The sequence below is a fragment of the Engraulis encrasicolus genome, chromosome 22, assembly GCF_034702125.1.
Source record: "Engraulis encrasicolus isolate BLACKSEA-1 chromosome 22, IST_EnEncr_1.0, whole genome shotgun sequence".
In the NCBI taxonomy this organism is placed as follows: Eukaryota; Metazoa; Chordata; class Actinopteri; order Clupeiformes; family Engraulidae; genus Engraulis; species Engraulis encrasicolus.
This window is the reverse complement of record NC_085878.1, coordinates 15,177,876-15,249,964: the sequence shown is the minus strand read 5'-3', so window position 1 is coordinate 15,249,964 and position 72,089 is coordinate 15,177,876. Positions and strand designations below refer to the sequence as shown.

The 72,089-nt window shown below is 41.9% G+C and overlaps 3 protein-coding genes across 6 annotated transcripts; 1 reads left to right on the top strand and 2 right to left on the bottom strand.

Annotated features, from left to right (window-relative positions):
* Positions 1 to 16,739: 16,739 nt before the first annotated feature.
* On the bottom strand, positions 16,740 to 24,215 carry sult5a1 (sulfotransferase family 5A, member 1). Of its 2 annotated transcripts, none has more exons than XM_063187832.1 (6): positions 24,132 to 24,215; positions 20,373 to 20,581; positions 19,867 to 19,993; positions 19,651 to 19,748; positions 19,143 to 19,323; positions 16,740 to 18,635 (listed from the first exon to the last, which is right to left on the bottom strand). In XM_063187832.1, exons 1-6 carry the CDS (start codon positions 24,181 to 24,183, stop codon positions 18,421 to 18,423), a joined length of 882 nt encoding a protein of 293 aa, XP_063043902.1. In that variant the 5' UTR covers positions 24,184 to 24,215; the 3' UTR covers positions 16,740 to 18,420. The 2 variants fall into 2 exon arrangements, with proteins under 2 accessions (XP_063043902.1, XP_063043901.1); XM_063187831.1 differs by lacking the exon at positions 24,132 to 24,215 and adding an exon at positions 21,487 to 21,724.
* Positions 23,741 to 39,343, top strand: dpep1 (dipeptidase 1). Of its 2 annotated transcripts, none has more exons than XM_063187829.1 (11): positions 23,741 to 23,882; positions 28,203 to 28,510; positions 29,121 to 29,247; positions 30,108 to 30,240; positions 30,770 to 30,920; positions 34,754 to 34,823; positions 35,546 to 35,722; positions 36,972 to 37,056; positions 37,148 to 37,223; positions 37,754 to 37,889; positions 38,637 to 39,343. In XM_063187829.1, exons 2-11 carry the CDS (start codon positions 28,365 to 28,367, stop codon positions 38,814 to 38,816), a joined length of 1,281 nt encoding a protein of 426 aa, XP_063043899.1. In that variant the 5' UTR covers positions 23,741 to 23,882; positions 28,203 to 28,364; the 3' UTR covers positions 38,817 to 39,343. The 2 variants fall into 2 exon arrangements, with proteins under 2 accessions (XP_063043899.1, XP_063043900.1); XM_063187830.1 differs by lacking the exon at positions 23,741 to 23,882 and adding an exon at positions 23,902 to 24,013.
* A 2,766-nt stretch (positions 39,344 to 42,109) lies between these two features.
* slc22a31 (solute carrier family 22 member 31) lies at positions 42,110 to 65,102 on the bottom strand. 2 transcript variants are annotated; one of them, XM_063188714.1, is made up of 9 exons: positions 64,543 to 65,102; positions 60,497 to 60,600; positions 58,176 to 58,330; positions 53,600 to 53,768; positions 52,755 to 52,900; positions 50,247 to 50,355; positions 49,105 to 49,319; positions 45,891 to 46,002; positions 42,110 to 44,036 (listed from the first exon to the last, which is right to left on the bottom strand). In XM_063188714.1, the coding sequence occupies exons 1-9, from the start codon at positions 64,930 to 64,932 to the stop codon at positions 43,526 to 43,528; spliced, it is 1,911 nt and encodes a 636-aa protein (XP_063044784.1). In that variant the 5' UTR covers positions 64,933 to 65,102; the 3' UTR covers positions 42,110 to 43,525. The 2 variants fall into 2 exon arrangements, with proteins under 2 accessions (XP_063044784.1, XP_063044783.1); XM_063188713.1 differs by having other exon boundaries at positions 43,920 to 44,179.
* Positions 65,103 to 72,089: the final 6,987 nt, after the last annotated feature.

The following is a 72,089-nucleotide window of genomic DNA, read 5'->3' as shown; positions in this document are numbered from 1 at the left end:
GGAGTTTTTAAGTGATTGTGTGTATTTTTTGGTCCACACATATGCCTTTAAATGTTGAAAATTCACTTTTGTTCTATTTTAATACTGTTTCATGTGTTCTAATTTTAAAATATGTGCCGTCATTCAATGCTTGCTTAACGCCTAAAATGAACAAACATTTTTTTGTTATTTCACAAGTATTTGTGTAGGCTTAAATTTGCTATTACTTTAATAATTCAACAACTTCTAAGGAAAATTTTGTAAGCACATTCATTCAAGTCCAAAACTTAAGAACTGACGGCGGTGACAGTAATCTGAGGGTAGTGAAAGTGGCCTAATTTTTACCTACATTTAGCTAAATAAATAATCCTCTGAAATCAATGGTATCTAGCATAAACACTTTATTTTTGTGTGTGCACCGTATGTTTGTGCGTGTGTTTTTTCTTCATTAGTTAGATTCTCCAGGAAATAGGTCACTGATTCTTGAAAATGTGTCAAAAGCAGGTTTTAAGTTGCTCAAATCCAAAATATATAGGTGTATTATCATAGACGAAGGTCTTGGTTTTGCAGCGAATGTAGTCCAAGCTCCCCATGTTTTATATTTTTCATAACATAGGCTCTACCCTTGGTTTTGTCAACAGCTTCAGACAGAATTAGAAGTAAAAAAATGTTTACTGTATTACAGCGAATTACTTTAACGATTCAACATAATTGTGGATACTTACTGTAAGCATATTCTTAAAACTTGTCAAAAACATGCAAAACACATGTTTTTTTGTGAACTCCATCAGATGTCACCACCGTCAGGTTTTGTGACAAAAAACGCACCTCAGTGGAGGCTAGAATATAAGTTTGGATCACAATTATTACTAACATGTCTGTTAATGTTTCATTAACCAGCACAATTTAGTAAAATATGGAACAAGATGATGAGCATAACAAAATCTGACGGTGGTGACATCTGACGGTGTGAGACAAAAAAACACTCTTTTACATATTATGCATTGTTTGTTCATATTAGCAATTTCATTTTCGCTCTGTTTCTTAGATGCTACATACCGCTTCTGAAAAAGCATATAGGCCTATTAATTAACATTAATGTAACAGAGAATTTCCAACTTCCGGTGCGCTGCTCGGCTGCGAACCGCGTCCTGAGCATGTCACGCTCGTTTTAAAGTGCGTCGATATTTGTTTGTGCCGTCTTGTTTATGTCTAAAATGTTACACTTTGCGTGCGCCCAATCGTAACTTGAAAGATGAACTATCCGTGGATTATATTGACTCTACTTGGGATTGCTATCTTTGGGCAACCCCCAACACACCCAAAGTGCCCTGTTGCGCCTGACAGCGAAATGGATTTTAAACCTTACCGGGAACTTCAACCAAACGCACGCTATAATCGGGATGATCTGCTTGCCTTCCGCCACAAACCAACATCCTGGCTGCCCCCGACCTTCCTGGCTGACATCCCCGCTGAGCTGAGAAGGCCCACGCGCAGGAAACGAGGCAGGCGAGGTGGAATACGGAACCGGCTCCGACGCAGGCACACCAAACCCCCGCTTCCAGCAATCATCCTCAGCAATGTTCGGTCTTTGAACAACAAGATCGACAACCTCCGCACCCTCGCAAGGTACTGTTCAGAATTCCGTGAAGCTTCTCTGATATGTCTGACAGAGAGCTGGTTTGCAACCCAATGCCCCGGATTCCCTCTTTGAGATTGACGGATTCACTCTGATCCGTGCCGATAGAACATCAAATCGGGGAAAAGAAGGGGAGGTGGGATTTGTTTATACATCAACGACCGGTGGTGCCGCCAGTTCACTGTTAAGGAGACACTATGTGACGCAAACGTTGAGATGCTCTGTTTGACTTTAAGACCTTTCTATCTACCACGAGAATTCGGTTGTGTACTCCTGTGTGTGGTGTACGCTCCACCAAGTGGCAAGGCCGCGTTGCTGCAAGCACCATCGCAGATCATGTTCACAAACTTTTACAAAAAACACCCCCGACGCACCTGCCATTGTGGCGGGGGATCTAAACCACTGTCAACTGGGACACTGTTTTACCTGGGCTTTCAACCAAAACTGTCAAAGGTGAAACACGGAAGGACAGACAATTGGATAAATGTTACGTGAACATCAAGACGCGTATGGGTCTAAAATTAGACCTCCCATCGCCAACTCCGACCACAACGTGGTTGCACTTAATTCCGACATATAAATCAAAACTGAAGCGCTGTAAACCAGTAGAAAGAGAAATACGATCCTGGTCCTCTGAGGCTTGCGAGGAACTGAGAGCTTGTTTTGAACTGACAAACTGGGATGTATTCCACGACCAGAATTCCTTGGATGTCACTACTTCAGTCACCACTGACTACATTCATTTCTGTGCACAGTTAGTAATTCCCACCAAACGAATACGGATATACCCCAATAACAAGCGCTTTGTGTCTAAGGACATTAAAGACATAATAAACACAAGGAAAGTGGCCTTTAAGAACAAAGACGCCATTAAATGCAGACAATTGGACAAGGTTTTAAAAACCAAACTAAGGGAAGCTAAACAGGTGCACAGAAATCAGCTGGAGGAAAATTTTAAAGAAAAAAAACCCTAAAAGACTCTGGGATAACATGAAAAAAATGACTGGGATGACATCCTCCAATAAACCCATTGTAACTGGAAATGAACTCATGTTTGCAAATGAACTGAATGACTTTTTCTGCAGATTTGATTCTTCCTCTCACCTCAATGACTGTGAAGATTTAGTTAACACTATCAAACTATGCAACTCTGACAGAATAAATATAACAGTGGAGGAGGTCAGGGCTACTTTCCAGCGCAACAACACAAGGAAAGCATTAGGACCTGACCAGAGTAGTGCACTCATTCTTAAAACCTTTGCCAGGGAACTTGCCCAGTTTGGCAACCTATCTTCCAGCAGTCACTAGACACCCACCACATACCTCTAGCATGGAAAACATCTCATATTAAGCCCCATCCCCAAAAAGAAATGTCCCAAGGAGCATAATGACTATAGGCCAATAGCCCTTACATCAGTGATCATGAAATCACTTGAGAAAATCATAGTCAAACATCTCAATAGACAAATGGGGGGGCTTCACGACCCATATCAATTTGCTTACAAACAAGGTCGTAGCACAGAGGATGCTGTGGTCACACTGGTGCACATTATATCGAAACACCTGGATAAACCCAACACCTATGCCAGGGCTCTCTTCCTTGATTTTTCTTCTGCATTTAACACCATTCAGCCTAACCTACTCTTGTCCAAAATGATTAAGTTTCAGATAAATCCATACATTATTTACTGGTATTTTTCTTTTCTCACAAACAGGGTACAGCTGGTCAAGGTAAATGACACACTATCTTCTCCCATTACCCACCAATGTTGGAGTTCCCCAGGGTTGCATACGCTCCCCCAGGTTGTTCACCCTGTATACTTCTGACTGTATCACCAATGTTCCAAATCAATATCTTCTCAAATATTCAGATGACTCTACTCTAGTGACCCTCTTCACACAACCGGAGGACCACACCCTGTACCAAGGCAATGTGGACTGGTTAATTGATTGGTGTGATAACAACTATCCTCATTATTAACACAGTAAAGACAGAGGGAGATAATTTTTGGTAAACCGCCCAAGCTCCAACTACCTCCCGTAAAAATCCATGACTCTGACATCAGCCAAGTCCCATCCTATAAATATCTGGGTGTTATGATCGACCAAAATCTGACTTGGACTGACCACATTGATTTCACCTGTAAGAAAATACAGCAACGCATATACTTCCTGCGAAGATTAAGATCCTTTTGGTGCTAGTGCCCAAATAATCTTTTTATTTTTTAAATCTGTGATCCAGAGCGTCATGTTTTACTGCAGTACAGCTTGGTCTCTCTGTTTAAGACAAAGCTAAACACCAAATCAAAATCTGCTCTAAGATCATTGGGCTGCCCATAGCAAACCTATTCCAGGAAGCCCATAATAAAAGTATGCTCCGACTGGCCACATGCATCTCTACAGATATCACACACACTCTCTACCAAGAATATCAGCCATTACCCTCAAGTAGGCGTTTCAGAGTTCCCCGCTTCAACCGCAACAGACTTAAACATGCTTTCATACATCAATCTATTCTTTTGCTAAATCAGTAGTATTTATTACTTCATGGTGGTATTATCTTCAAGTTATGTGGGTTGCATGTAATATATGTATGTATGCATGTATGTATGTATGTTTGCCTGTACATAGGCCTGTGTCTTTTGTTTTGTCAGCTGTGCAATAGTCTTGTGATGTGATGTTATTGTGTAGGCCTATGCTTTTCTGTTTTCTGTATTCTGTTTCGTCTTAACGAGTGTTGCTCAGGGATGCAAACTGAATTTCAGTGCAAACTGACAATAAAGTATCATCGTATCATATCGTATCGTATCGTATAATACTATTAAAACCCCCGACGGTGTTGACAGTTTATGTTTGGGACAGTACCAGTGTCCAAACAAATTAACAAATTGAGGAGGAAATAGTAGTAATGACAATGACCTTGTGCATACCTGATTTTATTGTCTTTAAAAAAAAAACTCTGATGGTGGTGACGAATATGCTGGACACATTTTGAACAATCAGAAAATAATAGTAAATATTGTTCTACACGCACTATGTGGATATCTGTAGAACCACTTCATTATGTTCTTCCACATCCTGGTGATATTATTCAATTCCATCAGTGATTTTTGTATTTTAAGTCAATTGAAATGATGATGTCTGTCCTTAGGACAGCTGTTTTGTTTTTGTTTTTACAGGGTTTGGGCAGGTTTATAGCCATAAAAAGTAATAAAATTACACTTAAATATTTCAAACAACTGTACATTTGTGTAACAGACCCCTTGGTCTTTACCTGGATTCATTTTCTTCATGAAAATGTTGTTGATTTTCAACAGAGTTGACACTTTATTGCTGGACATGTTTTTGCCAAACTCTCAAGAATCAGTGACATGGCTGTGGTTCTTTCCATTTTAACATTCAACGAACTGTTGAACATACAAAGAACCTAGGCCAACATAGAGGGCTATTATCTAATCAGACGGAGTCAGGCTTGAGTCAGGGCCAGCTTTGGCAGGGGCTCGGACATAGTTATCTGGTCCACTCACTACTACAATTTATTATATGGTTGTGATGTCATCGGTCGAATGCTCCATTCATTTCAACGGGGCTCCCCAACGTTCGCACGTCTGTTATTTTTCGATAACGGACGGGTTGGTCTATAACAGACCGCTGTCAATGGCAACAAGACTTTTCACTGCTAAAGCGACTTTTCAACAAGACTCTAATCAGCTGCTGTGATAGACAACACCTGTTGTCCTGGCTAGCTGTTGCCTAGCGGTGTTCCACAACGGCACTGTTTTGTTTTGCGCAGCAACAATCTTTTGACATTAAAAACTATAATAGACTTCACATTAAATAGGCCTGAAGAAATGTCCCCGCCATGTGTGAATCATTTAAGTATATCCATATAATAAGCGGGTTAACTTTCGGCGAGTCGGTCGCTTTGTGGAATAGCAGCACTTCAGAGAGAACAAGACCCTCCGCTCCGCGTCGGGGTCTAAAGATTCTCTCTGTCGTGCTGCTATTCCACGGTAGCGACCTTCTCGCCGAACGTTAACCCTTACGTAATGACTGTCTATTTCTGGGCCCTTCCTCTTTCTGGGCCCCAGGCAAGTTGGCAACTGACCCCTTGTCTGCTTCCCTGGGTGGAGTAAAGATAAACCTCCTCGGTCTCAGCGCTATTGGCTTTTTATATGTCTTTCCATCCTCAGGGAAGACTGCCACTTGGCCACAAAACATGAATTCATGAAGTCATGAGCGCTAGCCGGGTCTTGACTTCCACACAGCCCCAGTCAATTTTACATTCAGGGCAATGGTAAGAAGACCAGGTTGCAGTTCATGTATGGTTGTCGTTGCTGATCAAACTGACATGTGACACCCTGCCGTTAAGATTATTTTTTTGTGATTGTTATTCTCATGTGCAAATTCAGCAGATGCCTTCAAAGGATATGCCCAAGGCATGACGCATGCCAAAGTGAATCGATTCTAATTACCCTCCGTCTCTTATTTGTGCGGTGCACAAGGGCACACTGTCGATCCAACCTTGCAGTCTCCCTATTATGTAACATCCTGAAGGGAAAAGATGAATTTCCACTACAGAAGACGCACACTGAAAGGACCTTGAAAACATTGTGATGTGGACAAAATGGTTGGAGTCTGAATATAAATGTGTCCACTCCACCCTTATGCCCAAACAGACCCGAAAACATGAAACACAACACATGATTGATTCCAGTGCAATTCCATTTAAAAGCAGAGGTACGGTTGCCATGCAGGTTTAAACTTTGATCTGCTATTCCCTTGAGATGCTTGTGACACCCAACACGTCTCAATGCTGTAAAGCTGGCAGTGACAATCTTTGGTTGCTGTGTTATGCTTGCACAAAAATGATAAAAATTCAGCTCCACATGATGCACTGATTGCAATGTGCAAACTTGTCCATGTCAATCACATATAAAAGTTTTGGACCAAGTTAGATTGTGTGTGTAGATAGAGTGTGTTGACTGATACAGTCCCAGGAAAAAGTTTGTACACCCTTTGAAATTTCTTACATTTCTGTCAAAATTGGTCATAAAACATGGTCTGATCTTTCCGGAAATCACAAGAAGGAACAACCAGAGTCTGCTTTAACTAATTCAACCCAAACATTTACAAGTTTTCATATTTTCATTAGCCATAAGATGTAAACATTCACAGGACAGCAAGGCATAAGTAAGTACACCCTTGCATTCAATAGGTTTTAACCCTAAGTTAGTCGCAATAACCTCAACCAGACTTGTCCTGTAGTTGCAGATCAGATTAACAAAACAATCTGGATGTATCTTGTCTCCCTCTTCTTTAGAAAACTGCCCTTCTTCAGCAAGGTTTCTGGGATATCTGGAGTGAATAGCTTTCTTGACTTCATGCCATATCATCTCAAATGTTTTTTTGTCAGAGCTTTGACTGGGCTATTCCAGAATGTGTATTTCATTCTTATGAAGCCATTCAAAAGCCAATTGCCTCTAAAATATGGGTTGTTGTCCCATTTCAGCACCCATCCTCATGTGTGCCTCAACTGAGTGACAGACTACCTCACATGTTTTCTGTAAAATACATGTATCTCAATGAACTTCTGAGTTCATTCTTCCACTGATAATAGCAAACTGACAAGGTGGTGCATATAATGATGCTCCCGCAACCATACTCAAAAGTGGAGATGAGGTTTTGGTGAAGGTGTGGTTCTCCAGTTCTCCTCTAAGCATGATACTATGTGTTCCCCTGAAAAATTCAACTTTGGTTTCAATGTTGGTCTACAGAATATTTAGCAGTAATTTTATGAAGCATATAAATGCTTTTTCGCAAACTTCAAAGGTGCAGCGATATTTTTTTGGACAGAAACCCCATTCATTTTAGATTGGCAGAATGAACCCCATTTTTAGCTATTCTTTGTTACATCTCCACTTCTGAGTATGGTGGCGGGAGCATCATTATATGTGGCTACCTTGCTGCCTCAGGCCCTTGAAAGTTTGCTATTATCAGTGGAGCAATGAACTCAAGTTTATTGTGATATTTTACAGAAAAAAACGTGAGGAAGTCTGTCACACAGTTGAAGCACACAAGAGGATGGGTGCTGAAATGTGACAACAACCCATACTTAAGAAGCAAATCGACATTAGAATGGCTTCATAACAATGAAGTACACATTCTGGAATAGCCCTGTCAAAGCCCTGACTAAAACAATTGAGATTATATGGCATGAAGTCAATAAAGCTATGCACTCCAGACATCCCAGAAACCTTGCTGACGAGAGGCAGTTCTCTAAAGAAGAGGGAGACAAGATACATCCAGATTATTTTGTTAATCTGATCTGCAACTACAGGACAAGTCTGGTTGAGGATATTGCAACTAACTGAGGGTTAAAACCTATTTAATGCAAGGGTGTACTTACTTATGCCTTGCTCTCCTGTGAATGTTATAGCCGTATGGCCAATAAAAATATGAAAACATGTAAATGTTTGTGTGGAATTAGTTAAAGCAGACTCTGATTGTTCCTTCTTGAGATTTCCGGGAAGATCAGACCATGTTTTATGATCTATTTTGACTGAAATGTAAGAAATTTAAAAGGGTGTACAAACTTTTTCCTGGGACTGTATGTAAAGCGTTGATGGTCTTATAATCTTATATCATTGGCCTTTCTTTCTTTTTCTTTCTCAGGTGCTTTGTCCTTTCTCTTCCACGTGGTGTCATTGCTTACAGCAGGAAATGGTAAGGAGGTTGCTCTACGAAATACTATTTTGTAGCCAGCTGTTTGATTGAAAACTATGTGACGAGTCCTTAAACTCTTCTGAGACTGATTGAATGCTTGTTATGTTGCTAAAATGTAGTTTTTCCACTGATACTGTGTATATATACTTATATTAGGTGTTCTCCATCTTCTAATCACAGATTTCTTGCTTGGTCTCCTGTGTTAGCCCACCTGCAGTGCAGTCAGCAGTGCTAGGTGTCCCGTGGAGGCTCCCGAGTGTGAGACTGCTGTGGTGGTTTGAGTCCTATGCGTGGTGGCACATCCCCTGGGACGCGGGTGACGGTGACGTGGCTGCCTCTCTATTCCTGTCCTGCCGCTCTATTATTGGAATGCACTGTGTGCTTCCGTCGCTCGCTTGCTCGCTTGCTCGCTTGCTCACTCGCTCGCTCGTCTACCTCCCCTGCCCTACCCTGCCCTGCTCTGCTTCCGTTCATTCAGCTGGGCCTGTCTGACTGGCACGCTCAGGGCCGCAGACAGCTTTAGCCTCCCACCCAATACATTCAATGCAATGAGGACCCAATTATGCCCCCCCCCCCCCCCCCTCTCCCTGGGCCTGGGACAGCTGACCCCTTTGTCCCCCCTTGTCAGATTCCCTGGACACGCTTCTTTGTTGCCTCTCACTTCACTTCATCTTTCTCTTTCTTTCTTCATCTTAATCTCTCTCTCTCTCTCTCTCTCTCTCTCTCTCTCTCTCTCTCTCTCTCTCTCTCCCTCTCTCTCTCTCTCTCTCGCTCCCGCGCGCTCTCTCTATCTCTACCAATGTGTAGTGCATACCTAAGGAATACCTCACGCAACACACACACACACACACACACACACACACACACACACACACACAAACACACACACACACACACACACACACACACACACACACACACAAACACACACACACACACACACACACACATGCGCATGTGCGCATGCGTGCGTGCCTGAACACACTCCCTCTTCACCACCAGCCCCAGTGACGTAAACATACATGACACTCTAAACAAGCATGACACTGACAGCTCATATCACAGCCCAGTGAACTAGCAATGAAATATCCCGGCTGTCACGGTGAGCCGCTCTCCCCCTGTGCTGTCAAATAGCTGCAGATGACAACAGAGTAAAACACTGCAGTCTTCATGCAACACGTAGCGAGAGCCAACAACACTCTCAAGAGTTAAATCTGACTGTCTAAGATTTGAATAAACTCCTCAAAAATATTGTGTCAAACAGGATTTTGGTGAGGCTGTTAGCCGCCTGATGGGATATGGCAGAGAGGGGGGCACAGAGCTGGGCACAGTGGGCACAGACACCTGGCAAGGCACTAATGGCATAATTACACCCCCTGGAGTCAGGGCATGGAGGTCTGACCATCCCACCTGCTAATGACCGGAACCATGGCTGCCATGGCTGCCAGATAGGAGTCCGCACAGCACCATGTGGAAACTCTGTACGTACGGTGGAGGCTATGCTGCAACTGTGATGACACCGTCGGTCACTGTGTTTCTGTTTGTTCACGCTGACGTTAAGTGCTTTGCACCTGCCCGCACAACATGTAATGAGTGAGCAACATGCCAATCAAGCCAAAAAGGAATCTATTTTAAAACGACCCAGAAGGTGGATGGTGGCCTGCATAATTTAGAGGGAAACTAAAGGTGCCACTATAACTGTTGCGGATTATGCTTTTATTGAACTGTGTTGCAACGCCAGCTCACAGCACTAGCACTCTATAGGATGGCATAAGACAACAGCACCAAAAGGTATCACTGAACATCCATAACAATAACAATAACTTACTACAGCTACGGACAGAATGAGCCCAGTTTCCCTTTTTTGGGTCTTTTTCAGTGTGAGAGGTGGACAGGAAGCGAATTTGGAGAAAAACGGGGAGGGGCCTGCAAAGGACCCGGGCTGGGAATCGAACACTGGTCAGCCGCATGGCAGGAGAGTGCCCCACCGGTTGGCCACGGCAGGTTCAATCAGCCCACTTTCCATTGAGGAGGTTTGTCCATAGCATGTACTGCTGGGCTTTTGTTTGACTGGCACTCCAACGCTCAGAGTGTTTATAAACATAGATGAATGATTAAACCGGTTTAGACAGGTCTGCATGTGCGTAATGAAAATGATTAATTCAGAAAAGTAAGCATACTCGACTGCTCTTCGACTGACACCTCATTACGCGAGATAATTTTTGTGTTTGGGGGTGACATGAGGCGGCATTCTTGCCTATCAATTGCTGATTGCTTTTTCACTCGGCCTGACACATTTTATTTAGGCCTAATGCTTATGACTGAACACAGAAAATGTTCTCCTGCCATCAGGTCTCCATGGAAAGCTTGGATAATGTTATGGTGATATAGACCTGTATAACCTACAAAAGAGAGAGTCTTTCAGAGGATCCTTCTATAGGCTATACTATCCCTTTAGTAAAAAATAAAAAACTTGTGTTAATTCAAAACTATTATATTGTAAGAATATATGCAACAGGTAGCGGCCTAGTTAGTTACTGTACAATCATTTAATGTATTGGCAGATTCCTTCACTATTACCAAACTTTGGTTGGCACCTATTACTGACATTACATTTAGGTAGGGTGTGTTCAGGTAAATTGGGCCATCAGCTAAATTGGGCCGGATAAGCATTGGGTGTCTCATTTCTTTTAATTCTACAGACCAACCACCACAAATGTACTGAAATTGTTGCAACATTACTACTCTATCTGTTTAAAGTCATTTGAATTGCATAACACTTTTTTGATAGGCAGGGGGAACCCTCACATGGAGAGTGACGGAAGAAAGTGAATTTTCAGTCTTGCCAAAATAAGAAATCGTCTAGATAAAATAAGGATGATACTGTTTTCAGATGTGATAGAAACTGGAAAACGGATATGTTTTTAGGTTTGAATTTGTGCCTTTAATCTGGAAAAACATAGTTGTGCCAACATTGTGATCTTTAAATACCTAAAAATGACCAAAAAAACCCATCGGCCCCTTTTGGCAGAACATGTTAAGGTAAAGTGGGCCCGCTTTTTTCTATGAGAATTACCATTCATATTTTCTACAAAAACAATGTGACTATTATTGAAGATGGAGGTGTCAGGAGATGGAGGTGTCAGGAGAGCTCTTTTAAAGTTGTGATAACTTTTTGGAAACAGATGTGTTGATAACAAAAAAATGGAGGAATATATATTAAAATCATCACTAATTTTGTTTGTCTTTTGTGCAATTCTTAGTTTTACCATTGAAATGTATAGGTGGCCCATTTTACCTGAATGCATTTTTTTCCATCCAGGATGACAAACACACCTGTCAATAAACCTTGTAAAAATGTATATTTTTTACATTAATCATCTTGTTTTTTGTCATGAAATGGACGATTATGAGTCACTTTACGCAATCAAACTTAAGTTTGGGTAATGTATTGATGTTCTTTCTGAATTTGCCGAAAAGTGGCCCAAATTACCTGAATGCACCCAACATCATGATTATTATGAGTGCATTTTACTGAGTGAATATGTAATTCAAAACTGGGATTTCACAGAAATCAAGAGTTCATGACTGTAAAATTTATTTTTGTAATTTCTCAGTAACACTGATTACAGTTTGCCTGGTTAACACCAGACCTAATCACAAGTGAGATTAGGTCTTAGGCGAGTGCATTTATGACTTAACCCCAAAAAAATTCTAACAAAAGGTTTCTCAGTGGTTTACAGTACTATCAGATGTACTTAACAACATACTAAAAATCTGCCAAAATCTGACTTCAGGAAAGGCCTCATTTTCAAGATGGCCGCCGCCGGGCCCTGAAATTGACTCGGGCTTTAAAATTGCATTGAAATGACCAGGAATAGTGGTGTTTGATGCATGTTTCAACCTTGTAATGTTGTAATTAGACTATGTCCTTGATATATATATGGTTATTAGTGCAGTTTGCTGTTAAAAAATCAATTTACAACTGTATGGTACTGTAATATTAGACAAATTTGGCCTAGCGGTTAGGCATAATAGTGCTAACCTCTTCTTTGTGTGCATTTTAGGTTTTTTTTCCAATTATGATTATGTTTTACATTAATATACATGTTTTGCATGTGCATGTTTTAAAATGTATTTGTTTATTTTATTTTGACAGTAATGATCAATGGTAAAAAGCAAGGAATCCATACATAGGATTCAAAATTTCACTTTTCACTGCCATCCGTGTAGACAAGACATAACAAACATTAAAAGTGCATGACATTATAACATCTATGTGCACAGGCACAACCAAAAATACATCTTAACTTATCTTAACCTATCCTAAGTACACAGCCACAACACACAAAATACCAAAACATTACAGTAACTATAAATAAATGAATCAAATTACACATATGCGTACAGTAGTCAGATCAGGTACCTGTAAAAAATAAGAGATTGTGAGCACAAGACAGTTTATTATGTTCAAACAAAAGGGTAGTTCCTCGTGCTTCTGCTTTATCATCTGGTGCATCGACGGGAGAGAGGCAGGAAATCTTCACTTGAAGGACAACACCGGAGCAGCACAGATGTATTTCTTTGTGTTTTTTATTCAAGTGCACAACATGACTAACGTTTCGATGGTTAGACCATCTTCATCAGAGTCCATGAGTGGAATGGAGAGAAGAGCCTAATTTTGTTTACAGTTTATTATGTATTTGTTTAGCACCACAGGTATATATAGTACAGTTGTATGTGGGAAAAGTCTTTTCTGGGGGGTCTGAGAGCAATTGTTCTTTGGAAAGATGCAGATTTTTCCGGCAGCCCGTTGGGTGCAGAGAAGAACTCAGCATCCTTACAGTCTGTTTGAGACTCTGGTGGTGCTAGAAGAGAAGCTTGTTGAGTGGCTTGCATCACTATTGTGATCACTTTGTGGGTGGTGTATCCAAACCCATTCAATATGGTTGTGACGAAGGGGAGTAGAGTTGCCCAGCCGAGAATCGAAACTGGACCCTCTGGGGTAGTAAACTGGGGCCCTGACCGCTACACCAAAGAGCCAGGCCCATTGGTGTGACAGTCAGAACACACCCACAGCCCTAGTGATGGTAACTCCATCACACTGCCTTCCCCTTCAGGAAGCGTACTCGTGCACTTCACACACTTCATGGTGTCCCTCACGCAACTGCCCGTCGTAATTCCCCCATCCAGTGTGCCCCATCATCAGTGCTTCACCCATCACTGGGGTCCCTCACCACGGGGTTACCAATCCTGGGTGTCCCTCACTTGGAATTACGGCTCACACACAATGCGTACGCTTCTGATGGCATCACACCATCCCACTTCTGACACCATTTGTAGCGAAGGGGAGTAGAGTTGCCCAGCCTAGAACAAAACCCAGACCTTCTGGGCTTGTAAACTGGGGCCCTGACCGCTACACCAAAGAGCCAATCTCGTTGGTGTGACAGTCAGAACACACCCACAACCCTAGTGATGGTCACTCCATCACAATAGTAGCCAAGCTAAACCATACACTGTGCCACCAATGCAAAAAAGTGGGATCAAGTACAGTTTCCTAAATGGGCGAGAATTCCCTTTTAACTCCATTCATTCTCCTTGTCTCCTAAAGGGGCATGATACAGGTACACAAATGTGGTCTTAGAAATGTGGTCATGATGGCAAAGCACTTGCCTCGATTGTTCAGGAAGTTGAGACACTTCTTGACATGCAGTGTTGGTCCAGAATAGGTCATCATTGATGTCCAAACCGAGCCAGGCCATGCCTTGCTGATGACGCAACACCTTCAGCGTTGCTTCTAGTCAGGCCAAGTGCAATACAAATATAATTTCTGAGCTCCGGAAAAAAACGGCACTCCTCCCACTTTGTTGGGAAGCATGCAACCATTAGCAAACCAAGGGGGTGGGTCGACCATGCCGTTTGGGAAATGTTGATTGTTATGCTCTTGGTCAGACCAGGTCTTGAAGAAATTTGAAAGTCAATGATAATCAGGCCAAATCCACATCTCATCTTTGTGCTGCTCAAATGGTCTACCTCTTTCCTGTAGTATGCCTTGTCCCTCTTGATTGTCTGTGAACTTAACAAGATTGGAGTGGTACTGTAGGTTGACGTCCAGTCATGAATTAGCAGGGTGAAAAGCAGAAGGCTGAGCATGATTATGCAAGCAGTGACTCCTGCCCTGCCTGTATCCCAGGGCAAGCAAGGGGCATGGACCAGGTGGGAGTACTGCATCCAAAGGGTAATTTATTGGTTGGACATCTTGCAAGGCCACTCCACTTGCGCCGTTTGGATAGCTACAGCAGCTCCTTTTACTTTGTGATCTCTGCCTCCATCAACTCTAAAACCAGCCGGGCCTTCTCTGCTTGTATCCAAGTCCTACAGACTTAACTGGAAGATGAAGCAGATTCTTGCCAAAGAGTTATACATGCATTGGTAGCATCATAGCTTGAGTGCCTTTCACTGGGAGAATGACATAACTAGCAATTCAAGGTACTTCATAATGATGGCCACAGGTCACATTCAGCAGGATGGGGAATTCTCGGGCATCATGTTTAGCCAGCTACTATGATTTAGCCTGTTACTATGATGCTGCACAATATTTCAAGATCAAGTCAATCTGGTCAAACTGCTCATATCTGTGCTATTTCAGCGCTGCCCAAATTTTGGAAACTCAATGTTGCAACTCAATTGTTCCAAATTCAAATTCTTCAGCACGACTGAAGAGTCCAGAGTTTAATATTATTGGGATCAGTATGATGTGGATAATTCTAAGTTAATTCCCAAAATATTATTTTAATTTACTTGGTCAAAACAAACATGAACCACCACTTTTCCTGGTCATTTCAAGGTCTTTATAAGGTCATCGGGCCTACATACAGTATAAATAAATATATATAATAAATAAATAAAATGTAAAAACATACATATATTTAAAGTAAAGTGAAAATAATCACAAACAAAGGGGATAGCAGTACTTAGCTTACATACAGTATGCCAGAGCAGATTTGGCTAATATCACAGTAGGCTGCCATCAATCAAAACAAAATCAAAATGCATTTATAACCATTCATAATATCAGGGAAATATTCCAACAACATTACATGGTGAAAAAAAAACATATCAAACACCTCTATTCCTGGTCATTTCAATGTTATTTTATGTCCACATTCATCTCTTGTCTATCCATACAGGAAGCAGTGAAAAGTGAAATTTTGAATCCTTCGTATGGATTCCTTGCTTTTTACCATTGATCATCACTGACAAAATAAAATAAATAAATACATTTTAAAACATGCACATGCAAAACATGTATATTAATGTAAAACATAATCATAATTGGGGAAAAAAAACCTAAAATGCACACAAAGAAGAGGTTAGCGGTATTTAGCCTAACCGCAAGGCCAAATTTGTGTAATATTACAATACCATACAGTTGGAAATTGATTTTTTAACAGCAAACTGCACTAATAACCATATATATATCAAGAACATAGTCTAATGACAACATTACAAGGTTGAAACATGCATCAAACACCACTATTCCTGGTCATTTCAATGCAATTTTAAGGCCAGAGTCAATTTAAGGGCCCGGCGGCGGCCATCTTGAAAATGAGGCCTTTCCTGAAGTCAGATTTTGGCAGATTTTTAGTATGTTGTTAAGTACATCAGATAGTACTGTAAACCACTGAGAAACCTTTTGTTAGAATTTTTTTGGGGTTAGGTGTATTTTTCTCATAAATGCACTCGCCTATCTGGGGAGTTGCCTATTGTAAATTCCGTATGGGGCCGGAATACTTGGCTATTATGACACACTGCCCTGCTCTCTGATTGGGCAGAGAAACTGTTAAGGTCGGAATGCTTGGCCATTATGACACAGATCCCATGATCTTGTACGTTATGAGTCATCCTCGCCATACTGTCTTTCAGATCGAAACGATTGTGTAGAACTAAAGGCAGTATGGGAGTTCCCAGGCTAGATAACAGTATGTCATATTTTCATTGAGGTTTCGTCTTGTTCGAATGAGGCAGATAACCTACAATAGAAATGCAAATGTCAATTGTTTTCCTGTTTTCAATGTTATTTCCCTTTCGCTTCTCCCGCATGAATCAAACTTGGACTCTGGCTGCTATGACAGACACCACCATCCCTGGTGACAGGTGCTGTTCTCATGGCCTTGAAACTGACCACTTGTCAAAATCGTCAGACATTGACTGTTGTGCCTAAACTTAACAATATACAGTATAAGGAAAAAGACAGAAACAAAATGGAAATAAATGAAACAAATGAGTTTATTTCAGTCATGAATTGGTATAAATACATCAAACACTACACATGATAAACACTCATAAATACCAAAAGGCAAAAAATAAATATGTTAAATACAACCTAATGAAGTGTTGACAGACTGATCAGCGGCAGATTCCACTGACTTATAAGTACTGTATCATTGACAGATTCCCATGAAGGAAAGCAAACAATTCTGTTATTCAGGTGCAGCTGTGGAGTAATCCAGACTTTGTGCCTGGCCTGGCCAAAGCTGTCAGTGGCCCTGACTGCACCTGTAGTAGTAGTAAAAATTGTAGTAATAGTATAACTGTAAATTGCATGAGCATAAACATGTCAGCTAAGTGTAATGCAATGTAACATTGAGGCTGATTTCACAAACTGGGTCAATAAGTCCTAAATGCTGCATTCTGATCTGGCCTACATGGCGTGCATATCTAAAATTATTAATTCAGAACTGCACTCGACTGACACCTCATTATGTGAGATACTTCTTGTGTTGTGGGTGACATAAGACTTGTGGGCACTCTTGTGGAGCAATTGCTGATTGCCTTTTCATTCGGCTTGACACAGTTTTAACACTTGAACTCAGAACCATGACATCTGCAGCTGTATAGGCTACTAGGCCTATATCTATTACACATTACATTACATTTCATTACATTTAGCTGGCACTTTTATCCAAAGCGACTTATAGTAATTTACAGGGTATTGGATACAGCCCCAAAAATATATAGCCTACACAGAATATCTTGTTTATCTTGTATCTTGTCTATCTTGTAACTTGATATGCATATATATGTATACAACAATATAATACAATACAATACAATACAACACATATTTATGTTCCGCAATATCACGACTATGAAGTTGGCTCAAAGCGCTTTCAAAATACTCACATTAACACACCAGTTCTAGATACGGCTCAAATGGTCCAGGGTTCATGTGAGTAATAATATTCCTAGAAAAAGATTACCCTGGAAGTGTTTCTAATATAGCCTAATTTCACAACATCAAGACCTTCAGTAGCCTACTAGCGCAGGAAGGGAGGAATCTGGCATCCTGACAGCCTCAACTTGAGGTCAATATGAGTCAGCAATAAGGAGTCAGCAACATCAAATGTTCTGAAGATTCAAAGAAAATAGTTGCTTCTTAAAATACAATCATTGATTAAGCCAGTGTTTCCCAACCTTTTTTGTCTCAAGTACCCCCAGAGCCTTTTTGTTGTGCGACGAGTACCCCCTAACTTGTGTTTTACATTGCTTTTTCTATTCCAGTGTGACTATGCTCCCATGCATTTGTTAAAATTAAATTTTTCCAAGTACCCCCTTCAGTATGCTCGCGTACCCCTAGTGGTACACATACCCCTGGTTGGGAAGCACTGGATTAAGCATTACAAGAAGGCACCACTTTCAAGGAAAAATCACCCACATCCTTCCAACATGCACTGAAACCCTGTGGCTAGGGGAAAGAAATAAAAAACAACATAAAATACTTTCCCAAGGAGGTGATGTGGAGTAATGATCACAGTTGTTTTAAGCACTTTTCTTGTTTTGTGAAAATACGTATATATGTGGTATATTACAGCATTGACCCGAATGTAAGACGACCCTGAATATGAGACAATTCCCCCTTTTGAAGACTTCTATGGGCATGGGCCTCTATATTCTCTCTACAGTCTGTAGACGACCCCCCTTCAAAAAGATTATATTAGTCTTAAACTTAGACAACACATTCACTATAAGGAACAGATGGTAAAACCTCTTTCATTGAAGAGATCCAAAGGCATTCATGAGCAGCCCATTAAATCCTGATGACCCACGACGTGACACGTGGAGGAGCTGGCACTGGCAGCGGTCACCGGGCACTTGGTGGCCACCTGCAGGTCGGTGGCGTTGGGCCACAGCGTCCTCAGGGGACTGTACTGCATCTGGGCCTCATACACCGCGTCGAACACCAGACTCTGGTTCACGGTGAAGGTGTTGCGCCAGTCTCCACTAGCCCCTGGATGGAAACAAAAAGACACCGCTATGAATGATAAGTACTGAAAAGTGCCTCAGGTGATCAGAGTAAAATGTGAAGTTTGCAAATATTTCATGGTATTTTTAAGGCCTACCTTAAAAATTTGGACCAATACAAATAAAAATGCATAAATTTGCACTTGCAATGGAATAGTCTATACGCCAATACACCAAATATTATCTGAAACCAAGGACACATCATGTTGGCTTTAATAGTCAGATTGGCGATGAAAGCAATATCTCTTGGAAATAAAGAAGGATGACATATACAAAACAGACAAAGCCAACAAAAACAAACTGAAGCTAAAATGATATTAAACTTGGGATGTTCACACAGTAAAAAAAAACCTTGAGGCTACAGATTTTCCCGGTGAACCATATAGGCCTAGCTACCTACATCACCCCTATTCTCTGCCGTTGATGAGAGTGAGTGTGGACAAATGAGGATGAGTGTTCACTGCTTGTTTTACATCACCACTACAAGCCTCACCTTTCCTCATGAACTTCCCGCTGTTGTGGCTCATGATCTCCTCTGGCACCAGGGTGTAGTTCACCATGGGGTTGTTCTTCATGGTCGCGAAGCTGCACTGCTGCTCACTGGCAGTTATCTCAGAGTCCACCAGGGGGCGCTGAAGGAAGCTGCTCACCCTCTTGATGGAGCCACGCAGGTCCTGAGAGGAAAGCAAGTAGGACACGCACGGACACACACACACACACACACACACACACACACACACACACACACACACACACACACACACACACACACACACACACACACACACACACACACACACACACACACACACACACACACACACAGACTTTTAAAAAATGTACTTGACTTTTTTTTTTACACTTTTGAACTTCTGGAAATACACCTGTTTCTACCAATCAACAAAAAGGTCATGGCAGTAAATGATTTCTGCAAATAACAAAGTAACAATTGAAATAATTCATGGAACTTGGAAATCACAGAGCACTAGAAATAAAATTACCTGTTTCATCTCTTCATACGTAATGAAGAAAAAGTTTTGAATGTCTTCCTTTGCATCAGTCCAGCTTTTCACATGATCAAACCAACTTCCAAAATGCACTGTAAATACACAACCAACTCACATTATATATACAGTACGTATAGGCTATTATACGTATTGGCTATGTCTGTACTGCACTCGGGGTTCACAAGTACAAGTCCAATTGTGTCTGCTCACCTTTTCCTTGTAAAAAGTGGTTGAGGTATTCCTGGAAAGAGGCTGGAGTGGGCATGAACTTGGCAAAATGGCAGAAGTGGTAGGAGGACACAGCCACATCTCTGGGGTTCCTTCCGATGTATATGACCTGGAAAAGGATCGCACGTCAATATGAATCTTAGTCAGCCCGTGTATCTACAGGTATTCCTGACTAGACCACCACTGTACACATACGTTTTGTTCCAAGTATGTACAGAGGTCACATACCCATACCAGTTTGTTTTCAGGTTCAAATGGGTACAAAGAGCACCCTATTGTATGACAGTTATTTACTGAGAACTTCAGCCATCTGTCAACATTAAATTTGCATCTGATCAGGATTAGCTAGACCAGGAGAATGCTTGAGTGAAAAGTGTGCCAGGCTGTCTCCACTAGCAGTGACACTTTTTGAAGGATAGCTTTTGCAGTGCAGCCTGCAAGTATGTCCAGTAAATGGTGTTGTGCTTGTTGTTTGCAGTAGGACTCACTTTAGCTTTGGAGTCCTTGAGCGCGGGGGCCAGAGCACTGTAGGGCATGTGTGTGGTGAGTGTCCGTGGCTCCTGCATGGAGCTGAGCACCTCAGGGCAGTAGTACTGCTCTAGCCACGGGGCACGCGCCCAGTTAGGGACACTCCGGGACAGAGTGGGGTCTCCTTGACTGTTAATAAGGGTCACCATCTCTTGCATCCATGTCGTCCCTGGAGGCAGAATAAAGAGTAAATAATAATAACAATAAAAAATCGATTAAATAATCAAACTATGCAGAATAATACCCTACATTTTATATAACAAAACACAACTTTTCAGTCAGGCAGATAAGCTCACTCATATAATCACCTGGACACTGTGCAGTGAAATAGCCCATACATGGCAGTGATACTGTTGAATGCCAGAGGCACACAACTTCAATTATTGAGTGCCTTTCACTTTGAATGACATGCCGAAATGGCCCACAGTTGCTCCCCAAAGAAGAACTGTTGTTATTGCTAGATAAAACATTGGCCTTCACATCAAAAATCCAAATAACTATAGGGTTAGGGTTGGGGTTATGCTTTGTTACAATGCAGCATGATATTGAACACAAAAAAATGCATGTTTATGTGTTTATGCAGTCTATTTCAGGCAGAGGCGGTTTAACATGCTTAAAGGATAACTTCTGCCAATTTCAAAATGCTGTTATACTGTTTACGCTACCCTTGACTTGTCAGTACCCGGTGATACTGCATTTTTCGACTCAGCCCTTTCCGAGATCTGAGCTATTCTAATGGTCGCAGACTTTGTTTACATTAAAAACTTTCTTAACATAGGTCTCCAAATATTGTCCCAAAAGGTATCGCAGTTTGCTAGCTGCCTGCTGATGTTGCATAACCTTTTGGATGTCATTGGGAATAAATCAAGATGTAAACAAACGCCTGCCCCCATTACAATGACCAAGATCTCAGAAAAGGCTGAAGAAAAATTAAATTCTCAGGTACTTACAAGTCCAGGGTAGTGTGAGCATTAAATGCTTGTCGAAATTGGCAGAAGTTACCCTTTAACAACATGAAAAGCTTGTTTTCATTAAATCACGGACAAAAGTAAACAAACTATTCGATTTTCTTACCGGACTTTGGGTAGGTGACAATAAGCGTATCGGAGTCCTTGAACTTAAAATTTGTGGCGTAGTTCAGAGACTCTTGAGTATGCAAGTGGCCCGGCCAAGTGAGCCCATGAAACGTTTCTGTCACATCGAGTCGAGACATGTCTCCCGTGCCTGTGTGATATGATGTGTATTAAGCTGTGAATGAGAGATGGAGTGCTGCAACTAGGCCTAAATAGTCTGAGGAGGAGTGCTGAGAGTGGGTGTGGGCTTCAGAGTGTGTAATACGAGTTCTGAGGGAGATTATTTCTATGAGTCATGACTCAGGTTTCGAGGGAATACCTCTTCAAGGTAGATTTCATCTCCACTGTAACTACAGTACCACCTGCCCTCACATATTATACAAGCCATAGCCTGCCACTAGGCCTACACAGTGCCTATGTAAGGAGATAGTACACACATATACGTCAGTGGGTAAATATCAGGGGCGTCGTCAGACCTATTTTACAGGGGCATGAGCCTGGGTATATATTTGCTGTGCCCCGGTATGACAAACAACAACCTTGCTACCTTGGAATTTAGCTCAAGTTTAGCATACAGAGATATCTACAGAATGCGCACAAAATAGCGCACATGCACTACTTGCAATAATATAATTAATTTACAGGCTTTTAAAAATAAATAACTGCAACATTTTTTTTTTGCTCGCGCGCTGGCATTATCTCTCGCCCTACTGCGCCCTATAGTGTGTATAACATTTGGTCACCTGACGACCCTGGTACATATATTACTATCTCTACTACAACTACTATCACTAAAAATAATTTTGATTTTAATGCACAACTACCAACCAACCAAACAGCAGTGTCAGAAAAAAATTGTAATCTGTAATATTTTATAGCCCTTTTCGTAAAAAGGATGTATTGAGTGCAGGAAAGAAATAGATATACTTAACTGTTCAATGACAATAGCTATTCTTTTTCTGTCTGCATGAAACATTCAATCCCAATGTTGTGGTGTAATGTTATACTACTTCCCTATCATACTTGTTGCTGCCTTGTGCAATTCTACTGCCCACCCCCACATACATTATTTTTCTGAGAACAAGAAAAAGGAAGTGGATGTTCAAATATTTGATGGCATTACAAAGGTTGAAATTGTGTTGAAATAATAGCCACATTCCTCCCATTAATGCCTGGCTTCACTGAGCGTTGGAGGATGTTGAACTGCAATCAATCAAAGGCACTGAACTACAGGTGTGAGGTACCTGAGAGGCATGCAGGATGGAGTTGAGACTGGTCTAACTTCCTGAAATCAGGGCAACTTGAGTAAATGCACTTTTAGTGCTTACGGGCTGGCTGGAATGGGAACAAGAACAGATGACTGTCAAACATTGCTATATGAGCATGATGAGCGTATGTAATGGTTTTCTTTTATGGGCTACTGTCATGTATTCAGGTGGAATTTCATTTTTACAATATATGAATAACCTTAATCCAACCCAACTCTACTCTCTACTCTCTCTACTCTACTCTAGAACTCACACAATGTTGAATATTTGCACACACTGCGCGTACGACCTAAAATTTAACGAGACAGTTGCATAACATGAAGCCATGCATGACAATCTTTTCTAGTTTATAGAGGCCTAGACTCCTGTGTAAGGTTTACAGAATGATCTCCTCTGAAATGATGTGAATAACATGTCATTTGCACCAGGCATATCATTTGTCATCTCTGTGTTGACGATACACTCCCAAGTGTTTCCAGAGAGTGGCACAGTTACCCAGCGTGTGACTTATCAGGCCATGGAAAACAGATGTTGAGGGCAGGGTAACCTGAACAGTTGAGGGTAAGGAATGATAATTGCAGGTACCATGGGAATAACGCAATGAGCTACATGTGCCATATTTGGTCTTGGTGTCACAAATGGCAAAATGGTCTTCAGTCCTGCATCACAATTTGGTAAATCTAATAAAAATATAAAGAAGGAAACTAAAATCAACTCATCAACATGCAATGAAACACAGGACAAAAATCAAAGTTTCGAAATGCATCAACAGAAGGAATGAGAGAGTGAGGGAGAACTTGGTCCTTGCTGGCGGGTTCTCTCTTCCCCTCCTTCCATCAGCAGCTTTTTGAATTCCACACACATTACATTATTTCAGAAGTCAGTTGAGGACAAAATAACGTATTCAGTATGTTACTCTGTTTCTCTTGTATCTTTCTGCAGCCTTGAAACCGCACCCTCCTTGCACAGATGCACATTCCTTTTTTTATTATTAATGACAACTCACAGACACAGAGTAGTGCAGTTTATAATTCCATTTGCAAGTCCTTAGCATTGCCGTCCTTGTGACCAAGGGCCAATTCTCCCAAGAACTGACACCCCTGCACCACGGGTGACCGACTTCAAAGAGGTAAACTGCAACCTCCCTCTTGCTAATGGGGTAATGGGGTATTCAAGGGAATGGTAGACAAAGAACGTCTATAAGTCTGGTGCATCTGCATTTCTCTCAGTGATCTGCATAACTCTCTTCTATGCAGCCAGGTAAGATTCACTGAATATACATGTTTCATTGTCTTGATTATTTTGACCCACTGTTGCCTCTCATGATTTTTTTTTTGCCTTGCTTCAAGAAGAAAGCACGGTAAGCGTAGAGACTTACTTTTGAGAGTGTAGTAGACCGTTTCTGGAATGTCTGGCTGCTGCGACTCCATCAAACTCTTCCAGATGTACAGTATATCACATAAGTGAATACACCCTCACAGTTTTTGCAGATTGTTGAGTATATCTTTTCATATGAAAGCATTACAGAAATTTCACTTTGACACAATGATTAGTGACCTTTTAACAACTTATTTAACCGCTTAAATTTCTTGTTCACTCAGAAAAAAACAAAATACAGTCATTAATGTTTGAACATGTACTCACAAAAGTGAGTACACCCCAGATTAAAATCCGGTAGAGAAGGGCCTGTGTTGGCTCAAATCGTCTCAAAATGAAACAAAATGAAAAGGGATGAAAAGGGAGGTCATCAGTGTGCGTTTCAGCCTTTCTTTGCATTGAACTTTAACATTTTGAGTCTGCATCTGGCTTAAAGGTGTTTGATTTGAATGCAATCCTATGGAGAATATCATGATCCGCTTAGTAACAGTGCATGTTGACATGCATGTTTCTTTTAGGTGTATTTCAGATTGCCAATGTTGACAGCATTCATGCATCCCCAAACCATGTCAGTCCCACTACCATGCTTGGCTATTGAGAGGATACACCTTTTTTGGTAAAACTTACTTGTTTACCACCACACATGCTTGACACCATCTAAGGCAAATTTGCTTATCTTGGTCTCAAGAGAGATGAACAGACCAAGGATATGGATCACTGGGACCATGTCGTGTGATCTGAAGAGACCAAGATAAACAAATTTGCTTTAGATGGTGTCAAGCATGTGTGGTGGTAAACAAATGAGTTTTACAAAAAAATCATTACAAAAGCCAAGCATGGTAGTGGGACTGACATGGTTTGGGGATGCATGGATGCTGTCAACATTGGTATCTGAAATGCACCTAAAAGAAACATGCATGTCAAAATGCACTGTGACAACTGAAGCAGATCATGATTTTCTCCATAGGATTGCATTCAAATCTCACACCAATCTATTTAAGCCAGATGCAGACTCAAAATGTAAAAGTTAAACGCAAAATAAGGTTGAAACGCACACTGATGACCTCCCTTTTCATCCCTTTTCATTTCGTTTCATTTCGAGACGATTCGAGCCAACACAGCCCCTTCTCTACCGGATTTTAATCTGGGGTGTACTCACTTTTGTGAGTACATGTTCAAACATTAATGGCTGTATTTAGTTTTTTTCAGAGTGAACTAGAAATTTAAGCGGTTAAATATGTTGTTAAAAGGTCACTAATCATTGTGTCAAAGTGAAATTTCTGTAATGCTTTCCTATGAAAAGATATACTCACAAATCTGCAAAAACTGTGAGGGGTGTATTCACTTTCGTGATATACTGTAGTTTGTTGACACAAACAGTGAATATGTCTGCTCATACGCCACACTCACCACACCCCTGGAGTCTGACATAGCGATCTATTGTGATGTGCATATGCTACAGCATCCCCTTCAGGATAAATGCCTATATATCTACTACTACGTATTACTACGACTATGACCAAGCCTGGGTTGGAAATCTGGCATACAGAGCATCTCCTGTGCGTCGACAATCCTCAGGGCTTGATGCTGTTGGGTTTTTGTATTTTCTTACTGACTGACCCACAATCGAAAAAGAGGGGATCACACAGAAATACCCCGGCAAATTTTAAAGGAACATTCCACTATTTTTCCATACTGAATAATGCTGTCTGTTAAAAAGCAAGATGTTCCAATTGTGAAGGGACGTTTATACAAATGCAGCTACCATATATGCATGGAAGTGAATAGCCTTGGGAAGTAAGGCAACAGGTCGTTGTATGCCTGGTCATGGCAAAGAGTGCTTAGCCTTACCAGAGATAAGTCATAAGTGTGTATTAATGTGAAGGTCATCTGAGATTAGATAGCAGTTGTCATAAAAAATAGCTTCTTCCTGCAACACAGAATTGTTCCCGCAACATCTATCACTAATGTACCATGACGAGGCAATATCCTTTTTGAGATGTCTCTGTTAAGCACCACTGGATTTTCAGAGAGGTCCAAAGGGCAACAGCACTGCATATTGCATATTGTGGGGCTTCATTTTAAGCTTTACAGTATTTCACCATGAGCTGCACAAAAAAAAAACAATTGTTGAATCAACTTGACTCAATTAAGTCATCATGTTAAGTCGAGTTAAATTGAGTCAGGGTATAGTGTGTGGATGCATGTCATTTGAAATGCCCATGCTGGCATATTTTATGGAGCCAATTCATTTAATTTCACATATTTTTTCCAGTTGTATTTCATGTAGGCCTAACTGCTATCTTCGTTGTGATGGATAATGAGTGTGTTCAGTATCACTTATGACCAAAGGCAAGACATTCTTTTTTTTAAAGTGAGTTCATCAGCTGCCAGCGATTTTGGCTACTTGAATAAAAAGGAGATTTATTTCTGTATTAGATCTTCATACCACATGACAATGGCCCTACAAAGCAATTGCATACTGCACATTTGAAACATTTCAGTCTAACTACTGTGCTTGTCAAGACATCAGGTTATATCCAGCTTAATAATTGTGTGTATTATTGAGCAAAAGCACATACACACATGACATACTGTAGATTATGTTTACTAATGTAAGCTGTACAAATTGGTTCCTCAACCTTTGGTTGGATAGTGGAGAACCGTAAAATGTCTTTGAGGAACCTTAACTTATTTGTACACCATATTTGTTATGAATAGATGTGTTTTTTATGGTCCTATAATGTAAGTGAATATGTCTTATTTGTATAATCTGGACCGTCCCAGAGTCTGTTAAATAAAATGTATTATTATATTTAACTTAATAATAATAAAAATACTTTGAGTTCACACACAACCACTTACACTGAGGTGTAACATGATGTCAACGTCATAATTAAACCGAAAGATGACATGGTGACACACACAGCCCAATTTGAGGAACTAGTGTGAAGAACAGCACCACACAGCTCCACCCTAAATCACTACACTGGAATTATGGAAAATCCATGACGGCATACTGCAAGCTTTTTACGGCCTGGAGGCCAACTTGTCATCACCCTATTGAGGAAAAAAGAAAAAGGCCTCCCATAGCAAGACAACACACAGAAAATATGAATATATTCTTCTTGATTCAATTTATTCAACAACAGTTTGAAGTTTTTGTTGAAGTTCTTTCAGTTTTCAGTACTGAAAATGTACAAAATATATATTTTTAAAAATCTCCATCATGTGAAAGCAGTCTGCCTTCCCTAGTAGTTATTGTAGCATGTAATTAAACAACTCGTTTCGGCACATTAATTCACTACCACTGTCAACTCCAAATCCAAACTTTGGATTTCATCATCACGCATTACTGTTGATAGGTTTTTAGTTCAATTTGGGCAACCACTGAATGTTGATTATGAGAGAATATGAGGTCTAAAGAAAGAGAGATTGACACAAGAGACACAGAGAAGATAGCTCCACAGTTTTTTTTTAAAATTTCATTTGTTAGTAACATTGATTAGGCTTGTATTGTGCAATACTTGTGCAAGCCAGTCACATAATCCACCAGTATTTGGCAGCCGCTTTTCCTGTAAATTATTTCAACATTTATTTCTTTTCACCCCTCCCTCATGAATCACCTTTAGACCCTGTCTTACATTAGCCACCAACGACAGGCAGGCTTCTCGATTGATGATTGGCATAACCTGCCTTTTACAATTCCCATAACAGCTCATCATCACGACTGCTTGTCTGTCTGCAGTGCAGTTCTGATAGCATTGAAACTGAACCCTTGGCCTACTGAGATGTCAGGTCAGCTAACGCAGTATGCTTCCTGACACTCATTTACCACAATACACTTGTCTCAATTCCCACCTCTCACAACCCACCCACCCACGCCCCCCTCCCTCCTTTGTGTTATCTTTTATGGAGATCTGTCATTCGGGATCAAACGTTTTGTCAGATGCAATTGCGGTGCATTGTTCTCATGATTGTTGTGACAATTTGGATTGCACATTAACTGCATGCACAGCCTTTGAGTTTATATTTTTGGGACGGTGGATGACAGCACACTTTTTACTGGCAGGGCAAACGGTGCAGAGAAGAGCAGCTGACAAGATAAGAGGGTCCAAGAGAAAGAGCCTGAAGGTGAACGACAAGACGATAAGCAAAAAAACCTGGATATATATCAAGTAAAGAAGATTGGCAACAGGTCCATCTAAAGTGGCCAGAAAGCATTTTGTCCACCATGAGGGGGTCAACCAGGGGAGCGGGCTGCGTGCTGGCTGCTGTGGCCATCGTGTTGGTACTCGCGCTCGGCGTCAGGGCCCAGAGTAACGAAACGCTCAGAGAGCGCGCACTCCAGCTCATGGCCGAAACTCCACTCATAGACGGGTAAGACATGACTAATCCAAAACTGGCTCTCTTGCTGCTCAGTGTGTGTGATGTCATTTCAACTACTACAAACAAGCTGGCAGTTGTGTCAATACAGGTTTTGGGCTGATGGTAGATTTATTGCCAGCACCTCACCTGACCTCAATGACAAACATTTCAAATGGAGTATTTATATGTACAAAAAAAACACCTGCACTTTTCTGTTAAGCTTTGGTCATTTACCCTATTTGTTTTTAAACTGTAATTGGAAATAGTTAGTCTTTTAATTTCCTCAAAGCATGTATGCAAATCCAGTCACTAGGCTTGCAGGTAGCTATTTTGTTTATTTTGGTTTTATTTAATTTTATTTAAATACAGACAGGCCATCAGATTTCTGCAGATTTACAGTAAATATGGTTTACAGGACCTGTTACAACATCAGCATGTATATATACATAATGTTTCAGTTTACAGGACATGATATTTTTTGTTTATTTTTCAACATGCTACCCACATGACACACAGTAAAAACCTGTAAACCTGTAAAAACCTGTCTGTTGCAAAACAATATGGATGTTGTTTCTGCTGTAAAATGGTTAGCCGTTTAAACTTTGACCTCCTTCTGCTTCAGTCACAATGACCTTCCCTGGCAGTTAAGGAAGCGATTTAATAACCAACTCAGCAAAGTTGACCTCAACACCCTTGAAGGCACACACTCCAACATCCCCAAAATCAAGGAAGGAAAACTCTCTGCTCAGGTGACACACGCACACATGAACACATGAACGCATGCACACACGCAGGCACGCACGCAGGCAGGCAGGCACACACGCATGCACGCACGTACGCACGCATGCACGCACGCACGCACGCACGCACGCACGCACGCAAGCACGCACACACGCACGCACGCACACACACACACACAGCCCAACCTATATTTCTTTTTGGGGCCTTTGTGTGGCCCTTACAATCTTTGTGGGGGTCATATTAACCCTAAGGGCTTCCGCACACCGTCTCCGACAAAGTGCTGCGCACTGCTCAGCTAAAATTCGATCCCATTGTTTTCAATAGAACCACGCCGATGTCGGATAGCAATTAGAGACGAGTTCTATTTTGTCGGCGCCGCCCATTGACTATCAATGCAATGGTCGTGTGAAATTGGGTTTGGGGGTCCGAATTCTGTCGGAAGCAAAAGTGCGCCGCACTTTGTCGGAGCCGGTGTGCGGCCGGCCTAACAATACAGAATGCTACACTGTGCCCAAACCAAAACAATCCTTAACCCTAACCTGTCAGTGAGGAAACGTTTTTACACTTTTACTTTTACCAGTGACAACAAAACTACTCCAGCAAAAGGGGTCAAAACATGTGGGGTCCAGGATTTGGGCCCCACATGGAGCAAGGGACCCAGCATGTGGGTGTGCTCCAATAGCAGTGGCCTCACGAAGTAGGATTGATGTAGTACACACACACACACACACACACACACACACACACACACACACACACACACACACACACACACACACACACACACACACACACACACACACACACACACACACACACACACACACACACACACACACGTAATAATACTGCATAATTTCTCTCACAGTTCTGGGCTGCATATGTTCCCTGTGATTCCCAATACAAGGATGCCGTCAGACAGACTCTCGAACAAATCGATATCATCCACAGAATGTGCAGCAAATATCCAAATGACTTCATGTTTGCTACAAGCACTGCAGGTAAGTGCAAGCATGTGGGAAACAAGGTGAAAAAAAAGTCCTTGCAATGTGAAATGTTATGAATGTCACTTTGTTGGTTGGTCTGGATGAAGCAATAATCCATTTGACACATAACAGAATGTGGAGCATCTGTCAGCATGACTAGCTGATGGTATGAGTGATATTTTGTTTTGTGTTTTCTTACAGTTCTGCTGAAATGTGTGTGTCTGTGCATGCGTGACCGCATTCTTGCATTCTGATGCTTTGTAATAGTGCCCTTGACACATTTTGATGCTCACTGTGACTTAAATAAACTAAAAAAGTAACTAGTAATGAAATAACTCTACTAACAGCCCCAGTTGTGGCTCAAACGGTGTAGGGCACTGTTACACCGGGGACCCAGGTTCGATTCTGACCTGGTCATTTCCCGATCCTCCTCATCTCTTTCTCCCTACACTACCCTAATTTCTCTGCGCTACCCTAATAAGACAGGAAAAAGCCCCGTCCCAAATAAAGTAACTGTGCTAACTAACTCCCCCCCCCACCACAGACATCATGACAGCCTTCCAGCAGAACAAGACGGCCAGCCTGATTGGCGTTGAGGGAGGCCACTCCATCGACAGCAGCCTGGGGACACTGCGCACCATGTACCAGCTCGGCGTGCGCTACATGACCCTCACACACAGCTGCAACACGCCCTGGTGGGTATAGCACACGCCACACTGCAAAAATAAAACCTCAATCAAGTCATCTGGTTGCTTTGATTGAACATAATTTGAGTGAACTTAAGAGTGTGTGCATTCATGTTAGTGGAAATGCCCAACTACTGTACATGATGAGCCTCACTCACACACTGCTGCAACACTCCTTGGTGGGTTTACGCACCCGCACCCCACCATGGGTGCCGCTAGGGGGGAAAGGTGTTACAGATTCTAAGGGCCTAAGCACTGACAGGGGTCCTTAAAGTGGCCCAGAATTCAAATCTTTCATGGGGCACAACATTTCTGGAGGCGACCCTGTACCCCACACTGTAATATGAAAACAGGTAGAACTCCATGCCAAAGCATTATATTGCTTCGGATGCCTCCGCCTGCAATAGTTTCATTCCACTGTGTCCTTTTGTGCTCCCTTAACATGATCTAAACCATAGAATCATTACAAACCATTTGGTCATACTAAAAGGCATGTTAGTTGTTGAACAACTAAAAAAAATCAAATCATCTGTAATAATCATCTTGAGAGTGCTGACCTCCAAAATTCAAACAGCTCATGTATCAGTTACCAACACAAAACAAAAAGCCACCTGGCACCTTGAAAGACAACTATCTTGAAATAGTTGACCACCAAAATGTAATCATTAAAATATTGTAGAGTGTTAGCGCACAGGATTTGGTGCAAATCCATCCACCCGTTGAAAAGTTATTGCACAAACAAAAGTATCTGTGTGACAGAGTCAGACAGATGGACTCACGCACGACTGAACAACTGTGCGTGCGTGTGCGTGTGCGTGTGCGTGTGCGTGTGTGTTTGTGTTTGTGTTTGTGTTTGTGTGTGTGTGTGTGTGTGTGTGTGTGTGTGTGTGTGTGTGTGTGTGTGTGTGTGTGTGTGTGTGTGTGTGTGTGTGTGTGTGTGTGTGTGTGTGTGTGTGTGTGTGTGTGTGTTGAGAACCGCTGGGCTATCAGATACTATCAGACGAAATGGGGAACGGCCACACTCTCTATTACTGTAAGACTCAGGAGGCATGAAGGAAGATTACTGAATTTTATAATAACATTGTAATTGTGGGGGGCGCTATGGCGCAGCGAGCTAAGCCCATGGAGACACAGGTGTGAGTGCAGCCTGAGTCATACTCCAATCCTACCCTGTCTCTCAGTCCCACTGATTTCCTACCTAAATAAAGCCCAAAATGCCAAAAACAAATATTTAAGAAAAGAAAAAAACACTGTAATTGTGCATGGGGTCATTAGTTCACATTGCGTTAGACTCTCTTTGGCACAGGCTCCCATCTTCTCATTGAAGTCTGTGTGCAGGTGGAAGTGAAAGTGGTGTCAAAGTCGGCTTATGCTAGAAAGCAGAGAACAGAGTGAGACGGGATTTTTTTTTAAAAAGAGACACAAAGACGATCTGTTGGCTGAGAGAGAAAGGATGCATTAGTGACATAGAGGGAGCTCCCGAACGTGTGCTGTGAGTGGACGATATGCAAGACCTGATGCCTTCTGTATGTGAGAGATGCCTGTTTGGCCGCCCTATAATGAATAATTTTGCAATGTCAAGTTTTTTATGAAGTTGCCATGAGGTTACAGGGCTTGTCCTCACTACGGCGAAAGCCAAAGCCTGTCAGCCAATAATAATATTGCTTTCAACTGGGTAGAAGATAAGTCTGTGAACCAAAAAACAGACAGTGCTGAGAGGGGGCGGAGGAGGAGGGGAAATCTTCGTTCTGTAAGCACAGTGCCCTGCTGGGCAGTATGTAGAGAGAAGTTGTTTTGTTCTGAGGCTGGATGAAAAATTCAATCATTAAACCAGTCATTGCATAATGAAGGAGTTGCTGAGGGTGTTGTGGAGCTATGTGATAGATAAGAGTCTGTGGTCTTTTCCACTTCATCTTATCAACTGTCTCCTTCACACTGCATGCCAAAATATGTCACATTCCCATTCACAAAACAGGGCTAAAATAGTCATATAGGCTAATTGGTATCCTATGTTACATATCCAACTTAGGGACATCTGAGAATATATGAACAATGTTGAACATATATAATGTGAAAATACAGTATATAAATGTGTTGGATTAAAACAAACAAGAGGAAAAAAGCACTTAGAGATGAAAAAGTGAAAATAGTGAAATGACAAGGTTGAGGGTTAAGGTTTCCCCCAAGTGCTAGCAAGAAAGACTTAAGTGACCCAAGTGGAGGATATTGTTCATGGAAAAGTCCCGACGGGGTGATATCGGACCTCAACACAAAGCGGAACGATGATGGGTGATGGAAATGGAAGAAACCTAGAACTGACACTGACACTGGTGATAGTGGTTTTTTTTGCAATGGTCATTTTAAAAATATATTGGTATCTCCTTATAAAACCACATATGCACATTCAGAAGTCAAATTGTCCTTTGACAGTTTGTATTGGTATTCACGCTATTGGCAGTCTTTTTTTACACATAGCTGAGGAGAAGGCCAAGGGGTGATTGGCAGCTGTTATCTCACCTGTTTTACGCCTCAGAGTTTTAATTCCCCCTGCTCATCCATGCGTACAAGCTTCTCGAATGAACCTGTCTCTTCCCATTACTCCTCCAGTTCACTGGCAGTTATGCATAGCAAGCCCTCTAGGACATCCTCCCGTATGATTTGCTTAAAATGAAATCATTAAAGAAGTTCAGGTACTATGCCAATCCATACACGCTTACTCTACACCACTCATTCATACGGTAACGGGAATATATTCATCCCTCAGTCTGCTTTGTGTCTGCCCATCTGTCCTTTACCCTTCTCTTGAAATGTCCAGTCCAGTGTAACAATTTTACCTGTTCATCATCAAAATATGAGTTTTCCCTTCACAAATCATCACCACCAATTTCAAAATAATCATATTTGATTGAAATATTACATTTGTTCTGTATATGTACTCGAAATATGGTCCATTCTTCATTTTCATGCATCACCGTAAACCGGGCTACGTAATCAGGGACATAGGCCTACACCACTCTGAATTTCTCATTTTCTCTTCTCTTGGACATGATGAACTTGCTGCACATGCGACTGGTGTCATATATTTCTGGGCCCTGGCCAGATTAATAAAGGCAGGAAGGGAAATTTCCCACACTGGACTGCATATATACTGGTGTCATATTTCTGGGTCTTTCTGGGTATTCTGGGTACTGCTATTTCTATATATAGGTAATTTACCATGAATAATGTACTAGTCTTCATTCACTAAATGAAAGAAGCGTTTTTGTGCCAGTAAACTAGTGTAATAAAATACATTCTTCAGGGAAGCAGTTGTTATGAAGAATGCCTGACATTTTTCAACCTCAGAACTTTAGAGTGGCCCATTCAAAATGAACTTTGCCCATTTGTCACTACTCCAAAGAGTGGTGTTATAGGCCTAAAAATATCACAACTGTCACTGCCTGATCCTCTGCTAGGGTTAGCAGGGGAGATTCCAACCATCCTCTAGGGACACAAAGAAAGGCAGGGCGGGTAACATAACACACAGAAAGTACCTGTCATTTTCCTCCATCCGAAGGTGCTGGAGCCTATACTGTTCTCCTGTGATACTTCCATAATAGTATTACTTGAGAACATATTTCCGCCACATGTTGTGTGCTGTACTCTATACAAAGGTACAGTATATCAACTGATTAGGTTTTGGAGACCCATGCTTTGAAGATGGCCAACTTTCAAGGCAAGGCTGTCTGGAAGTAATAGAAATGTCACTTTGGTGTCAAGTTCCACCCATTTTCATTATATCTGATGCTAAGAATTATTCAGAAAATTGTTAAGAGCATTTTATTTTTATGTGTCTTCCACAGGGCTGACAATTGGCTTGTTGACACTGGAGCAGATCCTGTGGAGCATCACGGCCTGTCACCGTTTGGAAAGGTAGCCGGAAGAGCAAAGAGCAGAGATCAAAATACAAGTCCAGAAACTCTCACAGCAGGAAATGAATAAAAAAATAGAAGAAATGTAAATTACTTCACTGTATGACACTTAGACCTGTGCAATTCATGAGCCACATCTGGGAAAGTCACAAAATTATTGAGGTTCAGCATCTGCACAGTCTGAATCTATTAACTAGTTTAGCCTTCACTACATCATGGATAATTCATGTGCAGAGTGCACACATGACACATACAGTGATAAGTCGAGTGTCTGAACCCTTGTTTCTTAGCTCTATGCAGTAGCTTATTTTTGGTGAAACCTGCTGGCAGTGATTCATTCTTGGCCTGATGCTAAGTCTGGAGTAGATATGTGTAGAGGACTACAGTCATAGGAAAAAGTTTGTACACCCTTTGAAATTTCTTACATTTCTGTCAAAATTGGTCATAAAACATGGTCTGATCTTTCCGGAAATCACAAGAAGGAACAATCAATTAAGGAACAAGGAAGAACAATCAAATTCAAAATAAGATACCTCTGTCTGTCAGTAATTTGGCAGTTCTATTGACTTTGCCACTTTGCCATTGTTCAGCTGATCTATTGCTGATGTATTGATCTCATCATAAACTCATTTTATTAGCACATCATATATGTGATGTGTTTTGAATGACATCCATTCACAGGCTACCTCTTTGGCTTGTGTTTTTTTTTCTATTTCTCTCAAGCAACTAATCTTGGAGATGAACCGTATTGGGATGCTGGTAGATCTGGCCCATGTCTCAGAGGAAGTCATGAACCAGGTGCTGGACATGTCCATAGCACCCGTTATCTTCAGCCACTCGTCAGCCTATGAAGTGTGCAAACACAAGAGGAATGTTCCGGACAGCGTGCTCCTGAAAGTGGTAAGGATTTTGTGTCGCCGTGCCTTCAGTGTGAAAAGATGCCTGGTTGGTTACTCCCAAACAACTGGTTACTCCCATGTGACAACCACAGTGACATTTTCTCTGTACACTGAATGAAGTCACCTTTCTTACAAGAGAAAGGGACAATTGGGTCAAAAAAAATTGTCAAAAATGTCCAGGTTTTTTTTGTCAGAGCAGGTGGCAACTTTATATGATTCTCTGCGCCACTTGGTTGCAGATGGTTTGGTTTGTGACCATAAATTGGCCTTAAGGGTTGTTGGGGTGTGGTAAAGGTAACAGTCTGTGGTAAGAAAGGGATGTGGTTAAGGTGGGTGTGGATGGCAGTTGGAGGGGAAACAATGTAGCCTACATGGGAAACTCCATGGGAAACGGAATTACTATAGTCTTGGGCTATAGAATGCAGTTGATGTTTTGAGGAAAAACGGTTACTGTGAAGACAAGGGAGGTAAAAGGGATCATTGTATACCATTTTGCTTTGGCTGTTCTGCTTACTGCATTCTTTTCTATAGTAGGCCTATCTGACATGCTTTGACTTGGGCTAGTTCAAACACTGACATCATGATTCGTCTCAAAGCCATCCTATGTTCAGTATTGCTCGCTGACAAATATTCCCTTTCAAGCAATAAACCATGAAACCAAACAAAACCTTTACAAACAACGCTGAACACAAACAGTAAGAGAAATCATTCCAGTGTTACTTTCAACTGCTATGATCGTCACTGCAGGACCCCATCTTCATTTCGTAAATCTAAAAACCTCACAAACCTGTTGGCATATAAATAAATTACCTCTTTGGTAGCCTATGTGCAATGATGAAAACCACTGCAGAAAAAAACCCTTAACTGACGTGTCACCTGTCACAGTCTCTCAATTAACCAGCAAAAATACTCTCAGCTTTCATCAGATGACCTTCACTTTATGACAGCATGGAAAGTGATGAAAAAACAACTGACGTACATCAAAGTTGTCAACAAAAAAGACGAGCGAGAACTTGCATCATTCTTTTGGCCTGACCAAAGGCCATACGAGTGAGAGGAAATGAAAGGCTTTGAGGGTTCTTATCAGACGATTCACTAGGCCTATAACAAGAGAGATGAGGAAAAAAAGGTGGTGTTGGTGTTTTAGGAGAGCACAGTGTTTAGAGTATCATTTATTGATCCCAGGGGGAAATTAAGGAATTAAGGAATTAAGGAAGTTTGATAACACTTATTGTCTTCTCTTTTCACAGAAAGAAAAGCAAGGGATTGTGATGATAAATTTCTACAATGATTATGTCACCTGCAGTAAAACGGCCACCCTCAGCGACGTAGCAGGTATGATCTGTAAAGGACCATAAAAATCATACAACGAGGGAACCAAACTAAGTCTTCTTCACTGTAATTTTGTATTATCTTTATTACTCAGACCATTTTGACCACATATTCAAGATTGGTGGCCCTACCATCATTGGCTTTGGAGGGGATTATGACGGCGTGACAAGGTGAGTGGTTTCATTTACACTTTGCTTGTTTCAAAATATTTTAAACAGTGCTCTCTCTCTCTCTCTCTCTCTCTCTCTCTCTCTCTCTCTCTTTCTCTCTCTCTCTCTCTCTCTCTCTCTCTCTCTCTCTCTCTCTGTGTTAATCAGAGCCAGAGATTACTAACTGTACTGTAGATTTATGACAGTGCAAATAGATGTGTACATTTGGCATTAGGCTTATACCCATGGGGCTAGTTCACAGTACTTGGGGGCCCTAGGTAAAGATGGACTTGGGGCCCTCTGGTTGTGACTGTCTGCCTGCCTAAAAGAAAAAAAATCAGATGCATTGTTCACCCTTCTATTTCAGGACAGGTCCTTTTGACTGTACAGGAAGCTGATCTGAGGTCAGATCAGAGCGTAAGCGGATGAATAACCATGTGTCAGAATTTAAACAAACATTCCAACTTGAAGGTGTGTGTATGTGTGTGAATGTGCGTGTGTGCGTGTGTGTGGGTGTGTGTGCATGCGTGCGTGTGTGTGATGTGTTACAGGGTGCCTGTGGGGCTGGAGGATGTGTCTAAGTACCCAGCTCTGGTGGAGGAGCTCCTGAGGAGGAACTGGAGTGATGAGGACATCAAGGCAGCGCTGGGAGGAAACCTCCTGAGGGTCTTCAGGAAGGTGGAGGAGGTGAGATAATACTCAGACACATCGGCACTCTCTCTGTCTCTTGTCTCTCTCGCTATCAACTTTCAAATTAAATTTTAACAAAAAAAAAGCTTTATTGGCATGACCACATACGGTGCTGTGTTGCCAAAGCATAACAGACAAAAAAACTGAGATATGCTAAAGAAAATGAGACTTACAATTATTTACACACTCTCTCTCTCTCTCTCTCTCTCTCTCTCTCTCTCTCTCTCTCTCTCTCTCTCTCTCTCAGGCACACACACTTCACTCCACGCTCTGACTCATTCTTGAACAGACATTCTTGAACATTATTCTCACTCACTCTCTCTTTCCCTTCCTCTCTCTCTCCCTCTCCCTCTCCCTCTCTCTCTCTCTCCCTCTCCCTCTCCCTCTCTCTCTCTCTCTCTTGTATACTTCCAACGAAGTATAGTCTAGTTTAGTCACACAACACGAAGTTTAGTCACACAACACACAGAATTTCTCTGGAGTTGCATGACGCTGGCACAGCCCGTTGATTGAAGATTACACCTGATCCGAAGATTAAATGCCACAACAATGGAGTCACAAAGAAATGGATTCCTCGTGACTATCCAAACTATGCTTGTTTACAGCCATTGCACTATTGTAAAAGGATCCAGAACATGATGTTATCTGACTCTTTATCAAGGCATTATCTCAATAGCACCTTTGTGTCTGTTTTATTGAGAACTGTCTGGATCATAAACAGCTGACTTTTTTCCAACCACACAGGTGCGCGACAGTATGAAGGCAACCCTGCCAGATGACCTGCCCATTCCCCTTGAGGAAGTGGAGAACACTTGTAGGACCAACGATGGCTACCCCACAATTACAGGCCATGCTGGCATCAGTGCCAGCCACAGCCCCTTGGCTCTGCTCATCCCCCTGCTGATTGCTGCCCACCTGGGATAAGCCACAATTGCCTTGTTACACGAGACATTAAATTCAGAATTAGCTCACTTTAATTCAGAATTAAGTTTAATTCCGTTTTGAAAACGTCATGTAAACACGTCACAATTTGGAATTAAATGAAAGATCGAAGTAAATTCAACGGAACTATTTCGGAATTCGGAATTATTAATTCGGAATTAAAAACATCATGTAAACGTAGCCAAAGAATGTCTCGCCCCCTGTGGCTGCTCTGAGGACCTACAGTCTTCGTCCGACCCTCTGGCACATGGCTCTGAGGAGGACGTGAGGATAGTGAGCTCTTGACTGTGGTGATGGGGCTTTCCATGATTTTGATATTTGGAGTAATGTGCTATTGCAGACCAAGAACTCACCTGCTCGATGAATTCTGGCATTTTACATTCTTCTCGAATCGTTTGAAGCCATCTCAAGATCAGCAAAAAATAATTTCCTTATTCATTTGAAAATAAACAGAGCAGTACATGGCCGTTCATTGCAATGCTTTGTGCAGCTCTCAGTTCCAGGCAGAATCAATGACTCACCGGTATGTGAAATTGTATTTCTATCACAAGCACTCACCAGATTTGAGGTCTGACATTGCACACATACACTTGAAAACGATGAAAGTGTGGAAATACAGTAATTATTGATTACACTTGAATCTTGAAGTTTCAAGATTCAAGTGTATGTGTGCAATCTCATATGTTTGGCCTTTTTTGCCTTATTTAGAAAGCGATGGAGCAGGGTTGGGAAATGACCCAGCCAGGCCAGAAACCAATGAAAACGATGAAAGTGTGGAAATACAGACATTCTTGATTACACTTGAATCTGGAAGTTTCTGGCCTGGCTGGGTCATTTCCCAACTCTGCTCCATCGCTTTCTCTCACTACTTTCCTCTCTTCTCTCAAACTGCCTTAAATAAGGCAAAAAAGGCCAAACATATGAGATAACCTGATAAAGTGCTTGGAAAAATTTGTTTGCTCCAGAAATTAGCATTTGGTGTTTTCTTTGAATATTCATTTTCCTATTCCACAAATACTGTATAATATAAAAAAAGAAATTATACGGAGTGCATTGTACGTATCACAATTCAAACCAAATGGTGGGATTCATGCCGAGACATGTTTACTCACACGCAACCCCTGATTTCCTTTTACAACTGCCAGGCTACTGTGTGATGTTTACTGGAAGTACAGTAATAGCCTACCTGAGTGACAAATTGGACTGGATAGCAAGACACATAACATCTTGTTACGACATAGGTCTTCTCAGCCTCATTCTTTTGCTCAAACAAACCTGAAGGCCGCATCACATCACACAGGAGGCAGTGTTATATTACCCAGGTAATCACCAACTGCCAAAGGGCCTGTGGCAAAACGGTTGGCTATTTAGCCTATATCATGTGGCAAACAACAGGAAGAAATAGGTGTGTAAGGAATGCAGGTTTGCATATCCTCAACCCTTTCCCAGCCAGTTCTAATGAACCTCTCAAGTGTCTTACTGAAAAATCCACTCTGTCACTGTGCATTATGTAATATGATGTCCGGGAATGAAGTGCATCATGGCGGTTTAGGAACGTAGCCTACAGTATATCCAGCTCTCTCCAACATGTCCTCATCATGTACTCTTATCTACATTCAAATGACCTATTGAGTGGACCACCAAATTAATCCCTTCAAACTATGGTTCAGGTAGAGAAAATCTGAGGCACTAAAGGTTAATTTTTTTTGCTTTTTATTTGGCTACACTGTTTATGCGTTTCAGCCCTTATGGTCTTCTTCAGGTCTTCAGGGCGTATTGCAGCCTATTGAGATCTTCTCTACCTGGACCAAGTTTGAGTACTGTTTCCACCGGTCCAGTTTTTTCCTGATTGTCCAAGATTTTAATGACCTGCTTTCCTGAACAATGCATGAAGGATATTGCATACAAGCAAAAAGGTTGATTGAGTTTGAAATGTCCAGGATTTTTGTCAGAGGTGGCAACCCTAAGTTTTAGAGCCCCTACACTGCATGAGTACCAAGGAAAGAAGGCGAAGACCCAGAAGCACTCTGATTTCCTGTTTGTTTTTGTCCCTTAAAACTATGATGACATGCAGTTGACAACATGAGGCGGTCCCTTTTATTTTAAAATAAGTGGTGTTGCTATGAGGTGTTGCTTTGGCGCCCTTTTATAGTAGAGGCAGAGGTGTCAAAAGTGTAAAATTGAAAGAAAAATGTCTGCACACTTAAATCCCCTTTGTGTTCTTTTTAATAATAGGCCAAGCTTTCGGTCTACTGACCTTCCTCAGGGCGAAAGCTTGGCCTATTATTATACTATATTCTTTCAATTTTACACAGTTTTTGTTTATGTTTGGCACCTTTTAATCGAGAGTGCGGTGTGATCCTGTTAAATGGAGGTGTCAAAAGTAAAAGTAAAAGTACTTTTGTGGTGTAATTACAACCCTAGCACGTGGCATTACATAGCTGTTACACCATTTACTCCATTGTACCTAATGAGATGGATAGACTGTGTTATTACTGAAAAACACTGAAAACCTAACAAGGACCCACCACAAACGTGATCCAACCAGTACAGAGTTAGCTGATTGTAAGACAAGTTCACAGGTCTACTGGTTACTCAGATAAGTTACTTGTGTTGGAAGGAAATTGTGTTTCTGTTTTTTACTTTTGACACCTCTGAGTAGAGGACAATACAAAGTAAAATGTTATCACGTTTCAGAACTTCAAGTTGGTGATTTTTCACCGGCATCTCACTGTTAATGTAGGGCCTACTACTTGCTTATGAAAAAAATGCAGTGTCCCTGGAGAACAGGCAAAAGTTTCTCTTGGCTCACCACTCATGTGCTGCTTTATCAGCGTGGCGTTATAAATACTGAGAAAGACAGCCATCTGGTGGCCAGTAGAGGACATTACAATATAACTGGTACTCCAAGGGAATTTCTCCACCTACAGTATGTGTCTTGCATACCTCACTATATCTCTTTCTCTACCCCAATGTGACTATCCTCCATACATTTGATTTTATTTCATTTATAACGTTCCCCTAGTGTTACCCATACCACCCTTGGGCATCATTGGGATGCTGTGGCACAGCGCGCTAAGCCCCCCACATTTGGGCTTGCATGCCCACCCACAGGGACCCTGGTTTGAGTCCTTTCCCGATCCTCCCCTGTCTCTCTGTCCCATTTGCTTCCGGTCACCATCTTCGACTGTCCTGTCAAATAAAGGCATAAAAGCCCCTAAAAAAATATATATATATACAAAAAAGATACAACTTTGCCGCCGTCCACAACCAAGAACGTGAAGAAATCTTTTATAGAGGGTATAAAAAAATAAAACTGAAAGAAATAAAAGCGGATGAGGGTCAAATATGATGGCTTTTCACAAACAATACATTGAACATTTTGTAGGACACCTGAGTGTTGACATAATTATTGCTATTTGTAATATTATCCTTGCTATCGCCAGCATCAGCTTTCACAGTTGTGAAATAGTTTCGGACCCTACACATCTTATGTGGGTATGTATAACGTATGCAAGAAAATGCACTTATAAAACAGTAAAGTATAAAAATGATAGACTATTTACTACTAGACTGCATGCCTTTCACAGTAGGTTATTCCGATACCAGGCATACAGGCTACTTTGGTATTATTGTTGTTTTTGGCCAAACACATTCCCCTTCAGCTGATCTATAATACATACATCTTAAGGACTGATGAAGCGCTTGGGAAACTTATCTGTGGGTCTGGCTCCAAACTAATGTTTCACTTAATCAAAAAGGCCCAAAAAGGAGCAGCCTCTCACACACACGAAACTGCTTGTCACAGTCATGTCATGTTCAATCACTTGACAAGAAATAACGAATCAAAGACAACATTCAGAAAACATTAAGAAAGGCTGATGCGGAACCCCATGGCACTTTTTTCCCAGTCACGTCCAGCTGACCAATCCATGCGTCATTGAGTGCTTTTTGCCCTGTGACTTCTTCCACCCAACCCCAACCCATCTTGAAGGGTTGAAGTGTGTCTGTGAGTGGATGAGGAGGGAGAGAGAGCACCCTTCAGCAGGCAGAGGCAAGCCAGTGGAGACAGACGAGGAGGTGGAGATATTAGATCAGGGAGCAAGCAGCACATGCACACGCCTGCCCACCCCGGGTCACAAGACTCGCCATCTTAATGGGAAGCATGAGATTTTGCGGTCGTAATAAATGGACAAGGAATTGGACTCAAGTGACCGTGGTGGTGGAGGCTGAAAAACCCTGAATAGTTCTGCAACAGGCTCAGAGGAAGGAAGGGAACATGAGGAGAGGGGAGGAGAGGAGAGAAGGAGAAACAGAGTGCCTTGTGTGCAGGATAGACGAATGGACCAGCAGAGAGGTATTAGTCAGAGAGAAAGTATTTCTCCACGGCATATGAGAACACATGAGAAAATGACATACAGCTTTCCGGCTATACCAAACAGTGACGTATCAGTCCTTATAGTCTGAAAAACAAATTTAAATATAATTACACAAAAAGTCACAAAATCATACAAAAATATATATATATCCAGTTTCACGCATGTCCGCCTACTCGTTGCTTGCAACGGAGTTATGTGTCGATGCAACTGCAGCAGTCATATTGTTACACCACAGTTCATTCCCCATGAGGAGAATGTCTTGGCAGGTGTGTGTGTGTTCGTTTTTGAAGAGTCATGCACAGTCAAAACACGCTAGGAGGACGAACCGTCATAATGCAAGCTCCCATTCTCCACCGCCCTGCCACCCCCCTGAGTCCTGCCCGGTACCACCCCGTTACTGGCTTGCCCCCTCAGCAGTGGCGTCGCCTGATGCACAGTCGTGCCGTTGGTGGCGGGTATCTTGAAGGGCAGCGTGTCCTTGGCCAGCATCTTCTTGGTGGCGCTCATCAGCCGGGCGTAGTTGTCCGGGTTGTACTCGGAGGCGGGCGCGCGGGTGGTGCGCAGCAGCGGCAGGCTGTCGCGGTCGGGCCCGCGCGCCAGGAAGAGCGGCGGGCGGCGCTGGCACTCGCCGTCCGCCAGCGAGTCGGGCAGCGGCTTGCGCTTGCTCTCGGGCAGCAGCATGATGCAGAGGATGGAGAGCACGGCGAAGGAGGCGAAGACCACGTGGTGCAGGAAGTAGCCGCCGTTGTTCTGCAGCTCCATCAGCGAGGAGGCCGCCATGCCCACGCAGCCCGCAGACATCACCAGGCCCAGAGAGCCGCCACTGTGGTCACCGGAGAGGGGAAGACAAGACAATATAAGTCACAAGCACTACTGTATATCCTGATGTATTTCCACAGCTCCATCATAGAGGAGGCCGCCATGCCCACGCAGCCCGCAGACATCACCAGGCCCAGAGAGCCGCCACTGTGGTCACCGGAGAGGGGAAGACAAGACAACACGTAAGACAGCTGCAGTCCATCGCTAACTATTATCCTTATGCTAGCCTGAAAGCAGGCCGTCATGCCCACGCAGCCCGCAGACATCACCAGGCCCAAACACCGGAGAGGGGACGACAAGACAACACATGTGCTGTAACGATACACTCGACACTATTTTTAAAATATATATTTTTTCACAATAAAACTATAAATAAAAACTATGATGGGCCCTGTCGTGGCCTAACGGTAGGGCACTGGTTTGCTACGCTGGCGACCCGGGTTCAATTCCAGCTTGGTTAAAAAGTGTATCACTACACTGCCTTCTTGCATCACGATACAGTATTGTGGCTCTGTGCATCACGGATTCTCAGTTCGATACAATATTGTTACAGCTCTACTGCAGTCCATCACTATCTTAATTTTAGGCCGAGAGCAAGCAGACATCACCAGGCTCAGGGAAACACTACTGTGGACAGAGGGAGAAGACAAGACATAAGTCACAAGTTCTATTGTATATCCTGATGTATTTTCAATGCTCCATCAGTGACAAGGCCGTCATGCACACAGCCCACAGAGATCAACAGGCCCACGGAACCACTGCTGTGGACAGAGGGAGAAGACAAGAAATGGCAACAACATTACTGGGTCAAACATTAAATTGTCCTTCAGAGGCAACGGATACTTTTGCTTACTGTAACTGTAAAAAACATGATTTTCATTTCTTTTAAAGTGAATGCATGGCAGAAAAGCCAAAAAACATTTTTAAAAAATCATGTTTTTCGCAGTAACAGTAAGCAAAAGTATCCGTTGCAGTGAAGGACAATTTCATGTTGGACGTCTTTGACTCAACTACTCTACAATAAACATCTCCAGGCCAAGGGACACACTGCTGTTGACAATAGAGGAAGGCATAAGTACTATATCCTGGTGCCTTTTCAAGACTCAAAGTAGTAATATAACTACGATATACAGTACATTCGCCCAGAGAGCCGTCGCTGTTGACTAAGAGAGGGAGACAAGCTTTGAGCACTACGTAACCACTCTAGGATACACATCTCCAGGTCCAGGGAACCGCCACTGTTGACAGGGGGAGGACAAGACATGAGAAAATGCTAGACAGCTGCAGTCCCTCACGATGTACACTATACTGAAGAATTTTTAAAAGAAGTAAAAACAACTCAAGATACAGAGAGTCAAGATACAAGTCCAATGTCCAAAAGTGCAGTGTTAGGCACTCTGTTACCACAACGGCATCACAATTTACTCTACCCTAACATGTTTTTGAAGTCCACCTGCAAAAGAGACTACTGTATCAATGTACCCTAGGTACACAGGACAGATATTTGTTTGTTTATGTGTTTACATTGCTGCTATAGGCCACACACATGAAATGTCTTTTTTTCCAGGGAGGTTTTCGATTTGGATGAGGAAACAGCTGCGTTTCATCATCTAAAACTGTCTTTGTGCATTTTCAAGGCTCATTTGAAGAAAATAACAATGCAACCGCTCCAGGGTACAAACACAATAAATACAGGTGTACATAATTCATAATATTGAATGTGTGTGTTTGATGGTGGGTGGGGTCTATACAAGCCTTACATTGTCTTTTTGTCAGGGAGGATTTGCAATGTATTGGAAAGGAATACTTCAAAAATGCTGATCTTGGCTGCATTGGAAAACAAATATCGATGGCTTACCGTACTACGGTGGGCATCACTTCACTGGCGAAGAACACGCTGAGCATGGCCAAGGCCTGAGACGACAGCAGGCCTATGATAGACAACACCAAGACCAATCCACCTCGCAGGTCTGGGGAGGGAGAGAGAGGGAGAGAGAGAGAGAGAGAGAGAGAGAGAGAGAGAGAGAGAGAGAGAGAGAGAGAGAGAGAGAGAGAGGAGGGGAAATTAATGTATTCTTTTTGTCTTCAGAAGGCGAAGGGTTTCAGCTTTCTTCTCCAGAAGGCAGCAGCTTGGCGTGACCATTTGGTATTTCATTACACAGGCTTTTGGTCTTCAAATGCGCCACATACTCCCACTGACCACAAGATGCACAACCTCAAACACGTCTGACCTAGTTTTGTTCCCCCGCTTCAACTCGAATGCCAGAAATGCTCCCTAAAAGACAAACATCACCAGCAATGGACTTGTTATATCTGTGTTCATTGGGTTTCCTTGGTATTTAAATGGTGGTATTTACTTTCAACTGGGCTTTTCTTGTCTTGCTGGATTTGTTCAAGCCAGACAGATTTCTGTGGTGTGCAGGTCATAAGCAGAGTATACAACACACTCATTTACAATCCAATAGTTGAATTAAACACAATTTCCATTCATCACTGTCAGCCAGTTATGTTGTTTGAAAATTAGTACAACATTCATCAAGGACAAGAGTGACAAAACATACACAAACCAATGTTTAGACAACGGTTGGTGGTCTCATATCATATGATGTGATTTCATATCAAAGACTCATGACAGGAGCCTCTTAGTGCAGAAGGGCCAGACGACGGGCCCGTTTACTCATCGCTGAAAAGACTCAACTACATCATAACAACATTGCCATAACATTACCGGAAGCCTTAAGTATCAGATTAAGACTTAATTATTACAATTTTGAGGGCAGCAAGGTTATAGACTGTCCGCAAAGGGGTTAAAGTGTATTTCTACGTGCAACAAATGCTTTGTTCAATAACACAGATGGAACTTACAGTAAATGCAAATGCAACGCAAAACTAAACAACTACAGTATGAGCCGGCACAAACACCCAATGTCCTTCCACTGTTTCTGGAACAAACCACCACCATTTTATCCAACAGCAACCGTACGCACTCGAATTCCTCTGGCACCAACATGGACACATGCTGGCTGTTTTTAGCTATGGGCTAAGCTTTACTGGGAGTTTCCATGTATGCCAGGAAGCACAGACCTCTGGGCAGCGCAAGCAGGAAAACAAGTATACCAGGGGGTTAGAAGGTGGATCATTCCCACACAGCCAGGTGTGCCAGAGTACAAAACAGCCAACAGGGGTACACAGAGCTCCTGCACTGTACTGTATACTGTGTGTCAACTGTAGGCCCTATGCTAACTCCAAACATTCTATGTTGCAGATTACATCCATGAAAGTGTGTGCTAAATATATGGTCACATTATAATTATTATTATATAATTATTGCATATATAATTATTATATGTTCATAATTAAATATATAATTGTTAATTATACAAACCCCAACTCCGGTGAAGTTGGGACGTTTGGTAAACAGTGAATAAAATCAAAATGCTATCATTTTCAAAACATTCAATCTATTCATTAGATGGGGAATAGTGAAAAGACAACATATTAAGTGTTAAAACCGAGAAAAAATATTGTTTTGGGGGACATATGTACTCATTTCTAATTTGATAAATGCAACACGTCTCAAATAAGTTGGGAAGGGGACAATAAAAGGCAGCAAATGCCGAGGAAGACTAAAAACAAAACAAAAGTCAACACTTAACAGTTAAATACATTAACCGATGAGATGATTTTATATAAAAACATTGGTAATTCCTATCTTGGACATGATTTCACCAGCTTAAATGGTGGGTGTATCCCTTGCCATGTTTTGCAATGTTTTCCTTTCTGTAGTGCTTACAGTGTGACAGGTCTTGACCAAAAGCCCACCATTTTATCACCTGCTGGTCCTTATGATGGAGCCAAACTGTTAAAACATAGTCGAGAATGCAATTTGACCTTACTATATGGCAGTAATCGAAGATCTCCCTTCAAAATATAATGCATGAGTGGCTTTTCATGCTGTTTAAAACCCATGTATACCATTCAGCACTGTATTTAACTCTACAGATGAGTGAGAACATCTTAACCAATGCACTACTGCACCCGCATGCCATCATGGAGGCTGACTTTTGAAGTTATCACTAACACAAGTTGAATGGTCCATTTTCACTGTAGCACAGGATGTGCAATGCTCTATTATTGTCAAAAATAATGGACTTCTACAACTTCTGCTGACTTCTGTAAGCAAAGGACAGTTTCCCATGTCTTCTGGGTCTATTTCAAGTGAGCTCAGGTGCTTAGGAGAATGTTACACCCCTGTATCATTTGCAGGCATTAAGCATTCTTAATATGGTCAATTTTCAATAGCTCTAATCCCTGGAGTGCTAGAGTGAGACTACAGCCAATATATATTTCATGATGTCATGAACCTATACAATGATTTTAATAACAAAAATATGTCTTATATACACTCAATTGTGGGAAATCAAAGGGAATTCAAAAATGTATGTAATAACTATGGTAATTATTCCCTTTGCATCTTTAATTCTGAGTGACTCAGCCTCTCTGTGATGATCTTATACCTGGACACCTATATTGTCCGTCAGTACAATTCATTTTGAAATGTTCTTCTTTGTTGTTTTATCTTATTTGGATGTTTACTAAATTTCACTGATCCCCGTCCCAACTTATTTGAGACGTGTTGCATTTATCAAATTAGAAATGAGTACATATGTCCCCCAAAACAATATTTTTTCTCGGTTTTAACACTTAATATGTTGTCTTTGCACTATTCTCCATCTAATGAATAGATTGAATGTTTTGAAAATGATAGCATTTTGATTTTATTCACTGTTTACCAAACGTCCCAACTTCACCGGAGTTGGGGTTTGTATTACTGTACTACTAGGCTACTACTTCTAACTACTACTACTACTACTACTAATTATAATATAATAAAATACTTAGTTTATATTAGCCTAGAAATGTAGACGCACCTAGCGGCCACAAGCATTTTGCTGTAGGGGTTTAGCTTGCAAGGCTAGGTTTATATAGCACCTCTCAAAGAACCCAAGGTCGCTTTACATTTAATATAGTGGTATAGAACCGTGTTACCAGGCAGAGAACACAACCCTTACACTGAGTGAGCGCCAGCAGCAGCAGCGATGACAGCCCTGTCCCTATGGCAACGAGCAGCAGGATGCCGCGGCGACCGAAGCGGTCCACGGTCAGGCAGAGGAAGACGCACGCCAGTGCCCCCGTCAGGACGCGCAGGAAATAGCTGAAGTAGAAGTGCGAGGAGTAGCCGTGCAGGTTACGCGTGAAGCAGTACTGGATTCCAGTCCCAATGAAGCTGAGGGAGAGAGCAAAGTGGAGGGAGAGGGAAACCGGAGTGGAGCGGACAGAAGGAATGTATTTATTAATTTATACCCAAACCAACTCCCTTGAGAATGAGATGCATCTTAATGGTATGCATAAAGTTCCATTCCATTCTATTCTATTCTATTTCATTCCATTCTATTCAATTTCATATGTGAACACTAAATGTGCCCCTTCTCCAACTAAGAATTGACATAAAGGTTGACTCGGCTACAAGATACAGTCTTCAAACAGAAAATTCATACAAGATATTCCACATGTAATCAGAATCTGCACATTTCGGTGATCTGCACTGTATGCAATAGGCTTTTTAAACAAATAGCACCATCTGTGGTACCCATTTCATTTTCAAGCTAGACATTACTGTGGATCATAAACTTAAAGCTGTGAAGGCAAAAAGATCCATACATGTTTACTGTATCTGCATTATAGACCTAAACATGACATCTTCAGATAACCTCTGCACTGGGATGATGTAACTAGGGTGGCACCCCAAGGCACCTGTTTGTACTCTTGTAAACAGGAGAGAGGGGCTTCATGTTCCAACGCCAAATTCTGGACATTCTAGAACTGAGGACTAACAGAATGCAATGATCCCCCACAAAATAAGGGAGGATGAGATCTGACAGAGAGAGAGTTAGAGAGAGAGAGAGTTAGAGAGAGAGAGAGAGAGAGAGAGAGAGAGAGAGAGAGAGAGAGAGAGAGAGAGACTGTGTGTGTAGTTCGCAAGTCAGTTTGTGTGTGTGTGTGTGTGTGTGTGTGTGTGTGTGTGTGTGTGTGTGTGTGTGTGTGTGTGTGTGTGTGTGTGTGTGTGTGTTTGCGCGCGCATGCGTGTGTGTGTAGAGCTAACAGGCAAGTGTGTCTGTGTTGTTTTGAGCAGGTCATGTCCATGGAAACTCACAGTGTAAGGCCCAGGATGAGGCCATTCCTCCAGATGACTCTGGTGTGCCGCAGCTCCAGTATACTGTGGTACTCCGTCTCAGTCTCATCTCCATAAACAGAGTCAATCTCTACAACACACACAAATACAGACATTTCATAGTCAATATCTAACAGACAAACACATAAATAAAAATACATATTTCATATTTCGCTAGACAAACACAGAAACACATTTCATTGTCAATCTCTTGCAGATAAATAAATATTTCATAGTTGGGTCTCTCTCTTGCAAAACAATTGCACTTGTCAGAGAAGCAACTACAATACAACAGTAACAATACATAATGCAGCAAAGGGAATATACACGTGTAGCAAAAGGGGAGTAGAGTTGTTCCACCACGACTTGAATCCAGACCTACAGCAGTACAACCTGGGGCTCTGACAGATACAGGAACCTCACTGTGGTACCCAGGTTCGAATCCCTGCGGGGCAACTCTACCCCCCTTTGCTACAATATGGTTATTGTAGTTATATATAATATATAATAATGAGGGTCACCTAACATTGTCCAAAAATAACCAAAAGGGAGGAAGTAGTTTGGTAAAGGAAGGAATGATTGACCAACATTGACAATGAAATACACTTAGAACAGAGAAGCTCTCTAACAAGTTGTGGAAATGTTAATACATCCAGTTCCCAAGGAGAACTTTCAAATAGAATACCAACTTTTTTTCTGCAATGCATGAGGAAGCAGATTTGAGGTTAGTTGCTTGCTGGGTGAGTATTCTGGCTCACAAATGCAGCCACCAAGGAATGTGGAGACACAACAAATTAGGCAACGAGGGGAAAAAATAGCCTAATGAGAACGTGAGAAGAAAACGGTGCATTTGGCACACCTTGCAAACTACGGCAAAATCCCACACAGTACATCATGTAATTGGACACGGTATCTCTCTCCCTCTCTTTCCCCCCCTTTTCTCCTCGCTTAACCTCTTCACAGGAAGAGAAAAAAATGCAGCAAATGCCTGGTTTCTGCCAGACTTGATGACATGAGCTAATGTAATGCAATTTTAGCCCTGAGCTGGAACATTGGAATTGAAAGCGGGCAGTCGGGTGGGAAAAAAAGCTCCACAAATACAAAGAGAGACTTCATGGGGCTCAGTGCGTCGGTCAGGCAGTTAAACGTCATATTCTGGTCAACGGTGGTTGGCTGCTATGCCGGCTATGTCTTGGAAAAGCTCAATCCAGTTTTTCTCTACGGGTTCAATGAACTTGCCATGCTACACTGGAATAACACAAATATGCTGGACAGACACAAACTAAAAATAATGACAACATGTTAGTGTGCTGCCAAGTTTTCAGTCTGTCAGCACTAGGGGTGGAACGGTTCACAAAATTCACGGTTCGGTTCATATCACGATATCAAGGTCACGGTTTTCGGTTCTCTACGGTTCTTTTTTTTTAGTTCATGATAAATGGTGCACTGGGAATATTAGACCATATGTATATAACTGCAATTATAAAGTGATGAAGCACAAGTTGAATCTGCTGTCGTCAGCCTTTCAAATGCCCTCTTTCAAGTGGCTAATAGAAGCAGACTTATCACTAAATATCCTAGATATGGTTTGTATAGGCTTATAATGTGAAAATGGTGTGATTTTAATTGTGTCATTCTCTGATTGGTCTTATATATACTAATGTGTTAATCAGAGAGACTGGATAAGATAATCCTAGAATCTCTGCTTTACATATTTTTCTGGGCAGTACATGAATTGCGGTTTGCCACGGACTGCATTTCACGGTTCAGTATGGTGTGTGAATTGTACGGTTTCGGTTTTCGGTGCGGTTTGTACCATCCCTAGTCAGCACTGCACACCAGGAAGTATTCAATTGGCATGCATGTGACCTGCATGTAGTTACTGGAAGTTTTTTAGTCATCCTCAAAATGTGCCCTTGTCATCTCTGTCATGTATACGCATCTCAGAGAACATGGACAAGGCTACTGCCTCAAGCAGCAATGATGACATTTAAAAAAAAATCTATTTATTAATTTTCTTGGGCCTTTCTTGTCATTTTTAGAGGAGACAGGAAAGCAATGGGAGAGAGAGAGAGAGACAGGGGAGGATCAGGAAACGACCTCGGCCTGGAATTGAACCTGTGTCTCTGGCACACCAGTCAGTGTGCTAGCTGCTGGAGTTAAGGCCAGGGCCTTGAAAGACAATTTCTGCTGCTTTTAACAACACAATAAGAGACACACACAAAGATAGATGGTACGCAAAATGTCTTGCATGTTTATCAGTGCTGATGTAAGATTGAAGTAAGTCATAAAAAGTCATGAAGTAAGTCATAAAAAGGACCAATCTCGAAAAAAGACTTGACTACTACAGCTGCTAAACACAGAGTCTGCTAGAATACTCTTCATCTTCTGTTGCCACTCTTCTTCAGGCCCTCAACTTCCCCAGAACAGACAGCATACAAGATAGAGGATGGATAGTTATGGTAAATCCAGAGAGGAGAGAGAATTTACCTGAGAGCAGCGTCTCGGCTGGGAAGAGCTCCACATTGAGGCAGGCCCCGTTCCGCCCACAGAAGGTCTGAAGAGCCTTTTTGGCCTGAGGGATCTGACCTGTGGCCAGAAGCCAACGCGGAGACTCTGGAAACACTGACGAACAGCTGTACAGAGAGAGAGAGAGACAGACACACACATAGAGACACACACACAGACGCACACACAGACAGATAAACAAAGAATTTTTGTATTTGTTCCAAATGTTTATTTATGAGACATTAAATGTGTGCATTGATTTATTGTATTGACTTGTAGTGGCAGACAGAGCAGCTTAACAGACACGTATACATTATACAGGCGAGGCGAAGAGAGGCAAAAATCAGTGTTCCATTCTGACAGCTCAACTGCCATCAAGTTGCCACAGTGACTCAAATGGTAACCGTTATGTTGCTGATTTGACAGGCCACCGCTGGCAAAATTCGCTCCTCATTTGCATAATATTAAACTTGGTCAAATAATTTTGCTTCGCTCCACTCCTGTTCGCTTGCCTTTGCCTCCCTCATAGGAATGGGTGGTGAGGTTCACTTTGCTTGGCCAGATTCGCATCTATGTGTCCCTAGCGTAATACCAGAGAGAGTAGAGAGAGAGAGGTTCCATTGGCCCATTGTTTCCGGGTTCTATTATTGGGGGGGAAATCCCCCTTTAGGCAGACCTAGGCAGACCTAAGGACTGTTCTATTCAACGCTAGGAGCATTATGACACGCCCCTTTAGGCAGACCGGAACCTGGTCATGTTAGGTGCCTATAGAAACCTATTATGTTGGCATATCTCTATATACTTAAAGAATCTCTGGTAATACTCACCACCAGTAGGAGATGATGAGGAGCAGGGGCACGGTGGCCACGGCCTGCAGCACTGGCCAATCACTGCACACCACCGCCAGGCCCGGCAGCAGCAGCTCGGCAAACACCGCGAAGAACACGCTGACCATGGACACCATCAGCCGATGGGGCGGGTCACACAACTCCAGACCTACAGTAGCCAATAGAAATACAGGATACAGTGGAGGGATGAGTCGAGTGTGTGTAAAGGTATGAGGTGCTTAAGTGTATGTGTGTGTGTATGTGTGTGTCTGCCTATGTGGGGGTATGTGCAGGCAAACACTTACATTAGCCTATCATTTATTAACATTATAATGCACTTGACATGCATAGGTGTGTTAAATGATGACTATCTGGTTTGAAAAAGAAGGTGCCCAGACTTATAAACATATATACACCCTTATAGACATACTGTATAAACCCTCCGAAAAGCAGCGCAGTTTCCGACAGACGGACCAAGCGACATGGTCACTGTTATGTAGTTGCTGCACACACAACAAAAAGAGAACAATGTCAAACAGGAAAAACATAAAAACAAAGTCCATATCCTTTGCACCCTAGTCATTTAAGAGTGGGGAAACTTCTGTCCTTCAGTTAGTACTGGTCTTCACAGCCTGTATGACCTTGTGTTTACAGTGCACGGTCACACACAAACACACACACACACGCGCACGCGCACACACACACACACACACACACGCACACACACACACGCGCACACGCACACACACACTTCAGCGATGAAAACGGAAAGCAGGCCTCATTTCCTTTCACTGGCTTACAGCATCCTTCCATTGTTCTAGTACACACTATGGGATCCAACCTTCCAAATTCAGGCCTTTAGTGAGTGCATCATGGCAAACCTCTCTTCCTCACCCCCCCCATCCTCCTCTCCTCCTTCACCTACGTAACTGCTCACTCCTTTCAGCCTCGCCTGCTATCAATTCACCAGTGGCCTCTGAAGAATTTACAGATGCGTGGAAGAAGCATGTAACTGTTAGTTATGTGGTTGTGTATGTGTGTGTGCTGGCCCTGGTTGTTTCCGTGCTGTACCATGCAGGGATGTACTCTGACCACTGGTGGGGAGGAAGGAATGTTAACAATTTCTGACAGAATGTCTTCAAAAAACGTGATCTAGGATCCTTACTGTGGATAAGTGTCTGTCTCTCTGTCTATACCTTGGTCTCTCAGTCTCCCCGGCCCTCTCTCTCTCTCTCTTTCTCTCTCTCGAAGCAGTGGTTAAGCTGGCCTTTGTGAGGAGTAGGATCCCTTCGTTACTCACAGTTTTCAATATGTCACATCCTTCAAAATATACTGTACTGTACTATACTGTACTGCACACTACTGTAGAGTACTGTAGAATAAAGTAGAGGTAGAGCTGAGCCCGCCCAAAATCATAACACTGGTGTTGACTCAAACAGCTAAGGCCCCATACTGTTACGCTGGGAACCCGAGGTTGATCCTGACTCGAGGTCATCTGCTGATCCTCCCCACCTCTCTCTCTCCAAACAAATTTCCTGTCATCACCAATAACATAGACATAAAAAGCCCCGAAACACGGAAAATAACCAAAGTTGTCGGTAGTGGATTGAGGGAAGATGAAGGGAAGGCCTATGGAACAGAGGAGGAAAACAAAAGACTATAACTACACTGACACATGACAATCAGTGGAAGTTTACAGAGGGAACGGCACAGTCTAATGGCCTGACAATTTACAGTAACAAGGTCAGGACAGGACTTCACACACTTGATATCCTCTCATGTTCAGTAAGACAACACACAGAAGAAGGGAAAAAGGGGTGATGCAAAGGGAGAGAGAAGGATGTAGAGAAAGGCAGGAAAGAGAAAGAGACAGAGGGAGAGTGTCAAAGCAAAACACAGCAGAGAGCAGGGTTTCCCCCAGCACTTCATAGTTAAAGCAGCCACCTCCCCTCTCTCCCACCTTGACTAGATCACCAAAGTTGCTTCACAAAAAAATCTTGGAGCTATTCAACCGCAACACATAACTTCTGATCATGAAAGAGTCTGATTCCGGCTAACCTCCTAGCCACCTTTGCTAACAAAATGTTCTGAGGGAAACACTGCAGCGACAGAAACAAACAGAGGAAAGCCAGACCACAGTATGAGAGTCACCAGGCCAGCCAAATGCTGTTATGTTGGCACCACTAGAAGTCCCTCTCCTCGACCTCAGTCAAGACGCCACCATGGCGACAAAACACAAGTGGAATTCAAGGGGCAGTTGTTCAAGCAGCTGTCTGCTGTCACTTAACTCACAGGTTAACCCCTGGCGTGCTGGGGGGACACCCCCACCAATGGGTGAGTCTACCCCTGAATCACCGGCAACATGACACTGCTGAGGGGTCTGACTCAGTGTGTGAGACTACACGCTACACACTGTTCTTCCCCCAAGTCATAAACATGTGACTTCACTGAAGTGAATGTTGCCTACACTGCTTATACAGTGCCCACTCTAACCCACTCTGCTAAAGCAGGCTCTTTAAATGACTCAACCACAGACAGGACTGACTTCATAGGAGTCGGTCCCTCACGGATCTGCTGAGTTGTATGTGACAGGAAAAGGCCTGTGTGTATGGAAAGGTGTGTGTGAGAGAAAGAAAGAAAGAAAGAAAGAAAGAGAGAAGAGAAAGAAAGAGAGGGAGAGAGAGAGAGAGAGAGAGAGAGAGAGAGAGAAGGGGGAGAGAGAGAAACAGAGACAGACACACAGATAGATAGAAAAAAGAACCAGACAATCAATGAACAGGTGATTGTAACTGTGCAATCAATCGATGAAATTCACAACAATGATAATGAAACTGAACAAACTCCACGTGAGCAGCTCCATGAAACACCAGGCTCCCATGACACCCAACAACAGGAGGAGCTGGAGCAGTCGCGTCGCTTGTTGTCTATGCTGCTTGGTGCTGTTTACATACTGCATATTATCCAACCATGCCTGTTCAGCGCTGACATTAGCAACTCGCTACCATTTCCCCTTCTACCGTCTCTCTCTCTCTCTCTCTCTCTCTCTCTCTCTCTCTCTCTCTCTCTCTCTCTCTCTCTCTCTCTCTCTCTCTCTCTCTCTCTCTCCTCTCTCTCTCTCTCTCTCTCTCTCTCTCTCCTCTCTCTCTCTCTCTCTCTCTCTCTCTCTCTCTCTCTCTCTCTCTCTCTCTCTCTCTCATTAAGCAGGCAACAGGATATTAACTCTTACATGGTGTAATGTTGGGGGATTCCTACATAACCATGTCATAATAAATAATGTGCATTTGATCAGAAAGCACAGGTCCACGACAGCTGTGCAGACATGGATGACATATTCGAAGTCTCCCGGTCTATGAATATCTTCAAAAGAGGCATTGCCATGGTCCATGCGATGAGCAATGATACCAGGTAATCTTCTGAGTGATTAAACCTTACTGTGTAATCATGATGGCGATTTACTACTTTTTCCATGTCAAATAAAAAGTGCTTGTCTGAGCAGCAAGCCAACGAGCTGCCACCGAGCTGAGAGCCTTTTGATATAGTATACGTATGCAATTTAGGCTGTTTTGGTATTGGCCAGCTACTTGCATAACATTCTGCCAAAGGTCACCCCATCAACACGATGTGAAAAGATCAACAATGTGTGGTGACGTGCTTGTTAAGCGAGGCCAAGAAAAGTCAGGAAGAACACAGGAAGAGGGTTGTTTAAAAAGGCCCGGTGTTGCTGATAGCTCCTTAGCTACTGTGCATGACAACGGCTGCTCCGGTGAGCCAGGCTGGCTGATGACCCATCTAGATAATACATGTTTTTTTTGTTTATAAACACAGTGTTGTGAGGAGGGGCAAGACACTGGCAGCCAACCACGTTAGCAAATTTTTTGACCGACAGTGGTTTCCAACAATCAGAGGTTGAGTTGTGCGCAGTCAGGTTCGCGCAGTCGGGAGAACACTAAAATTGCGAACCCATGTATACCAATAATGCAAAAGTGGACATCGAAGGGGACAGAGTGGGTGGGACATGGAGTATGTGGGTGACAGTGGCACTATGGCAGTTTTCCAGAGAATGCTGATGAGTAATAACAAGCCTTGCTGTAAACATGTGTTAACCAGTGCATTTGCTAATAGCAGAGATATATGCCTTCGGTCTTCAGGGCTTCTTCCATTAAGACGAATACTTGGAACTCTAATTAAACTGAGCCAGAATTGTTATTGTTCCATCTATGTGATTGTTATCCAAGTTCCTGGAATATCCCATTACAGTGTGGCGACCTGAAGACACTGTGTGTGTGTGTGTGTGTGTGTGTGTGTGTGTGTGTGTGTGTGTGTGTGTGTGTGTGTGTGTGTGTGTGTGTGTGTGTGTGTGTGTGTGTGTGTGTGTGAGCAATGTGCATGTGTGTTGGTATGTGCATGCGTGCAAGTGTTTGCAAGAGTGTCTGTTTGCATGTGCATGTATGCATGCCTGTACTGTATGTGCGTGTGCATGCGTTTACATGTGCATGACTGTGTGCATTTCTCTATGCATGCATGCGCGCGCGTGTGTGTGTGCGTGTGCGTGTGCGTGTGCGTGTGCTTTCCTTACGGGCTATGTATGATGAGAGGAAGACCCCGGCCAGCATGGCCCCCTGGGACAGTCTGAGGAGCAGGAAGGCCACTGGGCTGTTGGAGACGCACACCGCCACTCCCAGCAGCCCCGAGAGGGACACGGACATCAGCAGCGCACGCCGCCGACCCAGCCTGCAAACAAACATGCAACACACAGAAATAAATACTTCCACACACACACACACGCACACGCACACGCACACGCACACGCACACGCACACGCACACGCACACGCACACGCACACGCACACACACACACACACACACACACACGCACACACGCACACACACACACACACACACACACACGCAGCCCGGACAGGGACATGGACATCAGCAGGGCACGCCGCCGACCCAGCCTGGACAAAAACACGCAACCCACACGTAAATAAATACACAAACACACACACACACTGCCAGCCCAGACAAGGACACGGGCATCAGCAGAGTACGCCACCGACCCAGCCTGGAAACACACATTACATTGCACTTACGGTACGTAGCTGACGCTTTCAGTTATTCAAAGCGACTTACAGCTATTATTTTTCAGGGTCCCTGGAGTGGGGTTAGGTGCCTTGCTCAAGGGCTCTTCAACCATGGATGGAGATGTAGGGAGAGGTCAGGGGGGATTTGAACCTGCAACCCCTTGATTGAAAGACCAACTCTCTAACCACTAGGCCACGGCTGCCCACACACACAGACATGTTATAATCACACACGCACAAATACGACGTCACGAAGAGTGCTATAAATATGTTAAAATGATTACATAGATATATTTTAAAAAGTGCTATTTCTACACTATAACCACATTGTTGTAATAATAACATTACCAGGGGTGATAGTGAAAAAAAATCCTGAGCCTGAACTTTTTCCCCTGCTCTAACAACGACGACGACAAGATACTGCATAGTGACGTAACGTAGGCCTATTTTGACACATTATTAAAACATTTAATAGCCTGTGTATGACCATTATTCAAGCCTGATAGTAGAAGAAAACCCTAAACCTGTAACACTTTCTGAGATAAGAATAACCTAATGGCTAATTATTATCAATGTTTTTATTTTTGCAAACTCTGTCAAGTCTGAAATCAGGCATGGAGCCTGAATACTATCAGCCCTGCATTACTATTAGCGGTTTCTGTCAGTTATTGTAAGCATTTTTTGGTGATTTTTTTTCGCCGGGGGCTGAGCCATCGCCACCGCAAATGGGGCAGGGCATTAGAGGGGACGTCGACCGGAGCATAAACTCATTGTAGGACCACCACTGTGAATACATATCTACACATACATGAACAAAACTAAACACAGGCACACACAGGTGCACACAATAAATAAACACACAAATACACATTCACAGACGCACACACACACACAAACAGAAACACACACAAACGTGCACACAACTATACGCATTTCATTAAGTAGCATACAGAATAAAGGAAAGGAGAAACAAACTTTTGCTAATTGCAATGGGCAATGCAAAATCAATGAGGATTCTGCTGCTAATTTTTTTTTACCCTCATTGAGTTTCAACGTCCAGCATTTGAAAGACCCATGAACAAAAAATGTTGGATTAAAATGAGGGGTAAAACTGTAAGGATGATGCGCTTTCTCACACAGTGTGGAGGGAAATGACAAAACAAAAAATGAGCTCATAGCACGTGGATCTTGATAACAAATTTGACTTTTCTAGTACATAATTGGGCTGCAGCTAAATGACTTGCATGACAGGAAGATAATGCAACAAGTCAGCTTTCCTTTACTTAGTCATCAAAAAGCTGGTGCTCACATAGATGAAAACATATTGCACAACTTTGCTGCCGTTACTCACAGAGCATCCAAATGTAATAGGTCACGTTGTAAAATGTGAGAGGGCATTGTTGTTTTCATGAGCAATTTCATCTGCATTGCCCAAGTGGTCACTTCATAAAACATAACACCAATGAAAACAATTAAAATTGCAGAAACAGACACGCCTTTGGGACTTCAAAATGATTGAGGACACATAGTCCTGTAAAAGTTTTTTTTTATGCACCTTCATAAGGGTCATTGCTGTGTTTTAGTAGCAGACATCAGGTGGTATAACCACAGCTATTGCAACTCTAGTATGAATTAAACCAATCAATTCATCAATGCAAATGAATATACAAGCATTTCATATGTTTTTAGATAATTCAAAACAAAACATTTAATTTATACAAAAGCTATGGTTGTACCACCCTGATGTCTGCTGGTAATAATGTCAATGACCCTTAGGCCAATAGACACGCAGGAGCAAGAGAGCCTACTGTACCAGTCACAGATGGTGCCCAGAAGAATGTAGCCCAGGATCCAGCCCAGCATGAAGCAGATATGCTGAAGAGGAATCCTCCAGTAGTTTCCACACACAAGGTTCCACTGGAGAGAGAGAGAGAGAGAGAGAGAGAGAGAGAGAGAGAGAGAGAGAGAGAGAGAGAGAGAGAGAGAGAGAGAGAGAGAGAGAGAGAGAGAGAGAGAGAGAGAGAGAGAGAGAGAGAGAGAAAGAGAGAGAGAAAGAGAAAGAGAGAGAGAAAGAGAGAGAGAAAGGTTAATAATGTTCAGGGACCTATATTGGGAATATCAGTGAAGTACAAGAATGACAGGATCCCAATCATCTATAGTTTGGTACAAGGGAGTAGAGTAAGATCAACATGGCTCATTTAATGTGAAATCAGACACTTTGGGGCACGACCGACATGGATTTAATGTAACATTTTTTTTTTTTTTTTTGCCATTTTAAATCTTTTCAGTGGTAGAAGGCATACTATAGATTCTATATTTTCTGAAAAACAACTGGTACAAGGGGTAAGACCAACACTGCTCATCACATGGCTCATCACACTAAATCAAACACTTTGGTGGCCAAAATGAAATTTTACGAGAAATTACCCACAAATTTGGTGTCGTTTGGAAAGATGCAGACAAACACTCTTTCCATATGTTGTAAAAGTATAGGAATGACAGGATTCCAATCATCAATACATCAATATACTTCCCAACAACAACAGGTACAAGGGAATATGGTAACATCACTATAATCCAGTGTTGTTTAGACAAGACAAATATTGTCTCCTCATGAGCATCAATGAGTGCAAAGACCATGAAACTAGCCCAAGATTCCAGATGTAATCATCTCTATCTTTTATCAGCTGCTTGTAAACATTCAGTTGGAAACTGTTTGTATGAGAGAACTGAGTGACCTTATTCTATTCTTCATCTCAACTAGGAGACCTTTGCAAATAGAACAACAGGGAAAAAGCGTCTCAAGCCATTTCTTGAAAATTAACATTGAGAATCCCCATATAAAACATAAACAGCCACAGTAAATGGAACCAAACATCCTTTAGACGCGATTGATGGTCATTTTATACCAAAAATTGCTGGAGAGTTGGAGTAGGACAGACAAACTTGATCCATGCTTTTATTCTTGCGATGATGCATCAATGGAGAGAAACAGCAGGCAGTTCTGCAAATATCTCTGAATTGTACATAGTGATATAGTATATAGACCCCATTTTCTGTTTGGACATGTGACTTAATAGGGCTGTGCATACATTGTTGGAGAAGAATCGACCACGTACCGCACATTTGTAAAGAAACTAGCCAGGTGTTTTTTTCCTAAATAAGAAAATGGATGGTCATGATAACTTCAGATATGAAGTGGGAAACACAGACATGGGCATTCCTGATAGTGTCCTCAGTCCAGTCGGTACATTTCATTTCTTGCAACCACAAACATCTCCTATGCTTCTGGAACAGCCTATTCCCGCTCAGAATAGCGCAACAAGTGTACTTTTTAGGATTGTATTTTTTACAACTGTTTCACGCTTGTGTGTGTGTGTGTGTGTGTGTGTGTGTGTGTGTGTGTGTGTGTGTGTGTGTGTGTGTGTGTGTGTGTGTGTGTGTGTGTGTGTGTGTGTGCGCGTGTGTGTGTGTGAGTCAACAATGCGCAAGCAATCAGTGATGACCTAACTTCTGAAGGGGTCAATACATTACAAGACCAGGGGGTGTGGGACAGCCCAAAATGAAGAGTCTCGTTATTACCAACTTTCAAGGTATGGAGTTTTCCTCCTCTGTCTATCAGGAGAAGGGCCGAGACAGGAACAGAAAGGGGGGCATTCTCCTGTATGTGTAAGATGGGCCATCACTTGAGGGGTAGAAGACTGGTAGTGTACCCCATAGGGATAGGAGCTACCTAATACCCATAGTGGCAATAAGTACTTAACATTTGTTTTAGGGACAGATGAACCACAACTGAATTTGCATACCAAAAGAACAAATATGAAACAACTATGAATGTTCAAATGGAACATATTTGTCTCAGATAAGCATGAAAGCGAAACGGAATGGATACATGAACTCTAACGTGAATGTAACTCGGCAATGAAACAATTCTTCATAAGGAAGGCCTATTTGTCTAGCATTATTGATGTATGTATACCTAGTTCAGTTATGGGTGCAAATTAAAAGTAAGAAACGTAAAAATGACCATGCCAAGTCTGTTTTTTGCCAATTTAGGTTGAACAAAAGGAACTTTGATTCCAACAATAAAAGGTCAGAGAAAAAACAAATTGGACCAAGCGTCAGGTGCCCAGTTGAGAGTTACCGTGTAAAGATCAACTTAAAGTGGGCAAGAGTTCTAGAAAAGTCTCTGGATCAGAGGGTTGTTGATTTGAATCCCATCCTTCACCTGTCTTCGCCCTACACCTGATATTAAGTGCCCTTTAGCAAAGTACCCAACCCCACATTGCTCCAGGGAGTATAACCAATACTCTGTATCTGAATAAAAGTTGTCATGGGTAAAAGCATAAGTGTAATGTAATGTAATGGAAAATGCTCTCGAAGATTATCCAACCAGCATCAAAAATGAAAATATTCATGGATGCACACGTGTTCATGTTATTTTTAGAGCAATTTTTAAATGATGGACAAATGATGAGGCGTGGTGTTGGCTACCATGGGATGAATTATTACACGTGGAACACAAATAGTGTAGCAAGTTAAGCTTTTAGAGAGGTCTTCAGTCAGACCCTGGTCTCTCTCCACATGTAGGCCAACAATACTGTATGTGAATTATCTGGAAAGATTGACCACCACGCATGGTCTATGGTAGTGTTTCTTCAACGGGGGCGGTAAGGGGGCGTTGGGGAGCCCTAGGGAGTGCGTTGAGAAGGATAAAGTTGAGAGAGGGTGGTGCTGAGTTGTCATTGGAGGCATTAGTCCATTTCATTTTTTTCAATAGTAAGGGGGCATTGACAGGCTTATGATAAAGTCAAGGGGGCTTTGGGAGACTTATGATGAGGTCAAGGGGGCGTTTGTACAAAAAAGGTTAAGAAGCATTGTCCTAGGGCAAGGACAAAAGAACCTGACGTCACGGAGAGGCATGGGGACGAGGTCAACTGACTCAGGAGGACCAGAGGGGGCCTAAAACTGTTTCCTGCTGAAAGGGAACAAGGGATGCCACTTCACGTCATGGACACAAACTTCCTTTGCCCATTTTACACAAATGAATGACCAACAATGTTCATCTGTGTTTGCATTAGGGTGAACGGTTCAGAGTAGACGGTTAGAGTAATGGTTCAGATAGGATGTCTTTGTTTACCAACATCCCCTACGAATATTTACTTGATGGGATGGGCATGTGTGCAGATCCAGTTTTGTGAGGTACTTTGTTAAGCTTGGCAATCTTATTAGACATGCGCCAACATGTGACAACTTCCTGAACAAAGATAGTCTTCTATATAATAAAGGAGTAACAACATTTGGGGATGTACTCTCAAGTCCTTAGCTTAGTTTCTAGTTGACCTACATCTGATTAAGTCTACATATGGGGAAACTGGGAAGGAGGTGCTTCCATCCTGTTGTGTAAGTATAATTGGGTAATCAAGAGGGGAAAGGTTAAATTAGTGTCCCAGTCAATTGTTATTGAGAGAACATATGTTCAAGGGTTTATTTATTTATTTATTTTAATCTAGAGCTAGCTAAAATGTGTCAGAAATTGGCCCCTCCAAATAGGTCTATTTGCAAAATAATAACAATATGAGAGCAGAGCATCCTGCATGGTATATAAATCAAACCTAGGATACAAAAAGTTGATACATTTGTGGCATATCTTTATTATCTAGATCTCGACATCTGTTTTTAAATACATCTGGGCAGGACTAAAGATAGCCTAATTTTGTAACAACAGTCAGCAAGTTCTTCACAAGTTTTATGCAGGTAGCGCAGAAACACTTTTTTTTCTTTTTTTTACAACAAAAAGTTTCAGTAAGCCATAGTCTATCCTTCACAGCTGTTTCAAATCTATAAATTAAGACAAACCTCTGTCACGAAATTGCCGTCAAGTCCAGCTGGTTTCGCATATTCCCATCCTTTCGTGCAGGGAACTTTTTCTCTTGGTATGTTGTCCGTGACATTGCTACTGTTCGAGTACCTGTACAGCTCACAGTGGCTCAGTCCGCCCGATTCCTCGTCCCAGGGAATGGTGAAGTTGAGGTAGGCTTGTTTGGAGAAGTTGCTGGGAAGAAATCCCCACGGTAAAAGGCTGGGGTCTGGTTTACAGTGGTAAGACTCGGGAATTAAAGTGTAAAAAACGTCACAGAAGAGGTTCAGTGTCACCGCAAAGTTTGGGAACCAGCTGAATATAGTCACCATGCGATTGTATCGTCCATAGCCTCCGATTTGTGGGTAAATTTTTGTCTCAAAATCCATGGTCTGGCGCCCACCACACTGGTGTTAAAGCGATAGGCGGTGAAGCGCGAGTTTAGTACTACTGTGATCGGAGGAAGCTCAGCTGGCTGTGTCGAAGTGGGAGGATCTCACAAGTCAGCTGGTGGCAAGTCAAGAACTGTGGAGTCTTTTCAAAGAACTAGATTCACTTATGAAGCGACCGTGCTTCACAGGTAGGCTACTTATAACAGTGAACATAATTTTAATTATGAAGAAGGTGTCACCAGCAACGTGCCTGTCTGTCATTTACTGACCATTAAGTTCCTACGGGAATAATGGCAGGTGTGCAAGATTCTATTTTGAGCTAGGCCACACGTTTGTGTGACAGCCAGGTTAACTGTTTGCACGTTTGCCACTGTAGCCTACTTTCCACTACACTGCTCAATAAAATAAAGGGAGCAAGAAAATACAGAGCAACTCCATGTCAATTGCCTATGCCAGAAATCAGAGGTGGAAAGAAAATGTGTACTCAAGTAAAAGTATCTTTACTTTGCCTAAATTCTACTCAAGTACAAGTAAAAGTACCTATCTAATAATCTACTCAAGTAAAAGTAAAAAGTACTTCACTTAAAATGTAATTTGAGTAAAAGTTACTTAGTTAATTTTAATTAGCTTTCCTCTTGAGAATGTCATGTTTATTTTTCTTGAATATCGTTCTCCATTACCTCTATCTCTTGCTTGGCACCAGCCATCATCCAATACATTGATACAAGATAGTAAAATAGTGGAAATGCTGTGTGCCATCCTGCACAATCTTTCATTTCCGGCGGATTGTGGCATTATTGTGCATGGCATTTTGTCGCTCAGTCATTTTTTTTTTACTCAGTACTCAGGTCAGGTTCCAGTGTAATTGAGTAAAGTACTTGGGTCAAAATGTACTCAAGTACAAGTAAAATTATTAATTTAAAAAATTACTTAAAAAGTACAAAGTATTCATAAAAGCTACTCAAGTACAATACTTGAGTAAAAGTAATTAGTTACTTTCCACCCCTGCCAGAAATGCCTGGGCCATTACCACCACACTTCTCAAAATATTGTTTTCTGAGTCCCCTACATCTAAATCAACAGGCCTGTAAATGACAATCCTGAAATTCTTCAATCATCAGTCATTAGAGTAGACTTAAAAATCAAATGTTTTTGAGTGAACCTTCCAATGATAGAATTGGGACAGAGTTGGGTTCTCATTATATCGTATTAGGTGGGAGCCCCTTTCAGATGACTTTGTTTCGGGCCTAGTCGAAGCTGTCAGCGGCCCTGCAGATGAGAGCAGGTTCATAAGCACATATGAACGATGTGACAGTTCTGGAGACACCACAGACAATCATGCTGCCTGCAACATCACTGATCATGATCTTTTTGGAGCTGCGTCAATGCTTTGTGGAGGAATTTCTTTGTGCTACAGCCAGAGGTACCTTGACTGGCGTTAGGCTGAGATGCTCAGATCCAGATCCTGGGAGCATCCTCAGATCCCTTGCAGGCGCAGTGGGCCCTGGCTTCCTTCTCATGCATGACAATGGGTGCATCTCAATATTTGACCTTGCCTCCTCCACTTGCCTCCTCCACTTGCTTCTCGTCATGATGACATCACTGACAACAGCATTATATTTCAATATCTTGCAAAAGCTCAACTGTAAAGTCTTTTTCTCATTTGCAATTGGGATGGTGAATGAAAAACAGTCCCTCAAAAGTTGTTGTGGCGAGGCTGACAGCTGGGAAACTTTATCGTTTTCTCCACGGAGGAGGGGCCAGGAGGCGGGACGAGGAGACAAGCACAAGTGGAGGAGGCAAGGACACATATTGGGATGCACCCAATGTCAGGCCTCACAGGATGCGACATACGCACGACAGCAGTGCTTGAAAGCAGGCCTGGGAAACTCCCATTGTCATTGTGAGACAGCACGCCATAGCACACAGTGCTCATTGCACACAACAAAGTTGCATGTATGTCTCACCTGTGCAAGGGGGCAGTGCAGTCGGATGGTACCATGCAGGTTGCCACAGTTATGGAGGAGGTTTGGGGAGAGCACTGATTAATTACTCCTCCCACAAACCGTGCACACTGCTATCGCTACCGTGATACTCTGTTTGACTCGTCCTGTGAATGGGTTTGCCAGTATTTTGAAATTCCACATATTATGAGTAGGAGTCCATACATGGACCCTATGGGATAATAATTTGAAAACATAATGAAGAGTAAAGTAGACTAGAAATAACAACAAAGTAAATATAGGTCAGAATTTAATTTTACTTTTGATTTTTTTTGCCATGTTACTTTGTTCAAAGGCAATTTTCATCCTGGCATGACAAGAAAATATATTCTGGTCTATTCTAATATATTCCAACTCACTGCACACTTCATCTAGGATGTATTGTTTTGGAGTTCCCTTTATTGTTTTTGAACAGTGTATTTGCAGGATCTATGAATGATCAAATGATATTCTAGCAAGTGTGGGAAATGGTGCATACCTTGATAGTGCAAAATTTGTGAAAATGAACTGCATTACCATATTCCTGTACAGACAGAGACCTACTGTAAGCTAGGACCAGTGAAGGGATATGCCATTGCCAGCATCTGGTTGTGCTGCTGTGTTAGGCTTTCATAACAGACTTGCAAGAGTTTGTGAATTCATTCTATAGGCCCACTGCATAGCCATCTTGTAAAGGCATAGTATATGACCTGAATTGCTGATATTTAAAAAGTGTATTATTCAAAAATTTCAGCCTTGCTGTTCTACCTGTGCATGTTGATTGAGAAAGCTAAACTGTTTTGATTTGCTGCCCCCTTGTGGAATATTATCTACATGGCAGGTGTAGAGGACTAGACAGTCATGTAAAACAATACTGCTAAAAAAAAAATTCTGACTCTACATTTGTGTACTGTATCATCTCAGAGGATGTCCTAAAATATGGGCGGTATAATCTTTATCATCTTCATTCAGATGATTATTGCCTTAGGTGATGCAAGACATAAGGGCAAGGAAATAAATATGGCATCTCTGATGCACTCTATAAAGTAATACAGATTAAGCGTTGGGATTTACAAGTAATTAAATGGTCTATATACAATTTTACTCAGTAGACCACTCATAAGTGCACATACACTGGCCCAGCAGGGTGTATGCAATAGTGATTTCCCTGGGAATGTGAATTATAATTCAAATTTTTTTATCCCACTCATTGCGAGTGACTGGCTGAAGACATTCATATGTAATCACCTGTGCTCAGTCTTTAAAAAATTTAACCACAAACAACACAACAGACACCTGATCAAAAGTTTACATACCCTAGTATTTTATGTGGCTCACTGCTCTCTTTAACATCAATTGACTGCTTGAAATTCATGTGGTAGTTGTGAACAACATTCTTAATTTTCTCAGATTGTAAAACTGCAAATTCCTCCTGGCAGAATGACTTTAGGTGTCTTGCTGGAACCTCACATTTGAGGTCTCCTATGAGTCGCTCAATGATGCTGAGGTCAGGAGAATGAGATGGCCATTCAAGAACCATTTTCCTGAAGTACCTCCTTGCTCTACTGAATTGCGTAAAAAAGGTACATTTTCACCTGAAATTATTTTATGGTAGTTCTTTTCCTAGTAAACATTTTTTCCAGTTTTACTCTCTTCCGTCCCTGTCCTATTTCATAAAGTTTGAAGTATCTGTCCCCAAATATGCCTTTGACAAATATTTTGCTATCTTCATGGCTTAGATTAGAACATGAAAACTGAGATGCAAGTTTCTCTAAGGAGTCCAGCAACTCACTATCAATTTATACCCAAACAAATCAAGAGATGTTTATCTACAATGACCATTCAGACTCATCTGTGTCAAGTTGTATGCATGTTACCAGCCCAAATCACAAGGGTATGCAAATTTCTGATCAAGCTTATTTGGATAGTTTCTGTTATTATTATTCAAACACAGTTGTTTGACAATAAATGGCTTCTTTCAAACAATAACCATAAGCAATAGAAAATTTATTTTTTTATCATTAATATTCTCTGAAAATAATGGTGACAAAATGTAACATTCTCCTGGGGAATGTAAACTTATGAGCAGTTCTGTGTCTTGTATGTGTGTACACATTCTCTGTATGTCGATACCTGAGTAATGTAATTAACCACAGAGGCAAGGAGCATATTTCAAAAATTTATTTACGAACATAATCTCTTAGGAACAACAGCAGTTCTCGCGCTCTCTGTACATGCAACTGTAGAAAATAACATTTTTTTTTTTTTTTTTCAGTTTTTTTTTTACTTATCATTTTTTTTCACAATTTTTATTTTTATTTTTTAAATTTCTCGCTTTTTGAATTGCAGGAAATCAACACAGCTAGAGGTGAATGTACTGGATCGTTTTGACAGCACTGACGATAGCATTAACAAATCCCCCCCTCCCTTCCCCTCCCGTAGCTGCTCCAACAATATGTACACAATTCAACTAACATTGTACAAAAAAGAGAGAAGTTACATTGTTACATCACCCAGCACGAGCGCTCTGGTTTGTGTTGCTGTTGGAACCCCACATTCTACGCAAGTATTTGACAAGTACAAATAGGAGGGTGCAAAATGTCCTGGGAGAGAATATTTACAGCTATGTACAAAGGGAAAAATAATAAATCAAATAGCCAAATAAAAAGAGAAAAACTGAAAAAAACTGAAAAAAAGAAAAACAAGTCTCGTTTCACACATTACAAGAGGGAAATTTACACAGCGGAGACCGTCCACTCAAACATACCACAGGTGTAAGAAAGATAATAAATAGGTTATTTCTCACCATTTTTATAGAGTACTTCTCCATGCTTTTTGTATTAGTCATTGTCCATTTTCCTAAAGAAACAGCTATTGTTTATGTTTAAATGAAAAAGGAGAAAAACAAGGCTTGAAATTGTGACTGATAAAATTAAACTGATTTAAATATAATAATTAAATGTCATTAAAAACGACAAAAAACAACAAAAAAGAGCAAACCAAGTTGTCTATGCGTAAGTAGAGGTAACGTGTTGCGGATTGAGAGGTCAATGGCTAGGCTAGGTCCTGGGTCACTGGCTTGGTCATAAGTACTGTAAGTGCTTCGCTGTTAGTTAGCCTTATTGGAGATATAGTATGGGCATTTGTGAGTATGGTGGGGATGAAGAAGCAGCAGCTCAATCGAATCAGAGCAAAAGTATCAGCAAGGGAAAGACAACCCAGCCATGAGTTTCAAATGAGTGTGGTTGTCACCGGCACTAACTATTCTATATTCATGAAGTTATCTGTGAGTGAATCTGCAGAAGGTAAGCCCTGACCTTAAAACCCAGAGAAGTCACAGACTGGTTCTAAAAGAAGGAAGGAGAATTGAAAATATCACTCTGAAAAATAAAGAATCTCGAAAAGGGATTTTGTGGAATGGCGCTATGATCATAATTTCAAGCCTTTGTTTTAGAAGAGGGAGGAGGGATGTCAAAATAAATCTTTTTGTGATTAAGGTTTTGAGAAACTGAGTAGGAACAAAAACAATAACCAAAACACAAAAAGTCACTTTGTAAACAAAACTGAGAGCGCACGGGGAATTACAAACCAAAGACTTTTCCGATTATAAACCAAGTGAATGACATGCCACTGTACGTTATGTTTCATGAAGGGGAGGAAAAAGAAATCAGACCCACAAGACGACGGCAAACACTGAATGTACCATTTTGAAAACACAACTCATTTTAGCAACCAAAAACAAATCATCAGACCAATAGGAAATGAAATCGAAAGATTAATTCAAAATCTTGTTGAAAATCAAAATCCTCTCAGAAGAAAAGTGACAGCTGTTTTGGACTTAGAATATGCAGTTGATTTTGGTGAAAGTGAAGACTTTGTAAATCTCCTTTGCACTTCAAATTGTACAAAAAGACCAATGCTTTAGTCGAACCTGCTGCAACCAGACAAAAGGGCATATAGAGACAAATACCACGTCACAAACTAAACAGAAATAATCAAACACAAGGACTCACTACATGACAAGCGGGTAAAAAAATAACACTAAAGAGCAGGACCTGTTAGGAAATCAAGCAAGAAATGGGGGGAGAAAGCAAAATCACAGAGAAAAACAAAGAATAAAGTTAGCCGTGGGAAGCAAACTAAAAACACTACATGACTACGTCTCAATCATCACCTCCACTACACCACTACCCCTTCTTAGTCTGCCTGGTGTCCGATTACTTCCTTCTGATTTGGGCTGACAAGGATAAAAGGGTATGAGAACAGGTCTCACTCAGTCATCAACAAGGCATTCATACGCACGCACGCACGCACGCACGCACGCACACACACACCAAGAGAGCGCAGCATCTGGGAATATGTGAAGGGGCAAAAGAAGTAAAAACTATAGAAAAAACACTGAGAACATACAGAAATAATAATAATAAAAAACTTTTCACGCAGTTCAAGTTAACACGAGGGTGGGGGAGATTTGCCTGCTCGTTGGATAGGTTCAGAAGCACTGACAGTAAAAGCAAGGACAAGAAACCGAAAGGCTTGTTTTCATTAAAACCTTTCAACACATAAGCTAAAATATCAAACATGACTTGATTTCTTGAATGACAAGTTGGGCCTTTCTGTTTTTCTTTTTTCGACAATGGCTCTTTAGGTGAGGCAAAAACTTAAAATTCCTTTCTATTTGGGAAAAATCTGGGACTTGAGCAAATTTAGTATTCTCGTTTAACTATAACAAAACACTGATAGATATGCTATTCTACGATCAAACAGAAGCTTAGATGAATCCTTTGGGGGAAAAAAGAACAACAAGCTTGAGAAGTTGCATACAAGATTAACCTGTTTAAAAACCCACTCGCATTAAAGATGGTGCATCTGCTAGTTCCAAACTAGAATCTTAAAAACATAGTCTGTTCATTCATACAGTTAAATCATGTGCCAGAGAAATAACCAGGGATCTTTAAACTATAACTCTGCTATTAGGCTGTAAGTTAAAGCTATTGAGTTCTTCACAGACTCTTGCCAAGTCTAGACCAGAAGATGAATAAACACTAAAGGAAAAAGATAGGTGATAACGATGCTGCCACTGGGATAGAAGTCAAATATCTCTGTATTGAACGGATCGTATGACGGTCTCTAAATCTGAGCCAGGTAACGTCTGGGTTATGGATATTGCCT

What these genes read in the sequence shown, in the direction of transcription:
- sult5a1 (XM_063187831.1), bottom strand. Translation starts at nt 21,625, where the DNA reads ATGTCTCGACTCGATGTGACAGAAACGTTTCATGGGCTCACTTGGCCG. An exon ending in TGTCACCTACCCAAAGTCCG is followed by an intron (nt 20,582 to 21,486) that starts GTAAGAAAATCG and finishes TTCTGCCTCCAG; the next exon opens with GGACGACATGGATGCAAGAG. An exon ending in CGTATGAAGAGATGAAACAG is followed by an intron (nt 19,324 to 19,650) that starts GTAATTTTATTT and finishes CTTTCCTCTCAG; the next exon opens with GACCTGCGTGGCTCCATCAA.
- dpep1 (XM_063187829.1), top strand. Translation starts at nt 28,365, where the DNA reads ATGAGGGGGTCAACCAGGGGAGCGGGCTGCGTGCTGGCTGCTGTGGCC. An exon ending in GTTTGCTACAAGCACTGCAG is followed by an intron (nt 30,241 to 30,769) that starts GTAAGTGCAAGC and finishes CCCCCACCACAG; the next exon opens with ACATCATGACAGCCTTCCAG. An exon ending in TCTTCAGGAAGGTGGAGGAG is followed by an intron (nt 37,890 to 38,636) that starts GTGAGATAATAC and finishes CCAACCACACAG; the next exon opens with GTGCGCGACAGTATGAAGGC.
- slc22a31 (XM_063188714.1), bottom strand. Translation starts at nt 64,932, where the DNA reads ATGGATTTTGAGACAAAAATTTACCCACAAATCGGAGGCTATGGACGA. An exon ending in CTGGGCACCATCTGTGACTG is followed by an intron (nt 58,331 to 60,496) that starts GTACAGTAGGCT and finishes GTTTGTTTGCAG; the next exon opens with GCTGGGTCGGCGGCGTGCGC. An exon ending in GCTGCTGGCGCTCACTCAGT is followed by an intron (nt 46,003 to 49,104) that starts GTAAGGGTTGTG and finishes CTCCCTCCCCAG; the next exon opens with ACCTGCGAGGTGGATTGGTC.